Consider the following 60227-nt stretch of genomic DNA (forward strand, 5'->3'; position numbering starts at 1 on the left):
AAAGAAATATTTGTTGTTTTGAAATTTAAAGATAATATTAATTATTGAGTTGTTTAATAGAATTTTATCTTTAACTATTTATAATTGTTTAATATATCTGTCATAATTTTTTAAATAGTAAACGAGAAAATAATTGATAAATATACTAAAAAATTACAACTCTAAAAGGCATTAAAATATTAAAGTTGAAATATTTTTTTATTCATCAAACCAATTTTGATTTTATTTTCTATATTTTTTCTTTCTTTTAAAATTTAAAAATACTATTTTTATTATTAAAAATAATAAATTTTAGCTTTGATCTCTATAAAATATTTTTTCCTAAAATCTATAATTATTATTATTTTTCCTCTAACATTCATTTTAAAATTTTATAATTTTTTAAAAGTGTCACACATTAACATTGTGTCATTTGTGTGTATTATTTAGAATGACCACTTAATTTTTCTCATAAACATATAAATAGTTGACAAAAATCATGTAATAACATAGATTAAAACAACAATTTCAAATCTTAGAGAGATTAAAAATAAAGATAAAATGTGACACACTCTACCCCATTATTAATATACAACAAATGTAACAATAAAATATTTCTTTTCTTCTTTTTGAGTAAATAAAATCTTTCATAGTTGACAAATATTTCAGATATCACAAGGTAGAAGATTCACATTCGTAACTCATAAATCATAATTCCAGTGTAAAAAATTATAAAAGAAAAGAAGTTAAGATTTTCAATACAATTTAGTGAAAAACAAGAAATCATATATATACAAATAATAATAAAGAAAATATAAATTAACTCCAGTAAAGGTGGCAGTGCCTCCTGGTTAGGAATTAATTTATACTCCCAAATCATATAATAAAAATATAACAAAGATGTACATTTTGGTCTTTTATCAAGAACGTTTAAATTACAATTCTTAACATACATTTTCCTTGAATTATAAACTTTATCTACGTTGTCTCTTCGTTAGAAATTACAAAAGAAAAGAAACTAAAGTTATTAAAATAATAACATATTAAACTAAGCTAACTATGCCCCGATGTCACATCCTATCAGAGCATGCCCAACTGAAGCCTTAAGCCTCATCAACCACATCCTCATGATGTTGATCGCCTGCAACATAATTTAAACATATACAAAAACAACAAGGGAGTGAGAAACATCTCACTCAGTTTCAGGTGCAGAAATAAAGGCTAGATAGCACCCACACACACAACAAATACACATACATCATTAATATCACATATACATTCATTTATCATGCAGTGATATCATGGACTCGACTCATAAATGCATGCATGTGGCGCCATAAGGAAGTTTCACAATTCATCACTGGTGACCCTAAGGCACACCTGGTTACAACTGTCGGTGACCCTAAGGTACACCTGGTTAGCATATCATCAACTGTCGGTGACCCTAAGGTACACCTGGTTAGCATATCATCAACTGTCGGTGACCCTAAGGTACACCTTGTTAGCATATCATCAACTGTCGGTGACCCTAAGGTACACCTTGTTAGCATCGTTGGTATGCGGCCTCAGCGACACACCTGGAGTAATATATGCATATGATGCATGTCATACATTCATTATTTCATGAACTCAACATTTAACTTATTACAGAATTTCATTTAGTACATCATGTCCTCATTTGTCATAGTCTCATAATCATAGTTTGTCTCAATAGTCCATTCTTAGGTCTCATGTCATTTGTCCATATTTCACATGGTCATGTCATCAATACTCCTCATAAGGTCCGCATAGGTATTCACAGAGAGCATTCTTATTCATATTAAAACTCATTTATTATTAACATTAATTTCATACTCATTTATTACTTTCAACAAAGAACAAAGTAGAATAAATAGAAAATCGGACAGAACAACGACACCTTCAACTAAAACAAAGTAGAGTAAATAAAAAATCAAACAGAACAACGGCACCTTCAACAAAGAACAAAGTAGAGTAAATAGAAAATCAAACAGAACAACGACAAGGGATTGGGATTACATAATCATTTATTATTTCCAACAAGGAATAAAGTAGAGCAAACAGAAAATAAGACAGTACAACGGCAAGGGATTGGAGGCCAATCCGACAAACAACTATTCAACAATTATCCCCACACCCCTGAGTGAGGTTCTCACCCCCCTTACCTGGATAAGCGGAGTTGAAACTTGGGCAAAGCCTCCTCCTCTGGATTCCCTCCTCCTTTCTCTCTCTTTTTCTTTCTCTTTCTCTCTCTCTCTCTCTCTCTCTCTCTCTCTCCCTCTTTCTCTCTCTAAGATTTCACTTCTCACTTCAGTATAAAATTTTCACCCCCTGCCTCCTATTTATAGGCAATCTGACGCACCCGGAACGACCCGTACTGATTTCGGAACGGCCCGTTCCGGATCCTTCAAACATGGGCAAATTTTTCAACTGGAACGGCCCGTTCCAAAATTGAAACGGCCCGTTCCCAAAAAAACAGAACGACCCATTCTCCATACCAGAACAGCCCGTTCCAGACCCGTTCTGGGACTACAAAAATTTCACATTTTCAACATTTGGAACGACCCGTTCTACTTTTGGAACGGCCCGTTCCGGAACTCAAAATACCCTTATAACTTTATTAAAATTACGAAAATGCCATTAAAATAATAAATAAAAAATTGGGTGTTACACAAAACATTTAAAGAGAGTGAAATTAAAAAATAATAATTTTATAAGAATATTTTAAAGTCAAACATTAATTATATTTAAAAAATTTGTTAACATAGGTTTAAAAAGAGTTAAAAGCAATATAAAATGGTGCATATGAAAGGGATAGGATGATAAGGTGGAGGATCGTGATGAAAGGAATCTTATGATGACATCCCATAGAGAATGAAGGGCCATAGTTGTTGGTTGTCAAGAAACTCATCTTTCAAATCGCAAATCAAGTCAGACTCAGACCATTGTCCTTCATTTGTTCATGTGTCAAAAATAAGTTCATAAGGGAAGGAGTGGGATTTGGATTTTAAAAATTAAATCCAATGTATTTTATATAACATTATATTTATTTTATTTTGCAATTTGACTATATAAAGTGTTAAAATTTATATAATGTAATAATAAATTGAGTTAACTTGATTTTTTCTCTAATTATCGAGTCTTGGATCACATTTGAATTAAAATAAATAGCTCTTATAATTTTTGTGGAAACAATGATAAAGTCATCCTCCTCTCTCTACCTTGACCATGACCGATCAGATTCATTAAGTTTAACTTATTTGTTTGTGTTAATAAAAGATATCATATATATTTTGTTTGGTAGTGAGAAAGAAAATAAATAAAGAAAAAGAAAAAAGATCGTTATACACTCCCTTGATGTGTAAACAAGAAATATTATAAAAAAATGATTAATATAATTAACGATGTAATGTTATAATAAAAGAGAAATATAAATAAATAAATATCACTTAGATTCTTGTAAATTTAGTGTTCAAATTTCATTTCTCAAGAAAAAATCATAGATAAAAAATATAGAAAAATATGAATTTTTTGATAAAAGAAAAATAAAATAAAACTATTTTTTAGGTTAAATTATACTTTTGATATTTTATTTTATTTGTTAGAATCATTTTGGTTATTTATTTTTTATAATGTTCATTATAATCTTTTATATGTTAAATTTGAATTAATTTGATTTTTTTGAAATAATAGTTATTTTTAATTTTGAGACATAATTTTAAATTATTTTTTGACTGATTCAATACTTAAAATTTATCTCATTATATTCACTTATATGAAAATTGTTGAACACAACTAAAGTTAAAACAAAAAAAATTAAAAATATAATAAAAATTACATAAAAATAAGTCTAAAGACAACTGAAAATTTACAAACTATAATTTCATATTATTTTTTAATTATTTTTTTTTTTGATAAGCAAAAAAAATTTAAATTAAAGGGAGTACAAGGGGTACTCCAACCCATTACAAGAGACACATAGACAAAATTAGAATCCAGGCTAGAAAGAAACTATGAGAAATACAAACTCGAGTTATAATACCAACTTGTGTAACTAAAAGAACACCCAGGGACAGAACTATTAATCCACTTCCATGAACGCAATTTAATATTATCCAACACTTCCTTGCAATTTTCACACAATTTTCATTATATTTATAATTCTTATAAATTATAATATTAATTAAATATTATAATTTTTATATAATTGAATCTATTATTACAAATTTTAGATACCAAATTAGTCAACAATTGATTAAAAATTGTATCACAAAATTAAAAGTTATTATTATTTTAAACAGAACAAATTAATCTAAAATAAAAATAAAAGATCAAAATTAACATTTTAATATATATATATATATATATATATATATAATTAAAATTAAAATATTGTTAGAAAAATTATAAACATTTCTCCAAAAAAAACATTTTTTGTAATGATATAAGCTGGAACATTCTTGGTCGGAAAGTGACTATGTGCACATGGATTGGTTAAGAAAGGGTTATCAAATGATGAAATCTTCTGATGCTGCTATCCTTGCTTAATTCATGTGAAAAGCTTTTAGCTATTTGCTTTATAAAAAAAAACGCTTTTTTTTTTTGTCTATTTGATGTAACTAGCATTATTTATACTAGAATGTCGTCCCCTTTCCTCCTTGTCCCATTTATAATGTAATAAACTTTTTTCGGACATAAAATAGTTTTTTTAACCATGATTTTAAGAGTATTCGTTAAATAATTAAAAGTAGAAACTATAATTTTTTTATTAAAAAAATATACTACGTTTAATGTTATTATAATGTACTATATATCATGGTTTTCAATATATTTAATTTTATGAATCTCTCAACCAATCCATTTACAATGTGAAATTATAATTGTCATTGTAATTCCAATTCCATAATTCTATCAAACTTGGAATTGGTTTGAAATCACAATTTCTATGTTTGGATTAGGAAAAGAGTTAGAACGAAAAATTTTAATTGTAGTTTTAATTTTATCCTAATACATTTAATTATAGGTAATATATGTTAATTTAAATTCATCTAACAAAATGTTAAATAATTTTAAATTTTTACAAAAAAATTATAAACTTAATTTATTCGGTAAAAACTTTTAATCTAATAACTAAATAATTAAAATTAAATATATATAATAAATTATTAAGTGAAATAACTTTACTATCTTACTTACCTCTCACCTAATACAAATTTGCTTAAAATGAATTGTTCAGCACTGCAGTTTACTGACTTAAGGCCTAACATAAACATGACTCATGGCCCAACACAGTCATCAGTTGATACTTACACATCTCCAATTTTGGTTGAAAGATATTTTAACCATTTTTTTAAAACATATACATGTTTTTTTTAATAAGAAGGTACAATTTTTCTTACCTTATCAAAATCTTTAGAGATAAAGGGATATCTCTAGTCAGGACTTGATGTCTAAAGTAGAAATGGAATCCCAATTTTTGATTAAGGAGCCAAAATACTGAACCACTCAACCTAATGGTTTTCTGTATATCAATGATTTTTGCACTACAAAAAAAATAAATTAGGAGCATTGAAGAAGACATGCTCCTTCATGTACTTCCGCTGCCACCAGCCAAGGACAAACAAACAACTAAGAAAATTGAGTGAATGCAAACTAGACAAAGAACCATAACTTGGGCTTTTGGAGAACCTTAGAAAATAGAATATTCCAATTTTTTTTTATTTATTTGTGGGGAGTGAAAAGAGAAAAAGGGAGAGTGAAAAATGGAGGGAATAAGAACAAGACAAAGAAGAGAAGCCCATTTGTAAAATGGAGCCCAAGTTTGTTGTTCCAAAGCTAATGGACCTCAACTATTTTTTTAGTTATTTTTTTAACTATTGCCTATGACTGCCAGCAAGTGTAAATAAATTTTAAAAAAAAAAGAGTATGCTTATTAAATTAAAAATAAAATATATTCATTGATTATTATTTTAGAATCATTATCACTGATTAATTTAATCATTAGAATTACAAAAAAAATTCTTAACTTTTAAAAATTAGTCTTTCATAAGTGAAAATAATAATAATAAAGATATTAAATGAATGTATATATTGTTTTCTATTTAAGATTAGCACATATAATAAAATTATACTTTCCTAATTTATTTAAACTTTAAGTATACATATTTTTTCCCCTCTCTATTGTGTTCTAGCTTGTCAAGGAGTAGTGAGAATTTAAGTAATTTATTCGAGGTTATATATTCAAATGTCATCGCTAGTGTTCCAAAAATTGTTGTTTGAGAACATTGAATAACTTATTAGTGATTATGATAACTTATTAGTGATTATGATGATTAACATTTTTTAATACATACATAATTAACACTTTAAATGGCGTGTTTGGCAACAATATATATATATATATATATATATATATATATATATATATATATATATATATATATATATATATATAGAAATGGAGAGAGTCGGGTTCAATTAATACAAAAAGTTAATCCAGTGATATTTGTATATATCAATATTAATGTCATGTTTGAACAGATAATTTTCATTAAATGTTTATTTAATAAGAATTTGTGACATGAAAGCTTGTGTTTCGTTTAATTAATTTCAGCAAAACTTTATTGAAATGAATTAAAAAGAATTTATAAGAAGATAATATAAGCCACTCTCGTAAACATAATTAAACGTTTATTTAAATAAAGTTCATAGAGATTCTTTAAATTGCTCCTTAAGTCTTTAGTTGCGCCTTTCTTTTCAATTTCTTTGACTTTTAACGAAGCAATTGGGATATGTGGGGAAGAGATCCATTCTATATTAATTGCTTAGCCAAGATTGTAGGCAAAGAGAAGCAATTGACGTTCTATTTAGGTTGATTTGAAAAGATTATCTCATGTCATAAATATTTATACAAGTTTTGAAAAGAAAATAAAAAAATAGTATATGTCAATTAAGTTGTTTTCAACTTATTTTAGTAAATTTTTAAGATAGCTTACGAAAACTTATAAATAAATTATTATCTTGATTATAAAGATAATTTATAATTTGTTAATTAAATTATTCTCCCAAAAAGTCTTTGACAGGCTGGGAGATACTCATTTTTCATGTGGGAAAAGTCTTAATTTGCTTAAGGAATCAATTTCGAATTGGATTTTGATTAAGAAAAAAACTATAAAAAAAAATAATAAACATGATTTGAGTTTGACAGTGGTTATTTGATGTTTCGATATTTTATTTAGCAGCCGCAAATAATATTTTAACGAATGATAATTTAAGTTTTTGAGAACTTCTAGATACTTCTTAGAAAGCCAAAGAAGGCATGCATGATTTTAGGTCTACTTGGTTGCCTGAAATAACAAAGAAACAAGGGAGAGAAAAAATAAACCAGAATGTGTGGTTGTTGGTACATGAGAAATAAGAAAAGAGAAAAAAAAAATGTGGATAATGATTTATCTAGATATAGAAAAACAAATGGAAAGATGTGGATGATGGTTTATTTAGATATATTTTTTCCGTAAGTTTTTAAAGAGATAAAATAAAATAAAAAATTATAAATTAAAATTAATTTATACATATACTAATTTATAAAAACTCTTTCATATAATTTTAAATTTGTACATACACTAATTTTAATTTATAAAAAAATTTATTTCATTTTCACTCTCAATTTTTTTCTTCCAGACGTGGTTATAAAAAAAATTAGCTAAATAAATCTCAAGTCATTCGTGATGCGTTAATCTAGATACAAAAGTTAAGATGACTTAGTAATTATCTAATTAGTATAATGATTTATTTAGAAATTGCTATTAATTTGTATTTGAAATTTCTTTAATATTTTTAGTAACATATGAATGATTACTATTACGTATTAAATAAGTTAAATAAAAAATATTAATGGATTTTCAATTACTATTATTGTTTCATATGTATAACTGATATTAATTTGAAATTGATTTTTGGATTCAAATATTTATTTTTAAGGCTTAAATATATCTTGTTCAAAATGAAAGAGTTTTAATCTTATCCATTATAAATTTTTTTCTTCTAAATTGCACTTTTGGTTATTTTATTTTTGTCGATATATAATTTTAGTCATTCTATTTTAAAATAAAAATATTTAGTTCTCTTATTTTTAAAATTATAAAATTTTGGTCCTATCATCAATTTAATGTTTGTTAATTTTGATGTTATTTGGTGATCTATCATTACTTAAGTGATGTAATATTTGCTAATCTGACATATAAGTATAAAAATAAAATAAATTATGATATTTATGGGTGGTTGATATTTATTTTATTAATAAAATTTTAATTTGCATGTTTTTTAATTTTTATATTTATAAATGTCATATTACTAAATGTCACGTTACTTAAGTATAAATAAATATTAAAACTTAATAATTAGTAGATGTCCGTTTAATGAAAGGACAAAAAATTTCATATTTTTAAAATTAGAAGGATTGAATGTCTCTATTTTAAATAAAGAAATTAAAATTGTAACGACGCCATAGTCGTCACACTATGTAAAATCACTATTATTAGCAATTGAAGCTAAGTTACTATAACATATATGATTAATGGAAGAAATATACCACACATACATTTAACATGAGTATATAAATAAAATAGTCAAACTAATATAAACAAGATATATATATATATATATATATATATATATATATATATATATATATAATCATCCCAAAATAATCCTATATCCTAATGTTGATCAAACACACCTATAAAAGGCACATTAGTAGTACCGCTATCAAAAGGTTACAACACTTGCCCGCATCAGCTCCTTAAGCCTAGTCCTCATCTGCTCCTATATACAATGTATGATCATTGCAGTTCAAACCACCATGGAAGCAGAAAGGGTAAGCTAGAATTCAAAAACATGTAAATATAGAAAATAAGTCTATAGTATACAATAACACACTAGACATTACACATGAAAGCTAATCACATCCAAAACAAGCATGTACCACACCCAATCATGTCCTAAAAGACATCAAAATGCACAAGAACACACCTCAACATACATCATATGCAAACACATTAACCAATGCGTCGTCACGCATTCACTCACGAAGATTTTCTAGCAACATGAGCAGTTTAAGTGATTTCCACCCTATTGAACCAATCTAATCGTTTTTACGCCTGAAACCTCACCTCAATCACAACAAAATGTGATATCAATCTCTCATCTGGTTTCTCGAGTCTCACCACTTACATTAAGAAAGTTTGATTCCACCGTTAGGAGTCGTACAATCGGGTATAGGCTTACCACGACCTTGATATGCATTACCAAGTCACATATGGAATTCGTCCACTAATTATTCTCAAGGAATCATGCAACCTTTCCAGGTACTTGGTTAAGGGTTATAATCCTCGACCTCTTATCTTACTCAACCACTAACTAAGGATTTGGACGAGATTCAATACATCTCAAAACCTACTCCAAGAGACACACCTATTCCATGAGGGTTTTTCAAACAGTGGCCTACCTGAGCACCACTCCAAGATACCCTATGTGGGATCTTCAATTTTCAAATTAATTTTTTCCCCTCAAATCCTAAGTTAGTCATCATGTTATAATGCCACACTGCATTCTCAGCATCCACACCTCACCATACATCTTCTATATACATCACATTCAATCAACACATGTAGAGATCAGTAACATCAATCATATGTATAGCATACTAATGCACCACCATTCATTCAACAATAACATACCAATCATACAGAGCATATCAATGTTCATCACCATTTCAACTACACAAAGATAGCATTCCAATGCTTATTATCATTTCAAATACACAAGATAGCATACCAAAGCTTATTATCATTATCCTATAACACCCAACATGCAATAGACACAAGCATTATATTCATATGTTCACCAAATTCACTCATCATACAATATGTATCAACATGCAACTTATCAAAATCACTTATCCTACACTAACTACCTTCACATAAAACAACTCTTAGTGAGTTCTACTACTCCTATCATGCTCATCCTTGTCTCATATGAAAGACAAGAAGATTTTCTAAAACTTTCATGAAGAAATTAGGTTCCAATTCTCTCATTTACCATGTTAAAAATTGTAAAAATCTCAACCGTTTGCCTAAATGTTGACAGTTTGACCTTTGCTCACAAAAAAGGTCATAATTGGAGTTCTAGACCTCTTTTTTGGGTGATTCTAGCGCCATTGGAAATCTAACATCCAAGGATACAAATTTTATGAAGACCCCAAGACCAAATTCGGTCATCTACCCCCAGCGCTGCAGTGCTCAATTCAAGTTCCAGTATTGGATTTCTACCAGCTTCATTTTCTCCCAAGGCTACAACGCTCAATTAGAGTTACAACACTAGATCTCTGCCAAATCAATTTCTCTCAGGGCTGCAATGCTCAAATTAGCATCGTAGCACTAGATCTATGTCACCTTATTTTCTCTCATAGTTTCAACGCTCCACTAGCTTGTGAAGTCCCACATCGGTTAGGAAGGAGAACGAAGCATGCCATATATATGAGTGTGGATACCTTCCTTGTGTGGACGCGTTTTGGGGTGACATGCGTGCCATTGCCAGAAGCAAAACTGTGAGGGCTGCGGCCAAAGCGGACAATATCCACATGCGGGTTGCTGAGACGTTACATTTGGTATCAGAGCCGGGACCCAGGCCGGTGTGCCAGCGAGGGCGCTGGACTCCCTTGAGGGGGGTGGATTGTGAAGTCCCACATCGGTTAGGAAGGAGAACGAAGCATGCCATATATATGGGTGTGGATACCTTCCTTGTGTGGACGCGTTTTGGGGTGGCATGCGTGCCATTGCCAGAAGCAAAACCGTGAGGGCTGCGGCCAAAGCGGACAATACACACATGCGGGTTGCTGGGATGTTACACGCTCTAACATTAAGTGTAGAGTTTTATGCACTTTTATGGTTTTCCACCTTCGTTCCTCACCTATATTCCATCAATTTTACCCCTAACACATGATTTACATTCATAATCTTTACTCAATTTGTTCATACAACCCAGAAACCACAAGAAATTCAACATGCATGCATCAAAGCTCAAAGAAAATAATCAACATTCAACCTTCCATCAAGCAACCAGAACCTCAATTTTCAACATGAAAACCACTTTGAATCCATTTCCTCTAGCTCTGATTTTCAAGAATCCAACCAATTTTTTAAGTTCTTAACTAAATCAACAACCCAACAAATCATCAAAATTCAAGAATTCCAGCTTCCCTTACCTCAATTCTGAGCTCTCCGAAGAGAAAAAAAAAATAAAATAGAGAATTTCCGAGCTAGTCCAAGGTAGGAGAAGAGAAAAATAGAGAACTCTAAAGTAGAAAAGGAGAAGGAGAAGACAATCCCGCAGTTGAAGTTTCCCAACCTTGGAGCTCGGACTTCCTCACCCGCTTCTAATGATTAGTTGTGAAGAATGGTAAGGAATGATGACTTAAGTGAAAATGAAAATGAAAAGAGAAAGGGAAGAAAGAATAAGCTTTCTCCTCTAAGTCTTATCTTACAAAAATTATGGATTGATAAAAATAAAAGAATTAAAAATATAATTTAACCTAATTTTTTTATCCTCTAAAATTTGGAACATTTATTTTTAGTCTTTTAATTTTTTTAAACTAAAAAATTATTAATAACTAAATTTTAAATACATAAAATACAAAAATATTTTATAGAAATCAAAATTAAAATTCCTTATTTTAAAGTAAATGAGTTATAATATTTTCTTATGCTTGTCATCAAAATTTATTCTCCGGCAAATATCATGACATTGTTTACATTCTCTCTCTTTGTTAATTACTTAGCTATGATAAATGAAAGATTCAGATGTGGATTTAAATTTGGTTAAGTGCAAATTCAAAATTTGATGTCGGATGAAAAACGTGGTAAAAAGGTGAAACCTAATTGTAAGGGTCACCTTGGATATATAATTTATGGCAATGTAGTAATGAATGAGTTTTTGATAAATACAAATGCCTTTGAAATATATTGTAACTTGAATTTGTAGGTAAAATAGGTGTTGTTGCTTCCATTACTTTACAGTTTAGCTACTAGTAATGAAAAATATAAGATTTATTATGTAATAGTTTTTGGATATACATGCAATAATATATGCATAGAAATATGTATTGAAAACATAAAACATTTCTCCAATTGGACTATACCATAAATCCTGTACATTGGCACTTGGCATCACAATATCGGCGTTCGATGTCGTTTAGGCAAAGAGCTTCTATCTTAATTATACGTTTGATGCCACTCAATTGGGTCTCAACATCACCAAGTCAAAGAACTCCAAGAGCATCCACGTTCGACGCCATCCAACCTGCATCTTACATGACCATGTTAGATAGTTCATTTCTACCTCAGGTCCAATGTTACCAATCTTGTGTCCGACGTCAATGAGATAGAGAGCCTCCGGCCTGCATCACGTCCAACGTCTTGAAGTTGTGTCTAATGCGATGATGATTTATGCACTTGAAAAAATAAAAAATTTCCAACATGCAATGATAGAAATCACACCTACACAACATAAGCAATTCAATTCCAACAAAAAAAAAGCAACATGCAATCAAGAAATGATCACAATTCACCCAAAACCTTCTCAACATGTTCAAGAACCTCAAAATCCCACAACACAAGAATTCTACCTCAAAATCATTCACTCAACCACAATTTGGTCAAATCAAACAACATACAACTCAAGTAATTCAACAAGGATTCAAGTTGTAGCTTCCCTTACCTCGAGAATCAATTAGAAAAAAAAGGAAAAGGAAAAAGGAGATCCTCTAGGGAACTCCACCCCACGACACCATGGACTCAGATTCTCAGCTCCACAAGTCTTGAATCACCATTTCGTTGCTCAACTACAATCTACTACATTCTTGGGAAAGCTAGGAAGAAGAAACAAAAATGTCAGGATCTAGAGTTCTTCTCTCTAACTTCTTTCTAAGTTTTCTTAAGAATAGACTTATGAAGTTCAAGTCTAAAAGAAAATTTTGGATTTTTTTTTGTCAAGCACACCAAGTCTGCTATAGTATAAATAGAAGTATAGATTGTCGATCCATAGAGACTTGAAATATATTTTGTAATTTCTAATATCCTAGCTAAAATTTGCAAAAGAAAGAAGTACATTAAATATAGACATAATGTTTTTCATTTTCAATATTGAATTTGTAAAGAAAATATCAATAAAAAGAAAGTGTAAATTTGAAGGGTAATAGTGAGAGAAGCTATTAGGATTGAATTTTATCTATCCCACTCCTATATTTTCCTATGATTATTTATATATGATTTCTATTGCTTAGTGTCATTGAATTCTCAAAGATAATTTTAAATCAATTCCTTATCTTTAGAAATTCTAAGGATACTAATTTAATAAACGATTCCTTAATTTATAAAATTAAAGTCCTTGCATTACATTCAAAAATTTATTCAATAAATGACTCTAAATCTATTCCTAATCTTTAGAATAAATAGATGTTTTGATTCAAAATAAATTCAAAAAAAGTTTTTTTAACCAAAATCTAAATCAAAAGTCAAAAGATAATTGAGCAATTTACCTTAAGTATTAGAAATAAAATCAAAGCACTAACACTGAACAATAGAATATCATCTATATAAATAAAAAAAGATTACATAAGAGTTTGATGTATTACATTCAATCCCAATTAAAAGAGTGGATTAGCTACTCATAATAATGAGAACAATAATCTCCATATACATAGAAAGTGTAGAAGAAGAAGAAGAAAATTAATGAACCCAAAATCCTCATCCTTAGATGACTCTTGGAGTTTCTTCCTTCAGCTATTCTTTGTTCTAACTTGTAACAATTTTTCTCCTCCTCCCTAAAATATGTCCATCAAATAAAACAAAGTATGCAAGAAAGAGACAAATTTACTCAACTATTTAGAAAAGGCTAAGCAAATTTTTCAATTCTTTAGGGTGAAGAAAGCTCCACCAAGTAAGTCAATTCCAATCCACTAAGCCCCTAAGGATCAAAATTTTCACCCCTGTCTATATCAAATCCCCTTAGCCTTTTCCAAACAATTTGGCTCTACAGCCACTTTGCTCTTTGTAATACCTTATTTTTTTTTATTATTATTATTATTTATTATTAAAATGGCATTTTCGTGAATTTTATAAAGGTATAGGGGTATTATCGTAATTATTGATGGCATTTTCGCAATTTTCAAAAAAATTTGAAGGGTGTTTTGGTAACTTGGAACGGGCCGTTCCAAAAGCAAAACGGGCCGTTCCAAGCTTTAAAATTTAACTAAAAATCTTGAGTGAGAACGGGCTCAGAACGGCCGTTCCGACAAGGAGAACGGGCCGTTCTGATTGTGAAACGGGCCGTTCTAAAGGGAGAACAGGCCGTTTCAAAAGGAGTACGAGCCGTTCTGCTGGAAATTGGGAACGGGCCGTTCCGGATTTGGAACGGGCCGTTCCAGTTCAAAAATTTGCGTAGCTTTTTCGAGCCCAGAACGGGCGTTCCGCTTTTTGGAACGGCCGTACCGGGTAGGTGAGCCAGAATTGCTATAAATAGGGGCTTGGGGAGTTACGAAAATTCATACCTTGGGAAGAGAAAATCCTTAGAGAAAGAGGGAGGAAAGGAAAGGAGGAGAAAGAGGAAGAGGAATCCGGTAGAGGTGATTCTGTCAGAATAAAGAAAAGAGGAGAAAGAGGAGGAGGTTCTGCTCAAATTTCGGTTCCTATCTAAGGAAGAGAGAGGAGGAGGTTCTGCCCGAGTTTTGGTTCAGGATTATCCAAGTAAGGGAAGTTAGTTTTTGAAATTATTAATTGTTTGATGATTAATAATAAATGAATATTTTTGAACTGTGTCAAATTTTGTTGTTGAGTCGAGCTGAATTATATGTTGATTTTTAACAGTATTGTACTATAAGGATGTTGAACTGAGTTATGAGTAGTAAGTTGTGTTGAATACTACTTAGTTGTGTTGTATGCTGATTTGCTGTACTATATAATGCTGAGCTGTATGCTGATTATACCCACTTGAGGTGGTGTTGCTGCTGCTGTTATAGCCACTAGAGTGGTGCTGTTGTTGCCGCTAAGTCGGTGTTGTTATAGCCACTATTGTGGTGCTGTTGTTGCCGCTAAGTCGGTGTTGTTATAGCCACTAGAGTGGTGCTGTTGTTGCCGCTAAGTCGGTGTTGTTATAGCCACTAGAGTGGTGCTGTTGTTGCCGCTAAGTCGGTGTTGTTATAGCCACTAGAGTGGTGTTGTTGTTGCCGCTAAGTCGGTGTTGTTATAGCCACTAGAGTGGTGCTGTTGCTGCTACTAAGCAGTGTTGATATAATCGCATTATGGTGCTGATGTTGTTGAGCAATATAAGCTGTGCAGATGTGTTGATAATTATAACGATGAATTTATTTACATTGCTAATCCTTTGCTAGTATGATTTGATTTTTTTTAAAGAATACTAGCTTACCCTTGCATGTTTTCCATGTGGTTGGAACTGCGATGATCATACTATGTATGGGAGCAGAGCAGGAATAGGTGGGCTTCTTGGGATGAGTCTCCGGCGGACTTTGGAGCTAATTTGCTTGTGTGGATATTTTGCTTGTAGCTACTTGGGATAGTAGCATTTGGTTGTAATTTTCCTTGGTACACTTTAACTCTAGTCAGACTGGAATCTTGTATATTTATATATTCTAGATCCTATATTTATATACTTGTTCTATCTGTCTGGTGTTTTAGTGTGCTATACCGTGTGTAGTGACCAGCCGGGTCGTTACACTTAATGGTATCAGAGCAGTTCGAGTCTAATGGACACTCTTTGGGGGTGGTTCCTTTAGGCTTTTGTTGTGCTAAACTCTGTGTTGTGTTGTCTTGTTGTGTTGATTGTTGTGTTGATTGTTGTGGTGTTTTGTTGTGTTGTTGATGGTTGTTTGGTTTAGTTATTGTGTACTGAAGATACTGTTACTTCTGTAGACAATGACTATAACCAATGAGCTGATAGCGAGTGCCATAGAGATGATGGCTATGGCTATACAGCAGCAAAATGCTTATTTTGCTAGGATGGACGCTGGTAGAGCTGTAGCTGGTGCAGCAAGGCCCTTGGGGTCGTAGGAGAGCCGGGATCTAGCTGGGTTCTGGAAAATGTCGTCTTCCTTAGTTCAAGGGAGATGTAGTTCCAGAGGTAGCTGACCACTGGATCTGTGAGATAGAGAAGATCTTGACTGTGTTGGGATGTTCTCAGGAGAGGAGGCTGGCATAGGCTGTCTACATGCTGGTTGGGGAGGCTGAGCATTGGTTGAGTGGTACAAGGTGAACTTGATCTGTTTACCTTGGGAGGATATAGTCTTAGGAATGGATTGGTTGTCTGTCAATCGTATCCTTGTAGATTGTGCCAATAGGCGGTTGATCTTTTCTCAGGTGGAGGAGGAGTTGTTAATTTCAGCTGGTCTAGCTGAATTATTGTTGAGGGAGGAAGCATAGTGTTGTATTCTTCTTACTACCATAAGTGTGGAGACCGAGAGGGTCATTGCTGAGATTGATGTGGTGAGGGATTTTTGTTGAGCTCTTCCCGGATGAGGTACCTGGGTTGCCTCCTGTTAGGGAGATGGAGTTCAGCATTGACCTGGTTCCAAGTGCGGGACCAGTGTCAGTAGCTCCCTATAGGATGGCTCCTGCTAAGCTGGCTGAGCTGAAAGATCAGTTGGAGGACTTATTGGAAAAGCAGTTGGTGCGACCGAGTGTTTCGCCGTGGGGTGCTCCTGTGTTGTTGGTAAAGAAGAAGGATGGGGGTAGTCGACTGTGTGTTGATTACAGGCAGCTGAACAAATTGACCATTAAGAACAAATATCCACTTCCCCGGATAGATGACTTAATGGATCAATTGAGGGGCGCGACGGTGTTTTCTAAGATTGACTTGAGGTCAGGATATCACCAGATTAGGGTGAAGGAGGGTGACATACCGAAGACTGCTTTCAGGACTAGGTATGGTCACTATGAATATGTTGTGATGCCGTTCGGTGTGACCAACGCCCCCGCTGTGTTCATGGACTACATGAACAGGATCTTCCGGCCGTTCTTGGATAAATTCGTGGTAGTGTTTATTGATGATATCTTAGTTTATTCAAGGACCCCGGAGGAACATGGAGAGCACTTGAGGACAGTGTTGGAGATTTTGAAAGCGAAGCAATTGTATGCTAAGCTTTCAAAATGTGAGTTCTGGTTGGATGAGGTGAAGTTCTTGGGCCACGTGATTTCAGCTAAGGGGATTGCTGTTGATCCGGCTAAGGTGGAGTCGGTATTGCAGTGGGAACGCCCGAGGACTGTCACAGATATACGGAGCTTTGTGGGCTTAGCGGGTTACTATCGGAGGTTCATTGAAGGGTTCTCTAGGATAGTAGCGCCTCTGACCCAGTTGACGAGGAAGGAGCAGCCGTTTATTTGGACAGATGCCTGTGAACGGAGCTTTGAGGAGTTGAAGAGAAGGTTGACTACTTCTCCTGTGTTGGTGTTACCAAATTCTGGTGAGCCTTTTGATGTGTACTGTGATGCTTCTCATCAGGGTCTGGGGTGTGTGTTGATGCAAAACGGGAAAGTGGTGGCGTATGCTTCAAGGCAACTGAAGACTCATGAGAGGAACTATCCCACTCATGATCTGGAGTTAGCAGCTGTGGTGTTTGCCTTAAAGACTTGGAGGCATTACTTGTATGGAGCTCGATTCAGTGTCTTCAGTGATCACAAAAGTCTGAAGTATCTGTTTGATCAGAGGGAACTGAACATGAGACAGAGGCGGTGGATGGAGTTTCTGAAGGATTTTGATTTTCAGTTGATGTATCATCCAGGCAAGGCCAATGTGGTGGCAGATGCGCTGAGTAGGAAATCCATCCACATGACAAGTATGATGATTAGAGAGCTGGAGTTGGTTGAGAAGTTCAGAGATTTGAATCTCTGTGTGGAGTTAGCTCAGGATCACATTAGTTGTGGGGCAGTTACCATAACTAATGAGTTCTTGAGGCAAGTTGGACTTAAGCAGTTGCAAGACACCGAACTGGTGAAGCTTCTTGGGATGGTGGGTACCGATAAAGCTGTAGGCTTTGAGCTGGGAGAGGATGGGATCTTAAGGTTCAGAGGCAGGATTTGCCTACCTCAGGATGCTGAGCTAAGGAGAGCTGTGCTAGAGGAAGGTCACAAGAGCAAACTTAGCATACATCCAGGTATGACTAAGATGTACCAAGACCTCAAGAAGACTTTCTGGTGGTCTGTTATGAAGAGAGAGATAGCTGAGTATGTGGCGGCCTGTTTAACCTGTCAGAAGGCAAAGGTTGAACATCAAAAGCCTAGTGGGTTAATGCAACAGATTGAGACTCCCGAGTGGAAATGGGATAACATTACTATGAATTTCATCGTGGGGTTGCCTAGGTCATCTAGGAATAGTGATGCTATCTGGGTGATTGTTGATCGGTTGACCAAGTGTGCGCATTTCTTGCCTGTCAACATCAAGTGGTCCTTAGAGAAGCTGACGCAGTTGTATATAAGGGAGATAGTTCGGTTGCACGGGGTGCCTTCCAGTATTATTTCCGACCGAGATCCGAGGTTCACTTCCAGATTCTGGCAGAGTCTACACCGAGCTTTAGGCACAAAGCTGAAGCTGAGTTCTGCTTATCATCCACAGACGGATGGTCAGTCAGAGAGGACAATCCAGTCCTTGGAGGATCTGCTGAGGGCTTGTATGTTAGATCACTTGGGTAGTTGGGAGGAAGTATTACCGCTTGTGGAGTTTACTTACAACAACAGTTTCCATGCTAGTATTGGGATGGCGCCGTTTGAAGCCTTATATGGCAGGAGATGTAGGACTCCTCTGTGCTGGTATCAGGATGGTGAGTCAGTGGTTGTGGGACCGGAGTTGATCCTACAGACTACTGAAAAGGTGAAGATGATTCAGGAGAAAATGAGGACTGCCCAGAGTAGGCAGAAATCATATGCTGACAAAAGGCGTAAGCCTTTAGAGTTTGCTGAGGGGGAACATGTGTTTCTGAAGGTGACTCCGACTTCTGGTGTGGGTAGAGCGCTGAAGACTCGGAAGTTAACACCAAGATTCGTGGGTCCCTATCAGATAATACAGCGTGTGGGTCCGGTTGCTTATCGGTTGGCTTTGCCACCGTCTCTTTCAAACCTACACGATGTATTTCATGTGTCCCAGCTGAGGAAGTATGTTCATGACCCGAGTCATGTGGTGGAGATGGATGAGGTGCAGGTGAAGGAGAATCTGACTTATGAAAAGAAACCGGTAGCTATAATTGATCATAAGTTGAAGGAGCTTCGTGGCAAGTCCATAAAATTGGTGAAAATTCTTTGGGATGCAACTACGGGTGAGGCAACTTGGGAAGTAGAAAGTCAGTTCAGTGAACAGTACCCATATCTCTTCTAAGTAAGTGAATTTTCGAGGACGAAAATTTTTGTTGTTGGGGAGAATTGTAATACCTTATTTTTTTTATTATTATTATTATTATTTATTATTAAAATGGCATTTTCGTGAATTTTATAAAGGTATAGGGGTATTATCGTAATTATTGATGGCATTTTCGCAATTTTCAAAAAAATTTGAAGGGTGTTTTGGTAACTTGGAACGGGCCGTTCCAAAAGCAAAACGGGCCGTTCCAAGCTTTAAAATTTAACTAAAAATCTTGAGTGAGAACGGGCTCAGAACGGCCGTTCCGACAAGGAGAACGGGCCGTTCTGATTGTGAAACGGGCCGTTCTAAAGGGAGAACAGGCCGTTTCAAAAGGAGTACGAGCCGTTCTGCTGGAAATTGGGAACGGGCCGTTCCGGATTTGGAACGGGCCGTTCCAGTTCAAAAATTTGCGTAGCTTTTTCGAGCCCAGAACGGGCGTTCCGCTTTTTGGAACGGCCGTACCGGGTAGGTGAGCCAGAATTGCTATAAATAGGGGCTTGGGGAGTTACGAAAATTCATACCTTGGGAAGAGAAAATCCTTAGAGAAAAAGGGAGGAAAGGAAAGGAGGAGAAAGAGGAAGAGGAATCCGGTAGAGGTGATTCTGTCAGAATAAAGAAAAGAGGAGAAAGAGGAGGAGGTTCTGCTCAAATTTCGGTTCCTATCTAAGGAAGAGAGAGGAGGAGGTTCTGCCCGAGTTTTGGTTCAGGATTATCCAAGTAAGGGAAGTTAGTTTTTGAAATTATTAATTGTTTGATGATTAATAATAAATGAATATTTTTGAACTGTGTCAAATTTTGTTGTTGAGTCGAGCTGAATTATATGTTGATTTTTAACAGTATTGTACTATAAGGATGTTGAACTGAGTTATGAGTAGTAAGTTGTGTTGAATACTACTTAGTTGTGTTGTATGCTGATTTGCTGTACTATATAATGCTGAGCTGTATGCTGATTATACCCACTTGAGGTGGTGTTGCTGCTGCTGTTATAGCCACTAGAGTGGTGCTGTTGTTGCCGCTAAGTCGGTGTTGTTATAGCCACTAGAGTGGTGCTGTTGTTGCCGCTAAGTCGGTGTTGTTATAGCCACTATTGTGGTGCTGTTGTTGCCGCTAAGTCGGTGTTGTTATAGCCACTAGAGTGGTGCTGTTGTTGCCGCTAAGTCGGTGTTGTTATAGCCACTAGAGTGGTGCTGTTGTTGCCGCTAAGTCGGTGTTGTTATAGCCACTAGAGTGGTGTTGTTGTTGCCGCTAAGTCGGTGTTGTTATAGCCACTAGAGTGGTGCTGTTGCTGCTACTAAGCAGTGTTGATATAATCGCATTATGGTGCTGATGTTGTTGAGCAATATAAGCTGTGCAGATGTGTTGATAATTATAACGATGAATTTATTTACATTGCTAATCCTTTGCTAGTATGATTTGATTTTTTTTAAAGAATACTAGCTTACCCTTGCATGTTTTCCATGTGGTTGGAACTGCGATGATCATACTATGTATGGGAGCAGAGCAGGAATAGGTGGGCTTCTTGGGATGAGTCTCCGGCGGACTTTGGAGCTAATTTGCTTGTGTGGATATTTTGCTTGTAGCTACTTGGGATAGTAGCATTTGGTTGTAATTTTCCTTGGTACACTTTAACTCTAGTCAGACTGGAATCTTGTATATTTATATATTCTAGATCCTATATTTATATACTTGTTCTATCTGTCTGGTGTTTTAGTGTGCTATACCGTGTGTAGTGACCAGCCGGGTCGTTACACTCTTTGCTTCTACTCCGCTAAGTCCTTGTAGATTGGTTGAGCGGATTTAAGGGGTTTTTGAGATCTTGAAACTTCATTTAATCTGCAAGTAAAAACAAGAGTTCATAAGTAAAAAATCTTAACTTATTTATGCATCCTTTTGATTTTTATAATATTTTAGGGGTTAAAATACATATTTCTTTTAAACTTAGTTAGATAAATGTCAAAATAACCATAATTTCTAAGTAAAATAGACATTTATCAAAAAAACCTTATATATTCTCTTCTAATAAGTTACCTTAATCTCTACTCAGAATAACTCTTAACAATTAAAAACTCATACAAATTCTTTAATTCTTAAAGTCTTCTAACAACTAATCAACTAATCACAATAACATTTAAATTAATAAAATAATAATTATTAATAAAAATACATAATATTACAGTGCTACATTGTTCACTCTATTTTTCAACATGGAGACTTTTTAACAATCTCATCCAATATTGGTTTACGTGACACCACCACAAATGAATTGTGATAGCTTGGTCTAATTGCATGCATAGTGCATACTGGTTAAACTTTTGTGGTGGAGTCTTTTTTGGATCGTTGTCGTAATATTGAATGTCTCTACTTTAAGCTTTGGTACCATTACACATCTATACTTGGATATTAATTAAGATTCCTTCAAATAGCGGGTTCAAAGAGTTTATTGTAAAATATTTCATGACAAACTTTTTATTAATAATAAATTTTAAGAAAAATTGTATTAACCTTTCCTAAAGTTTATTTAAATGACATAAATTATTCACTTTTCTAGTTATTGAAAAGTAAGAGTCTTTTTTTAATGTTAATTATATTTAATTTTAATTAAATTATAAATAAATTTTAAAAAATTAGCGAGATAACTCCAATTCATTAATAGATTATTTTTTTTGTTATCATCTATTATTTTTGGTGTTTTTATTTAAACAATTATTTTTAAATTGTCTTATTTTAAATTTATGCGAATAGAAACATAATTTTGTAAATATTACATTGTTCTTTTATAATGTGTTTGGATGAGAAATTTTACAAATTCAAGGAATTTTAAATTTTTGGTATTTGAATTACTTTAATTTCAATTTCTATCATTCTTAAAATATTTTGTTTGGATGAGTCAATTCAAATTTCTTAAATTTTAAATTGTTAGGTTGAATATGATAATTTGATTCCATCATAATAAAATTGATTTTAAAAATATATCTATATGTTGAGATTTTTAAATTAAATTTTATAAAAATAAATATTAATTCATTTTTAAATATTTAATAATTTAAAAAAATAATATTAGATAATATTTAATAATTTTAAAAATTAATATAAGATAATATTTAATAATTTTAAAAATATTTTTGAATATCCAATAATTAAAAGAATAAAGAGATAAGATAAAATATATAAGTGAAATAAGAAAAACAAATATGAGGAATTTCAAATTCTCCCATTTTTGGGAGAATTTGAAATTCTACTATTTTAAGGAATTTCACAAATGCTTGGATTTCAAATTCTTTGGTAAATTCCTCATCCAAACAAAGCATTTCACCTTAAGAAATTTGAAATTCTTCAAATAAATGAATTACCCTATATAAATTCCTCATCCAAACACACCATTAGTGATTTTGATATTTAACAAAAGGACATAATATTGAGACTACAAAGTCACATTCTTAATTGATCAGTCTAGAATTATTTTTAGATGGAAATAATTAATTACTTATGTCTTTGTGTAATCTATCAGTCATGACTTTTTTTTTTCTTTTATATTTATACTACGTCAATGGAACAAAGTGAATAGAAATATGACACTAATGATTCGTGCACTTTTTCAATTGTAGAAAAAAATTTAAATTATAAAAAAAATAAGTTTTAACATGTAAATAAACTAATATTATACAAAAAGGTAACATGTGAAAGCTAAGTTATAAAATAAAAAAAGTATGTGTCAACTAATAAAATAGAATAAAAATTGATGTTATTTTAACAAATTTTAATGAATGTTATAACAATTTTTCCTAAATTTTATAATCGTTGCACAATAAGTTAAGTCATTTTACGAACTTAAGATTAAATTCTGCTTCATCCATGTTAAGGATGAAATATAGGATCTGAAAGCAACCCTAATCTTATATGAGGTCATATCTTATTCTAATTTAATTTTTTTTGTAAAAAAAATTCTTTAATTAAATTTTAACTTAAAAAAATATTAAAAATGATGTGTTGCTCATATTATTTTTATTACGAAATCTGAGCTCAAGTACTAATCAACGTGACAATTTCTTTAAATGAAAGTTTCTGATTCTGATCCAGCTTTTCTTCATTTTGCTTTCTTTAAATGAAAGTTTCTGATTCTGATCCAGCTTTTCTTCATTTTGCTGTGATGACAGATTATCTTCTTCGGTTCCTCGTGATTTGTAATTGTCTTGTTACATAAATAATGTTAATTACCTCCACTCGACAACAAATTGGGTTCTATCCGCCGAATGAATAGCAAATCACTTGATGGAGCCTCAGATATCATTTCGGTCGCATGTTTGGAATTTTCTTCATACATGTTTGAAAATGAAATTGACGAGACGGTTTCATGAACAACGACAAAAGGTGTCCTGGTTCTATAGTATGATCTTCGGTAAATTTAGACTATAATGGTGGCACACAGGATGACTGTTGATAATTATTTATTTTAATATAATAATAATTATTAATTATTTTCATTTCTTATTATAAGATGATCCCATGACATATGTTTGAGTTGGTGTAAGATATTGAATTTAATTTTAATGGATAAATTTTAAATTTTATTAAGAACATTGGTATTAAAAATGATAATAGGTCACAATTTAAATTGGAGTCTATAATTTAACTTATTTAAAGTCTAATTTGAGCTTATTTATTTAATAAAAAATTAAGTTTAAGTTAAATAAATATATTTATTTAAAAATAGATTTATACCTATAAAAAAATTTATGTTATCTATATAATATAATAATAAAATAATATATATATATATTACATTATTAATAGTATAATTAAATAAGTAAATTTGTAATAAAAAAATTATAAATATTTTTTTTTACATTTCCATATTATATATTTTTTATTTATACAAAATTAAGAAATTGAAAATAAAAAATCTAGTAGTTGCATATTTATTTGCTATTTTTTTTTATATTTTCATGATTGATAATTTAGAATATCTTAAATTAGATATAAAAATATTTTCTTTTTATAAAATTATCTTATTTCATTTTGTGTGTAAATGTACATTAATGTACATGTGTATGCATGAGTTATGTTTTTCATATTAATTTTTATTTTTTTAAATTTAAAATTTTAATAATAATGAAATAAATTATTTTTTATCATACAAATTTTTGTTAAAAATTTACACATGTTTTTAAAAATAAATTTATTAACTTATTTAAAATTAATTTTATTAACATATTTAATGTTATTGAAGAAGTTTAACTTGTATATTCAAAATTTTATATGACATTATTTATTCTCACTCCTAATTGTTAGAAAATTTATTCTCACCTTTAATTATTAAGAAATTTTTTTCCAACAAATCAATCAAGAAACAGTAAATTAAAGAAAAAACAGTTGACAAAAATTTGACCACTTTGTTGATATAATTTAAGCTTTTCATGTTATCAAGAAAATATTTAAAAATTATTTATTAAATAAGTTAAGGTAATTTTTTATATAAAAATTATATAATTAAAATTGTCCAGTTCAACAAAATTTAAATCTTTATTAAAAAACAAAATTTAAATATAATAGACTAATTCATTTAAATAATATAATAGTAACATGCCCATAATAATAATAATAATAATACTAATATTTAAGTAAATATAAAGAATATACTTTTATTATTTTATTAAAATTTATTATAAAATTTGAAATTATATACTTTATTTATTTAAAATCTAGGTCTATTATAATTTATGTAAAAATAAGTTTTAACATTGATTTAAAAATGTATCTATAAAATACGTTTTTAAATAAATTCTTAAATTAAACTAAGATTTTTAAAAACCACTAATAAGGGAAAAAATAGATTTTTTTCCTGTTGGTATAAAGTATAGACAGAAATATAATTTTTGTGCGTTCAATTTTGGTGTTTGATATGTTTCAACATTTTGACTATACACCTATGACACATTAAAAAATATGTCAAGTATGTACGCATCAGAATTATTTTTAAATTTTAATTAATTTAGTTTATTATGTTGATAATTATTATTATATTAGAATATATTTAATGTTATCTTCAAAAGAATAATTATTTAATTTTTTTTTACAAACAAAATTCTTATAAATTTTATCTAGGTATTTTTATATTTAATTTTAATATGTATAATCAGCTACGTTTGATGATAATTAATTATAAACGCCAAATTTACATATTAAAATAACTTGTATAACAAAAGTTACATATTAAAATTACTAAAAAATTATTTATCTAAATGATATTAGACTTTGTCTTATTAAATAAAGTTTAAAGTTTGAATATTGTATATAAAAAGATTATTAAAAGAAAAACCTTCATTAAAATGGAAAGTCAAATTTCTTAATAAAAATTAGTTATAAAAAATTTATGAATACTCTATATTAATAATATAATTATTAAAAATTTACATATTAAATTTGTCACATGTAATACAAGCATTAAATATCAAATATTTTTGGCTTTTTTTCATGATCTAGTGGGCATAAATATAGTCCTTTTTTAGTTGTAAAGTTGAATGAGTGTTTTTAGCTTTGAAAATTTAATTATATTTACATAAAATATTAAAAAAGTTGTAGGTTATATTGAATTTTATTTTTCTTAACAATATTATTAGTACGAAGTTCAACCAATTTCATGTATGAGTAATTTTTACTAAAGAATTTAGTTTGTCATTTTTAATGGACTTTTTCTTCTCAATCACGTTTTTTTCGCACATAAAATTTTTACTCAAAATTTTGTTTAAAAAGATCGAGTCTATTATTACTCGAATTAAGAATTTATTAGTCTTTCTATGTTGTTTACTCACCATGATTCCAATAACTTCTATTATTTATTTATTTTATTTTTTTGGACAAAAACTACTATTATTGTTTAAAGTCACTTTTAATTGATTATTATTATTTAAACATGATATTTAAATACATTTCAAATTAATTATTTTGAAAGTAATAATCCTTTTTCAGTTGTCTCTTTTCAGGTTTCATCAATATATGAATACATTTCAAATATGATACTTGAATACATTTTAAATTAATTATTTTAAAAGTAATAATTCCTTTTCAGGTTTCAATTTTTTATCAATGACTAATTTTTATCGGAGAATTTGATAGATTATTTTTAGTGGAGTTTGTAATACTGTAAGTTATGATGGTGTTAGATTACTCTTAGTTGTTTTAAATCGTTAAGTTAACTTGTATTGAGAGGCTCAAGGGTCTGGGGATCTTTTTAGAGCTTTAGTGGTGTTGAGAGAGGATTCTCTGAGTAGAAATCTAGTTTGACCCCGGAGAGAAGAATATAAAAGATTCCTATTTTGAACAGAGCTTTATAAACATTTTCCCTTAGCTTTCTAGAGAACAAATTTTAGAGGGAAGGTCTCATATTTTTTTACTTTTTCTTCTCTCTTAATTTTCCTCTCTTCTTTTTCCCAATCATTTTCTAAGTTGTGTTGTTGTGATTTAGGTGGTGGAAACCTTAAATCCTTTAGTTGATTGAGGGCAGAGCCCTAATCGTTCTTCTCTTCTACCTTAGACCTGAGCTACCTCGAGATAAGAGAAGTTCAAAATTATGTGTTTTTGGATGAGTTGTGGGTTAGAAAATCATTTCTAAGTTGTGTGTAGTGTGGAATCTAAATAGTGTGTAGTGTGAAAATCATTTCTAAATAGATATGTGTTTAAGTATAAGTTGTGTGTAGCGTCAAAATCATTTCTAAATAATGTGTGGCTGTGTGGATGATATGTTTGGAAAAAAAGGGGGTTTTGAGTTGTTGGCCAAAATCGTTGATTATTTGCTAAATCTTGTCTGCATGTTGAATTTGTGTGCATTTTTTAGTTGATTGTGATGTATATGATTGCTATTTTGTGTTGCATGTGTTGGAAACTTGTTGGATTTCAAGTTGTGGCTAAAAATCAAGTTATGCATATGTAGAATTCTAATGTCGCGTCAGGCACGCCTTCAAGGTGTCGGATATTATTATAACTTGAGGCTTTTTGTCCCAATCACGTCAGTGCAAGATTGTTGATGTTAGGTGCGAGGAGAGAGACTCATTTCGGGTTAGAATGACATTAGGCATGATTGAATGGCACTAGACATGAAAGCCTTGAGAGCTCTCTGACTTGGTGATGTTGGGCCTAAAGTTGTGTGGCGCCCAATGTAGCCAAGCCAGAGCTCTTTGTCTGAATTTTGTTGGGCATCGAGGTGGTGACATCAGGCGAGACTCGGGTAAAGACTTTCTACCTGAGGTGGGTTCGTGCGTGATATTTTACCATGCCAAGCGCAAGGTCTCAAGGGCCTCTACCTTAGCCACATTGGGCGCGGGTCGTGTAGCACCAAGCCTTAGTTGTTGAAGATGTTGTGATGAAATGTTGAATACTTGTTGTTTTAAATTGTTAACTGAAAATATGATGAATATGTTGTAGTGATGAAGTAGTATGCAATGATTTTGTTGTGAGTTGTTAGTTGAGAAATATATATGAGTTGTGAGTTGTGTGTTAATCAAGTTGTATGTTGGCTGTGAGATTGAGTTGAATATACAATGTGCAGAAAAGATGTTTGTTGGTTACATAGTTGGATATGAGTTGTGAAATGCAAAGTTGTATGTTGATTTTGTTGAGTGTTGTTAACCACTTAGAACTAGAGGTGAGGTTTTTGAAAGTTGCATATCTCATTGTTTAGATATTGTGTTGTAGTGCTCTAAGAGCCCAATTTGTTGAAAACACTTCTTGGGAAGTTGACCCTTGAAGTGAATGTTGTGTTGTTTCTCCTATAGGACTTTATTGGTATCATGTGTGGACAAAGTCGAGGTATATGTGTATGAAGTGACCACAATATAAGGGCCGAGTTGAGCTATATTGATTACAAGTGACCAATCGAGTAAAGTACAAAGATGGAAACTTAGTTCCTAACCAAGTATCGAAGGTTGTAGTATTTGGAGGATAGTAGGTGGGTTAATCCCATAAGAGACTTAGTTAAACTAGCTAATGTCGTGGTAGGTCTATACCCAACTATTCTACCTTGACAGTAGTATTATACTTCCTTATTTAAATGACGTGGTGACATCCGAGAAACTAAGTTGCTTTGTTGTGGATTTTTTATTTAATTTGTTGTTGATCTAGCAAGTCCAAGGAATTAATCACCCTGTGTTGTCGATTCGATAGGATCAAGTCACTTAAACTATTCAACTTGTGTCGTAGGAGATTTCCTAGTTGAAATGCATGACGACGCTTATATATAGTTGTTGTGTTGAGCATATGATGCATTGAGTTGATTATGTTGTTCATCTGTTATGTTGAATTATGATGAAACATGTTGCTGTTTTGAATTTAGGTTTGTTGTGTTGATCTATATATGTTGTATATTGTGATGCAGTATTGTTGTATTGTTAAAGATGAGATGATGATATGATGTTCCTATATTGCATACATATTGTTTCCTTTTTACTTTAGTTTGTCCTTGCATATTTTCATGTAGTGTGAACTGCGATGATCATATGAGTAAGACAGGGATAAGGTTGGAGAGTTGTTGTAGAAGACATCCAATACATTGGACTCAAAGGATATTTTGTTGATTACTCGGTGGTGGTAGATTACTAACTTAGAATGTATAATCGATAACTTAGAATGTATAACTAGCTTATATTTACTAGATTACTATATTTAATAATTTATATTGTACCTATTTATTTAGTTAATTTCCTTTAATACAGTGTAGAGACGAAGTGGGGTCATTACACCTTTTTATTATTATTTATCTATATACATAACATATATAAAAGTAATAATTTGATTTGGTGTATATATTTTTTTAGACGATTTTATTCTTAAACTTTAAACAATAAAATATAATACTAAAAATTATTATCCCTACAAAGAGATTGATGATTGATTTTAGCAGTATAAAATCATATCTTATCTTAATTTTAATTTTAATTTTCTCTTAAAAACATCATTAGTATTAAAAGCTCATAAAATTATTAATTTTATAACGCTTTTAACAGTTTTATGACGAGCATTATTTATAACGACATACAAGACTTTACATTTCAAAAGTGAATAAACATGCATAGTAGAAAAGAATAATATATTTGTCACTATTTTTTTTTAAATAATTATTTTAATAAACTTCTAAATCAACAATGACTACATTCATATATTTTTATTATCTCAGATGTTTATTCAATTTAAAAGAAACTAATCAAAACACAACATTGCATGCGATGTGTTGGAAAAAATATGAATAAGACAATTTATTTGTTATGTGTGAATACTACTGATTCAGAAAAAGACACATGCATGCTAAATGGTGCATAATGGTGGTCGTAACTGCATCTACGCAGTCACAATAAAGAACCATGAAATGAAAATATATGAATATATCGTTTATCAATTTATCATTTATCGTTTTGCATGCCATTGGACTCAACAAGAGAAATGCGTGTCTCCATTCAAACACAAAAAAGACAGAAATAGATATGTTAGCAGAGAGAAAAAATAAATAAATTTAATGTTAATTTTTATTTAAAAAATATCAATAAACTTAAAATTATAATAGATATAATTTTTTTTAAATAATTACTATAAAAATTAAATAATATTACACGATTTATAATTGAAATGATAATATAAATATTATGCATAAACTATTTGTTTTAAATATAAATTTTATTATGCCAATTATTATTATTAGTATCGTAAAAAAATATCATGTGTCATTGTGTATTTATTAAAAATAAAATAAAAATAAAGTTGTGAGTAATTATTGAGTAGTTGTAATTGTAAAGATAATTTTTTAAATAGTTTTACAAAATAAAAATAAAAAATGGTAGAAGAAGAAAAATAATTTCAAAGGTAGTTATAAGGATAATTTTGTCTAGAAAATCAGTACACTGAAAAGGATAATTCTTTTTTATTATTACTAGTGGAATCAAGGCATTTTATGTCTTTATAAAATCATTAATGTTTGATATCAATATTTAAAAGTGCTTAAAAATTATTAATGCTTGTTACATTAATTAATGTTGTATTTGGTTCTTAAACTTAAATTTTTTTAGTTTAAGTCTTATGTTTGTAAAAATAATTATTTTGTTTATATTATTTTTATAACAAAAAATTTAATGATAAAATTGTTTAAAAAAATTGTACACTAAATGAGACAATCTCCTTTATTATATGTTAGGATTGAAATATTTTGTGTTTCTATATGTATTTAAAAGTATTTTATTGTATTGAATCTTTGAAATCTCAATAAAGTATTGGATTCAAGTCTTAGATTTAGTTAATTTTAAATATTATTTTTTATTATTTAAAAATTTAAAAGTAAAATAATTCAAAAATATATACATAAAAACAAGATATCTACTTTATAATAGTTATAAATTATTATTATTATTTGTGCATTAAATATTAAACATATTTATTTTTATATAATACTTTCTTTATAAACTAATATATTTTTTTAAATAATAAAAGAATATAATATTAAGAGAAAACTTACAAAAAATAAACTTTTATTTTACCACACAAACTTTATTCTACTATTAAGTGTATTAATCTGTATAATTTTTTAAGTTAATTAAATATATGAAAAAAATAAAATTTAAGTAAATATTATCTTTGAATAATCAAACTTCTTGATCCAATAAGGTCTATTATGAGATAGGGGAAGTTGAGCTTGCAGTGTTAAGTTTGTTTGTGTTAAAAAATAATTAATGCTTGACCAAGGAAAATCATCATTCACAGTGATTGTTAAATTTAAAATACTACATAAAAACTTATTATCTTTGAGTTCTTATTTATTATTTATTTCTTTTTATTAGACTTTTTCTAATTATCTCATACATCGATTATTTTTCTTATAATACCTTTAGATAATTAATAACTTTTTTAAATTAATAAAATAAATTATTTTGTTTTTCTTATATTAGAATTAGAAAAGGCAAATGCGATTTCTTTCATAAAAATTTGATAATATTTCATACAAATAACATGATTATAAAATAAATAAATAAATAAATATAATCTTTAATCATAATAAAATAAATGAGAAATAATTAAGTAAAAAAGAGATTATTAATTTAAAAATGTCAAAGATAATATTTTAAAAAATAATTTAAATTTTTGACTAATTGAATATTATTAACTAAGTTAATTATCTTTCCAAGAAAACGTAAATTAATTAAATAATACTTTTACGTAAAGACAAATGTAACATCTGAGCTCCTTAAATATACCGTCTTCCTATTATTTCTCTAAAAATAACTATACTAATTGATCAGCTTTTGTAAAATATATTATAATTTATTTGTCAAAAACAAGCCTTATTCTAGTCTTCCTTTATTTATTCATTGTTTGAAATAAAAAATATACATAAATAAGGAAAGGGAAGAAAAATATAAGTTTTATTTTCTTTTTAAGGTAATCAAGGTTAGCCTAAACATGAGGTCAATAAAATCTTGTTTTTAGATCTTTTCAAAAAATTATTTTGCATCAAATTTATATAATTTTTTAAAGATTTATAATTCAAAAATCATTTTTTATATTTTTATAAATTTACTTAAAATATCTATTTCTAAAAAATATACAAATAGAACTATTTTTTTTAAGAATTCCTCTAAAACATTCTAGTCTTTTTTATTAAAAATATATTTTTTTTTTAAAATCATTTTAAAATTACCTTAAACATAACCATGTGTTAGATTAGTGGCACAAGTAATATTTTTGATAGGAATGAATATTCAGAAAAACTCACATATTTACATTATTTTCAAACTAGAAGGAAAATAAAGTTGTTTTATATTTAAAAAGAAAAAATTAAAATTATTTTAACACATTTTTTAATTAAGGATATTCAAATAATTTTGCATATATATATATATATATAATTTTTACTTTCTATACTATCAATAATAAAAATAAAAATAAAATGTTTTTTTTTTCTAACAAAAGTAGTTAATAAAATTATGTCACTTTTCATTAATTTTCTTCCCTTTCTTGTTCTTGTTACCAAACATACCATTATTAAGTTTCCGGTTCCTGTTCTCTCTCTATTCTACACATGTCCTCTCCTTCCTTATTTATACTCATCTTTCATCAATGCTACTTACTACTGTGAACTACACCACTTTCTCCCAACTTTCTCACACACTCTTACTCTCATGGCTCTCTCTGCATTCTCGTTCCCCATCCATCTCAGACAAGCAACACCTTTGGGTTCTCACTCTCATTGGGGTGCACATCTCTTGACCCTTTCCCAACACAGACTCAACCAGGTTGGTTAGGACATGCTTTATTCATGCAAGCAATTCACATGAACTCAATCTTATTCTCTACATGCAGGCCTACTCATGAAGGCAGTGAGTTCAAAGATTATATCTTTGATGAACTCAACACTGCTTAATCTCTTCCTCATTCATTTCTTTCTGATAACAAGCTACAAATGTTTTTTTTTTTTGTTTTTGTGTCTTATAAGTCTATCAGCTTTGTCTACTTTTGTTTTTATTATTAAGTTTCATTCTTTCTCCCCCGTGTTCTGTCGTGATTATTTTAAAGTATTAAAATTGAGATGGGACTTGCTGACGGAAATGCCTGTCATGTTATGGCTTGATGATGAAGGTGAGGAAAAGGCCACATGGGGTATATGCATCACTATCAGAGACGGGAGAGTATCATTCTCAGAAGCCACCAACTCCTCTTCTTGACACCATAAACTGTCCAGTTCATATGAAGAATCTCTCTACCAAGGTACAATGACCTTGGTATCCAATTCTCTTATGATGCTTTATGCTGCTTGTTGTGCAACAAGAAGAAAAAAAGAGTCATTGTTATGTGAAGATTGGATTCTTATAATCTGAGTATTGATGCAGGAACTAAAACAACTTGCGGAGGAGCTGCGTTCTGATGTTATTTTCCACGTTTCTAGAACTGGGGGTCATTTGGGGGCAAGTCTTGGTGTTGTGGAACTCACTGTTGCCCTTCACTATGTTTTCAATGCTCCTACGGACAAAATTTTGTGGGACGTTGGTCATCAGGTTTTATTTTTTTATTTTCTTTGATGTTGTTGGTAATTAACTGTGACACCGTTTTTGTTGTCCATCTACGTGATCCATGCAATATCTTTAAACTAAGAATCAATGAGCGATCTACACTCGGACGTGACTTCTGTTAGACAAAATATTATTTTAGCATGATGGGAATCGATCAGATCGACATCCGTCCCAGGACACGCCGAAGCATTATGTTTATTTTGTGTTGTTTGTAATTCAACTGTGGCACTTGGTCTCAATGATACAATTTTGTATGAATTTTGCAGACTTATCCACATAAAATACTCACTGGTAGAAGGGATAAGATGCATACCATAAGGCAGACAGATGGATTATCTGGGTTTGCAAAACGCTCTGAGAGTGAATATGATTGTTTTGGCACTGGTCACAGCTCAACAACAATATCTGCAGGACTTGGTAATTCTTCTATTTGCCATTTGTGTTTTAGTATAGAATTTTTCAGGCCTTATCTTAGACAAAAAATTAGTTGAAGAAATATATCATGAATAATAAATTTGGGAGTTGATGTGGGCTCTACTCCCAAGAGTTCAATTGGAGATTGAGTGCGTGTTTGGTATTTCGTTGCGTCAAAGTTTGTCCACGTTCATATTTATAACTTCTGCATGTTTAGGCTTTTTTTGACTTGATATTTCGTCGCATCAAAGTTGATCCATGTTCACCTAAGTAAAGATTTATAACTTTGCATATTTAGGCTTGGTTTGACTTGGTTTTTTCTCTAAACGCACATGCAAAATGGGATACCAAACACACACTGAGATTGAGCCTAATTTCAAGAAATTATTCATGATCACATTTTTATAGATAATGATTTCTGTAGCACAGTCACAGAGACTGCCATGCAAAAGATGTAAACATGTGTGATTATGTAACACAAGGTTCTGCTTTGCTCTATATATACTCTTTCATTTATTTAGATCCTGGATATATGAAATTAGAGATTTCACCTTTATTCTTAACTTTGACAAGTAATTCAATCAATCGGCTCCTTTTGTCGAGTCTAATATATAAAAAATAATCTCTCCTAAAATCTGAAGCTTTCTGGCCTAGGCATATTTTTATATCTATGAGATGATATTTTGCTACAATCACACCACTTATTGACAATAATGCACAATAGTATTTTGCAGTTTGACTATAACTTTTGACATGTTTTTTTCTGCATAAACAGGAATGGCTGTTGGGAGAGATCTGAAGGGAGAGAATAATAAAGTAGTTGCTGTTATAGGCGATGGTGCCATGACGGCTGGTCAAGCTTATGAAGCCATGAACAACGCTGGATATCTCGATTCCGACATGATAGTTATTCTCAATGACAACAAGCAGGTCTCCCTACCAACTGCTACACTTGATGGTCCCATACCACCTGTAGGTGCTTTGAGTAGTGCTCTCAGTAGGTTACAATCAAACAAACCACTTAGAGAAATGAGAGAAGTTGCTAAGGTGAGCAACACAATTCACATGCCTCTCAATGAAGGACTTGTGCGGCTGCAAGGTCCTAGTGAAACTGATTCTGTACTAATTGATATTTTTTCAGGGAGTCACTAAACAAATTGGAGGCACAATGCATGAGTTAGCTGCAAAAGTGGATGAATATGCGCGTGGCATGATCAGCGGTTCTAGATCAACACTATTTGAAGAGCTTGGACTTTACTATATAGGTCCTGTTGATGGTCATAACATAGATGATATTATTGCCATTCTTGAAGAAGTTAAAAATACTAAAACAACTGGTCCTATACTGATCCATTTTATCACTGAAAAAGGCCGTGGATACCCATATGCAGAAAGAGCACCAGACAAGTACCATGGTAAACGAGGCATTACAAATTTCTTGACTTCTATCAACATGACTCGTTCAATCTAACTATCTAAGAATGGACCAAATATCTCTTAGCCATTAAAGATATAAAATCTTAATCTGTCCCTTTGGACATAATCCATCACTATGCCTTGATAAAAGTGATGTTAATCAACTTTAAGAAAAGATTGAGGATCGTTTCTATTTAGTTATTTCTATAGAAAACACACATATTCAATAGAGGCATGTAACATGGTTTGATTTTGCAGCAGTTAGCAAGTTTGATCCAGCAACTGGAGAACAATTCAAGGCAAAGGCTGCCACCCAGTCATACACAACATGCTTTGCTGAGGCATTGATTGTGGAAGCAGAAACTGACAAAAGCATCATTGGAATCCATGCTGCAATGGGAGGTGGAACCGGCATGAATATCTTCCATCGCCGTTTCCCAACAAGATGCTTTGATGTAGGGATAGCAGAACAGCATGCTGTTACATTTGCAGCGGGTCTGGCTTGTGAAGGTCTCAAGCCTTTTTGTACAATTTACTCATCATTCATGCAGAGAGCTTATGACCAGGTAAGCATAACATAACTCTCATACCATAACATGATGAGTTACTGTTAGCGATGTATATCATTACCTTCATAATCAGTGCTATTGGCCTATTGCTAAGTATGTGTTCTGTGTCCATTCCAAGGTGGTGCATGATGTGGATTTGCAGAAGCTGCCTGTAAGATTTGCATTGGACCGAGCCGGATTAGTTGGAGCAGATGGTGCAACACACTGTGGTGCATTTGATGTCACTTTTATGGCATGCCTCCCAAACATGGTGGTGATGGCTCCTTCTGATGAAGCAGAGCTTTGTCACATGGTTGCAACTGCAGTTGCCATTGATGACCGACCCAGTTGTTTCCGATACCCAAGGGGAAATGGTATTGGTGTTGAGGTACCACCAGGGAATAAAGGCACTCCTCTTGAGGTAAGTTAGTATTATAGACTTATAGTGGTGTTGTGCCCTTAGAGATGATTAGGATTTAGGAACAGTTATGTAAGCCAACTTAACATTTGTGTCATGACATTTTAACAGATTGGAAAAGGTAGGATACTAATTGAAGGGGAAAGGGTGGCCTTGTTGGGCTATGGTGTAGCTGTTCAGAGCTGTGTGGCTGCTGCTTCCTTGTTGGAACATCATGGATTGCGCGCAACAGTTGCCGATGCTCGTTTCTGCAAGCCATTGGACCGTAACCTCATTCGCAGCCTTGCAAAATCACATGAGGTTTTGATCACAGTTGAAGAAGGATCAATAGGAGGATTTGGCTCTCATGTTGCTCATTTCATGGCCTTGGATGGCCTCCTTGATGGAAAATTGAAGGTATGAATCTTTCAAATTTGACCCATAGTACTTGCTTTTCTTTTGTATTGGAAAATATACATCTTGCAGAAAGTCGTTAACACAAGTCTCCAAGAATTGGGTTTGATTTCTGTCTTGAGCATGAAGTGGGGACTGAAAGTGTTATATTACCCTTAAAATGGGTTAACCTTTTAGGAAGGAGTTATACCTCTTGCTTATACAAATATATACATCTTTGAAGATTGTGAATATCTAATAAGTTGCTGAAAACTCATGTATGTGGCTTTCATTTACAACTGCAGTGGAGGCCAATGGTTCTTCCTGATTGTTACATTGATCATGGATCGCTGGCTGACCAATTGAATGAAGCTGGTCTTACACCATCTCACATAGCAGCAACAGTTTTCAATTTACTTGGACAAACAAGAGAGGCACTTGAGGTCATGTCATGAGAGAAATGCTAAGGGTTCAGTTTTCATTCCCTGCAATGTACAAAGTAGAGTCATTCACCTAGGGTACTACAAAATGTCTGTATAAAAATAATACAAATGGAAGATGCAGATCGACAAATAATAGTTCCATGTAGTTAGCTAGCATCTCCATTTTTCTATGTGTATGCAAAAGCCTTTTGAGTTCCGTTGTCTGTGCTGAAATTAATCAAGCAGTTTGGTTGGTACAAAAGAAGTTTAGGTGAGGACTGAGGATTTAAGTTATGGTCATTAATTATATTTGATCTAGCAACGAAGGACTACTGGTAATTGAAATGAAATGTCTACTAAATTATAGCAATCTTCTTTGTGGAAAGTGAAGTACGGATTTATTTGATAGGTAATGATACATCGACATTGAATAATGTTGGTATTTTTTTAATTCATGCAGAATCAAATATTAAGAATATATAATACACAATTAGGGGTGAGCATAAAACCGAGACTGAACCGAACCGAAAAACCTGATAAAAAATATTACTTTTGGGTGGGTTCGGGTGGGTTTTATGGGTAAATCGGGTTAAAATTTTGACTTTATACGGGTTATATTGGGCGGGTTCGATTTTGAATTTTTAAACTGCTAAAAATCAAACCCAACCGAAAATGAGATAAGTTTAGATTTTTATTACTTTTGTATAACTAAACAACAATGATCTAAACTCAAAAGTCTTTATTTCAAGTATAATATAACCATCAATTTGTAACTTTTTTTTTGTTTTTTATAACCTAGATGTTTCTTTTGTCTTCTCCTTCCTCATTCAACTTCTCAACACGTTAGTCCATTTTTAGAGCGTTCTTTTTGTTACTTTCTTTGTCTTTCTTTTCCATCTTCTTGTCTCTATTTTGAGCACAATTAGTGCAGTTGTAATTTTTTATGGGTTTTGTAATCTAACTTTAGATTTCTTTTACATGTAACAATTATGAATTTTGTTATCTTTTGTTTTTGCTTCTTTATTTTGTGAATGTTTTATTTACGAATCTACTTACACCATCTATTGTCACCTTCATTCTATTTTTGTACACTATTTTAAATTTTTTTTTTACCGTTTTAAGCTACAACTTCGTTAAAATAACTTGGTCTACAAAAAATCTTAAACCCGATTGTACCCACCCGCTCAAATCTAAATCTGTTTTAACCCGAACCGCCTCAAACCGAAAGCTCAGTCGATCGGATATGGTTCACATTTTTGCAAAGTCGGTTTGCAACGGGTTGAACATTTTTCACCCGAACCCGACCAAACCCACCCGTTGCCCACCCTTATACACAATAGTGTTAGTTGTAGCTCATAGGTATGCAAGCCATATCTTATTATATAAAATTGTTAATATTTGAAAAAAATTTCTCTCTTAAAAAGTCTAACCAAATTGGGAGACATTTTAGTCATTTTTTTTCCTTCTCAATAATAAGGTTATAAACACATTAATAAAAAAATTCTTTAAGTGATCTTATCATAACCCACTCTTAACTTATTCACAAACATCCCCTCTCATACTTTATCTTTCTTAACTATTGATATAAACATCTCAAATCATTCCCAAAATTAAAACATTTAAAGGATAAAATTATTCACCATTACAACTCGCCAACTATCTCTTCTTATCTTAAGTTTCTATGACATTGTGAGGTTTAAACACGATATTTGGAATTATACTTATGATATCAAGTTGATCTAAATTTTATTATAAAGATAAGACTATTATCTACGACTTTTATATTGACTTCAAAAATTGATTTACCATCTATTATTTTTAAAAATTATTATAAAATTACAATATTTCAGTCTAAATCTAACAATTTTGACCTTCATTCACTAATTTGATCATATCTTGAGTTCTATATCTCTTTTTTGGGTGATTTTAATGTCATTGAAAAGCTAAAATTCAAGACTAAAACTATTATGAAGATTACAAAACCTACTTCGACTATTTAAATTTCCTTTTAAGGCTTACAATGTGTGCAAATTACATTTCATGCACAGAACGTGAGACTCATATTCTAACTTACATAATTCGATTATTTATTATCGATATTAATTTTATCAATAATATTATTTATACTACAAATATATAATATGATATATTTTTATTTCGTAGTAGTAAATGTTTGTTTAATTTTGGTTTCTGTTAAAGGTATATATTTTATAATTTTACATATTAAAAAAAATTGTTAGTTTAGTAGTTAAGTGCTGTCGTTGGAGGTAATGGTTTAAGGTTTGAATCCCATTTTCTAAATTTTGACAATTTTTAATCTTATTTTGTCATAACATATCATTATATCATGTCAGTGCCTATGTTATCTACCTAATTGAGTGTCATGTCAAGTTTAGGATTTAGGGTGTTAATTTGCTCAATTGAAACTTAAGAAACTAAAATCGTGCAATTTTAATGCTTGAGGATCCAAAAGTACAATTAAGCCTACATTAATATATTATTTTTAAAAATAAAAAAAGGCAAAAAACAATTTATTAATATGAGACAACTAATGAGAACATCACAAGATATGATTCTTAATAGCAAAAGCAACAAAAATAAAATGTTCAAATCCAAAATATCTCTTCCTACAACGTAAAGGCAACATCAAAACTAAATAGACTAAAAAATAGCCAAAAAAAAAAACTAATTGACAAATAACAGTAGAAAATAAGACTATTGCAATTCTTCAAAGCACAAGTTGCTCATGTCACTAATAGAAGAGGAAATTGACTCTTTTAGCTTTTGCTCTTATCCAATTCCAAGATCTTTGTTTCACATACTTGAACACCTTCGAATTTTTTACTCAAATATTATTTTTTTTAAAAAAAATTACAAGATTAACAACTGTGCAGGTTTATTTACTAAGTTGGAACCATTTACTGTGCAAGCTCAGAATTCGGTTCCCGGGAAACCGAATTCTGAGCATCAAAGTGTTATTTTTTTTGTTTTTTCAACTCAGAATTCGGTTCCCGGGGAACCGAATTCTGAGTTGGTTTTATATATATATTTTTTCGTGTTTGTGGGGAAATGTGGGTAGTTGTTGGAAGTGGAACGGCCGTTCCGAAAGCAGAACGGGCCGTTCTGCTTAAAGCCACAGAGTGAAATTTCTGAAATTGAAACAGGCCAAGAACGGGCCGTTCCAGAGTTAAGAATTAACGTTGAAATAGACCCATGAAACGGCCCGTTTTAAAGAAATTTTTTAGTTATTTTTTTTAACCTAGAACGGGCCGTTCTTGTTTTAGAACAGCCCGTTCCAAAATAGAAATTTACACATTTTTTTCCAAGTGGAACGGCCTTAGAACGGCCCGTTCCAGGAGCTGTTTTAACGAAAGGGAACCTGGTTTGGAACAGGTCGTTCTGGTTTTGGAACGTCCCGTTCTGGGTAAACAGTAAAAATGCAAGTTTTTCTATAAATAGACCCTCTCCCCTTAATTTTTTTCACACGATTTCAGCTTACCTTCTCTCCTTTATTCCTTCCGTCTACCCCTTTTGAATCACTTTCTTAGAATCACGTTCATTTCCTTTAAACCTTTCATAAAATGGCTTCTTCAATCTACGTTATTGTTCATTCTGATGGTTCCATTAACCAATATCCGAATGAAGGAATCACCTTCTCCTCTCCATCTGCAAAATTAGTTCGTATCAATAGAGGAATTACTCTAGAAAGGCTTCAAAGAGTCATCCACAGAAAGCTACATCGACAAGATTCTAAGAGGGTGGCTAGCATACATTTTCGGTACCCTATTAGACTTGGCCCAGGGGTTAGTAACTATACCTGTGTTGAGTTGACGGATGATGAAGACGTTGAGGCACTTTTCAATGTTCACGATTCTAATCAACTTCAACCAGGTATTGAATTATATGCTACATTTACTACAGTTGAATCACATGCACCACAAGTTTCACCTTCACGTTCACCTTACGAAATTTATCAAAGTTACCAGTACACTAACCCATCTGCCCCTTCTTATGATATCCCCTCCAACTACGACATTGAATCATACACACAGCTTTTAAGTGGTCCAATCATGGACCTTAATCAAATATCTTCTCAGCCATTTGAGCAAGCTACACCTTCTGCTTCTCAACCCAATGTTGAAACCAACATTGAAGATGATGTTGTTGTTGGTCTCCCAACAGAAAATGTCTTTGATCCTTTTAGCGAGGACGAAGACGAAATTCTCTCTGCACATGAACATGATGATGAAGAAACCCTCCCAATTCCAAATAATCCACCACTACAACCACAACCAGTAGCCATATACAACCCACCTCCACACTTTTTAGAGTTTCCCAATGAAATCCAACAAGACACTGAGTATAGCCATTTGTTGGAGCGTGATATGGTTGTGTATCCACCTGGAACACTATTTGTTGGCCAACGCTTCCAAACAAAAGAACAAATGCAGGACACCATAAATAGATTTCACATTGTCAACCATTGCACTTACAAGGTTAAAAACTCAAGCAGTAGTAGGCTTGTTATGGAATGTGTTCACCACGACTGTGCCTGGAGATGCCGTGGTATATTGCGCACCAGGGAACAACATTGGGAAATCATGATCCTTGAGGGCCCCCACACATGTGTTTCCCCACTTATCTCCCAAGATCATAATAAATTGGGATCACAAATGATTGCTCAAAGCATTGGTGAAATTATTGAGGTTGATCCATCGGCATCCATTTCAACCATCATAGCCCACATCAAGTCCACCATGGGTTATACAATTAGTTACAGAAAGGGATGGTTGGCCAAGCAACATGTCATTGAGAATATCTTTGGAAACTGGGAGGAGTCGTACAACAAGTTACCAGGTATGTTGCAAGCAATGCAAATGTATGTTCCAGGTTTTATTTGGAAATTAAATACGCAACCGGCTTACCAAGGTGAATTATTGGACGAGGGGAGTGTTATATTCAAAAGGTTATTTTGGACCTTTAAACCATGCATTGATGGTTTTGCCTTCTGCAAACCAATTGTACAAGTGGATAGTACCTTTTTATACGGGAGATACAAAGGTACAATATTGGTCGCAGTTGCGCAAGATGGTCGCAACAACATAATTCCTATTGCATTTGCTGTTGTTGAAGGTGAAACTAGCGATGCATGGTTTTTTTTCTTAAGAACTTGAGGCGGTATGTAACACCGCAAGATGAGTTGTGCCTTATTTCTGATCGTCATGAAGCTATTTGAAGTGCATACTCAAGAAATGGAAGTGGCTGGACGGAAAACAATTCTGTTCATGTCTATTGTATTCGACATATTGCACAAAATTTCATGCGACGATTCAAAAATGCAGCACTAAAGAAGGATGTCGCCAATATGGGTAAGTTTATCATTACTTTTTTAAAAGCATTTGATTATTACTTTTAATTATTTAATATTTTTTTTACAGCCTACGGGATGACTGAACCTAGATTCTTTTACTATTACAACATAGTAAGAGATACTAATGTTGAAGTAGCTCAATGGTTAGACAACATTCCTAGGGAAAAATGGACACTAGCATGGGACAATGGACGACGTTGGGGACACATGACAACAAACCTAGCTGAGTGAATTAATTCCGTATTGAAGAAAACACGAAATTTGCCAATTTGTTCCATGGTAATGGCCACATACACTCGTTGCAACAAGTTTTTCGTTCAAAGAGGTAGGGAAGTGGGCGCAATGATTAATGCTGGACATGTCTACTCGGAAATTGCAAATAAAACTATTCAAGATGCACAGTCTAAGGCAAATACTCATAGAGTTATCAGCTTTGACAGATCAAGCAGTAGATTTCTAGTGGAAGAAACACAACATTCCAGAGAAGTTCGACCATTTGGGAGATTTGCAGTAAGGCTTGATGAATTGTGGTGTGATTGTGGCAAGTTCCAGAAAGTTCATATCCCTTGCTCACATGTACTTGTTTCATGCTTACATGCACATCATGACTATGAAAGGTACATATCTCCCATATATACCTTACAGCAAGTTGCAAAGGTATACGAAGGACAGTTTGGAGAGCTTCGACATGAAGATTATTGGCCTACTTACACTAGTCCAACTTTGTGGCCAAATCCAGAACTGAAGAGAACTTCGAAGGGTCGACCAAAGTCCACCAGGATTAGAACAGAGATGGATATTAGAGAACAACATACTCATGTAAAAAATTGTTCTTATTGTCACACTCCTGGTCACACTAGGAAGACATGTCCGAATATTAGTCATGGATGTAGTTCCCGCCACCAATGATCATTATTGTTGTAATCAGTTGTAATAAATTTATTTAGTTATGTAATATTAAAGTTAATTACTTCGCGTTAGTATCGGATAGTACGTTGTGTTTGTGTTGAAATCGTATATTGTGTTGAAATCGTATACTGTGTTCGCTACAATACTTATAATTATAATAGTTTATAACCTTCTTAGTGCAGTAAATGTAAAAATGCATAACATTAAAATTCATATTACATTGATAAAGACACATAGTACATTAAAATAAAAAAATAATAACATTAACATAGAGTGATTTATATACATTTTTCAATCTCCGTAATGGTGTCCAGTTCCACAACGAGGGCGACGTCTATTACGGCCTGGATTACGTCGTGGAGGTTGTTGCTCAGAAGGATTTGGTTCATCATCAACTACCGGATGTTGAAATGGTGCTGAAGAACTTCCAGGTTCATTACCGAATTGTGGACGGTAAATAGATTGCATGTATGATTGTGCTGAAGATGGAGTTCTAAAATCTACTCCAAATAAATTTGTAAAAAAATCCTCTGAAGTTGTTGCAAATGAATGTCGTCTGTCCATTATGTTTTGTTCAGGAGTGACGTACTGAGGATTTGATACATGCTGACCAGTCTCTTCATGCGATCGCATGGAAGTTCCACCAGTCTCAAATGTTGTGGAAGTCCTTCGTTGTTGATGGGTCATTGGATCTTGTAGTAGTCGTGGCACAGATAAAAAATAGATGGAATTGGCCATGTACCATTCCATGTATTCTCGTGTGTGAAACAGTGGGTCTTGCATTGGATGACCCATCAATGTGTGCTCACGTCTATTGTTCTATATGTCGATCCATTGAGCATGTCTTGTAACCCAATTTTCATCTTGTCTTCCCCTCATGTCAATGTTGTGCAGGTTATCCAAATTATTCGGTGGAGAAGGGACATCCTGGAAGATACGAAATTGCAATTTCACTCTATCAGATTGGTGTCATTCAACAATTGCAAAACAAATAATGGAGGTGCATGATGTCCATAGCAGAGCATCTCTATATGCTTGCATCGGTATTGCTGTTTGCAATACTCCATATGGCGCCCATAAAAACTACAAAAAAAATTAAACTTCTTTAGTTAACATATTATGGTAAACAAAAGAAAATAAAAAAATAATAAAACTTTGATTTTAAACAGTTACCTGATCATTCTGAATGTGATCAAACCTTGATCTATATCCAACAACATCATTATGAGGTACATTTTGAAAGTTTAAAACTCTGCCCCCGCTCCATTTACAGACTAGAGGGAATGTTGCTGGTAACTTGGAAATAGGCGCAATATATGGCATGCGATGCCATGCCCAAGACTGTAACAAAGATGCACAACCACCCATTGTTTTGCTACTAACATTTGTAGCTCTACACATTTCCCTATATAACATAGCTAAACAAGCCGACCCCCAACTATATCGTCTTATTCTTCTAAGATTTATTAATAAAGATAAATACATAAGATGTACCTTATTGCCTGTTTTGTCAGGCATCAAAACACCTCCTATTAAACCTAATATATATGATCTACAATGTGCATCAAGTTGTTCTTGAGATGGCTCCTCTGGTAATTCTAACATATTTTCTCTTAACCACTTTAACTTAATCATAGAGCCAATTAATGACTCACCTTTAACTGGCATGATTCCGAGATAGGTGGAGCACATTTCCTCCCAGTCATATAATGTTGGGCCAATGACTAGTAAACCATCAACTCTTAAGCCAAGTTGAAGTGCAACATCCTCTAGTGTTATGGTGCACTCTCCAGTTGGAAAATGGAATGTATGAGTCTCAGGTCTCCATCTTTCAACCAAAGCTGTGATTAATGCGTGATCCACTTTCAGATGTCTGAGCTTTGCAACCCCAGAAAAACCAACTTCCTCTAATATAGGAACAATTAGAGGATGAGGTTCTGGCATTGAATGACAGTAAGAACAAATAATATTCTCAGTCTCCTGCAATAATTACCAAAATTAGTACTAATTTGTTACAAGTTCATTGAAATTTAAAGTAAATAACGAAAGTGCTAAACTTACCGTTCTACCAATGAAAACAGACCTATGCTCATTTTGCTTCCACAAAAACATTTTTGATATTTGGTTAATAAAAATTGAACCAAAAAAAGAATTTCTTACTATCAAGGTGAATCAGAAGCAGTACAGGAAAGGAGTAAAGGAGACAAACTTAGCTGAAATCGCATAAAAAAAATGAAGGGGAGAGGGCCTATTTATAGAAAAATGCGTTTTTACTGTTTACCCAGAACGGGCCGTTCCAAAACTAGAACGGCCCGTTCCAAATCACGTTCCCTTTCGTTAAAACAGCTCCTGGAACGGGCCGTTCCAAGGCCGTTCCACTTGCAAAAAAGTGTGTACATTTCTATTTTGGAACGGACTGTTCTAAAACAAGAACGGCGCGTTCCAGGTTAAAAAAATGACTAAAAAATTTCTTTAAAACGGGCCGTTTCATGGGTCTATTTCAACGTTAATTCTTAACTCTGGAACGGCCTGTTCTTGGCCCATTTCAATTTCAGAAATTTCACTCTGTGACTTTAAGCAGAACGACCCGTTCTGCTTTCGGAACGGGCCGTTCCACTTCCATCAACTGCCCACATTTCCCCACAAACACGAAAAAAAAAATATAAAACCAACTCAGAATTCGGTTCCCTGGGAACCGAATTCTGAGTTGAAAAAACAAAAAAAAATAACACTTTGATGCTCAGAATTCGGTTCCCCGGGAACCGAATTCTGAGCTTGCACAGTAAATGGTTCTAACTTGGTAAATAAACCTGCACAGTTATTAATCTTGTAATTTTTATATAAAAAAAATAATATTTGGGTAAAAAATTCAACACCTTCTCCATATAAGGACTTGTATTTTTAAAGACACATTGATTCCTATGTAGCCACAGCGACCACAAGACAGAGCACCAAATCAATAATGAAATTTTATACAACTTGTTATTCTTATGATTCCAATATGTAGTAGAACGTGTGCAATACTATTTAGAGACAGAATAGAGTACAAATCCAACCAAAGATAAAATTTTTGCCATACATAATATGAAAATGGACATCCAAATAATAAATGCTCAACTTTCTCAAGGTTCAAACCATAGAATGGACAAGTAAGACCAATAACATATGTTAAAATCCTACAACGAAACAATTGATCACAAATTTCAATACAACTAAGGAAAACATGCTAAACAAAGATCAACACTTTTAAGGGAGCTCTAATCTTCCATAACAGCTTAAATACTCCAATTTCATATCTACCATGAACATTTTTCAATAAAGAATAATTATGTTTCACTTAGTAGCAATCCACATATCACTCGCCACACCTACTTGTTAGCCCCAACAATTCTTGATTTATTTTGAGTAATATCCACAATTAACAAATTAACCAATTCATTTTTCCTTTCTAACAAATCCCTTCTTCATAGTATGTTCTACGTCTAGTGAACCTTCCACTTTCCCATACACGTATGCAACTAATACTTTTTCCTTTAAAGATAAGGGAAACATTAATATACTTATAATATTATCAATATTAATTTATCAATAATATTATTAATACTAATATATATAGAGAGAGAGAAAGAGAGAGAGGGGAGGGATCCATTTATTTCGAGATTAAGTCTTCTTAGGTTTACTCTGTTCAATAATTCATGTTTTATATCAAATTTCAACGATTCAACCATTGAAATTAAAGTTCTTAATGCATAAATCAAGTCTACAATTTTTTTAAAAATTTAAAAATTATTTGATATTTCATTTTATTAATTCAAATTGACGGATAATTATAAAAGTATTTTATACGTTGAAGTAAACAGGTCCTTTTTCTTTTATATATATATATATATATATATATATATATATATTAACTTCCATTTATATATAAAAATCAATTCACTGGCATGGTAATAAAAAATAATTCATTATAATATGACATAATTAATAAATAGTTTGTAGTAGAGTCGTCAAAATGGACTGTGACCCGTGAGTCAATTCGACCCACCTTGTAAATGGGTCGGACTGAGCCAAAATAAATGAAAATTTGATAGTAAGTTGATATATCTCAATCCGACCCACTTTCAACCGACCCACCCGAGTTGAACCAGTGGTGGGTCAGGCAACCCACTATAAGGATGGCAAATATACCTGTACCCACGGGTAATATCTGAACCCATCCCGACTTTGACGGGAAATACCCGGTTTAACCGGGTACGGGTACGGGTACGGGTAAAACTTGATATATTAAATCGGGTACGGGTACGGGTACGAGTATATACTTACCTCCCCCGTACCCGTACCCGTCCCCGTCCCCGTCCCCATTCTCATTTTTAATTTAATACCCACTTTCAATTTAATTATAATAAAAAAATTTAATTTTTTATGTGTAATTATTTATTATAATATAAGATAAAAAAATAACCTAATTATAATTATAATATAATTAAAAAAATTTAAAAATATCATTTTTTTACAAAAAATAAAAAATAAAAAAATTGACGGATACGGGTATACCCGATACCCGGCGAGGACAGGGATGGGGATGAAAATCTATACCCGACGGGTATGGGGACGGGGACGGGGATGGATTTAACTCGCGGGGACGAGGACGGGTGTCAGGAAACCCGCACCCGACCCGCCCCGTTGCCATCCCTAACCCACTAGCCCACCTTTTTTTTGTTTTTTGCAATGAAAATTTGATTATGGTTTATAGTTAATTTTGTATGATGGAATATTGAAACATTTTATTTTGGACTTTTATCATGGTTTGTATTTAATTTTGTATGATGAATTATGACTTATGACTATTAATGATGTCAATTTTATGATTATTATATTAATTTATAGTTAACTTTAAATTTTAAATTTTGTTGATAATTTTTTTTTAATTTTTCGGTAGGTTGATGGGTCATACGGGCTAACCCACCAACCCATGGTGGGTTGGGTCGGGCAAAAAAAATAATGAGAAAATCAAAAGTGAACTGAATATTGGATTGACCCATTTTTAAAGTGGATCAAGATATGCCGGCCCACATGGATTGGACTAACCTGTTTTAACCGCTCTAATTTGTTGTTAAGTATGTGACTATGATCTGATTTTTGTTAGGAGATGTGAGTCTCTTTAATGAATTGCAATAACTTGAGATTATTTTTTAGTTATCGAATAAGATACTCTAATTCAAAAACAGAAAAAAAAAATTAAAAAATGGAGTTGCACCTTGTGCGGTGTTTGAGAGAAGAATGTTCTATTGTCAAGTAATTTAAAGGGTCACAGAAACATCCATTAATTCCTTGGTCCAACTTATGAATAATACGCATTCCGATTCCAGCCATGTTCCACGGTAGAGATGACTTTGAGATAGCCATAATGTCGTGTGTCATAGCTTGTTTAACCTACTCTCCAACCAAATACCATTGACATTATTAACTTCAACAGAGTCAAGAGTGTTGTTTACTTTGCTCATTCCATGATAAGAATTAAGAATGAGCACCATCAAAAGAGACGATAAATGTGAGACCCCCGTTCTCATTTCTCTCCCTCTCATCACTCACCTCATATTTTTCTTTCTCCTTTCACTTTGAAATTTTGCTCTCTCATTCTCTCCTCCTTTACTAAATTCCTTGTGGTGATCTCTTGGGTTGAAGGTGCTGATTAGTGGTGTTCGAAGCTAGCTGAGGCGCGGATTTTCTCTTCTCCGTTCATCCTTCTCCTTTTTATTCCATTCTTCTCTTCCCGGAGCTCGGAATCATCTCACTGAGGTAAGGGAAGCTAAGTTTTTGGCTGATTTTTGTTGGAAATGAGTTCATAAACTCATGTGTGGTTGATTTTTAGAAGATTGATGGCTATTTTGATAGAAATTTCGTTTTCGGGGTTTCGGGGTTTTGGGTGAAAATTTGGGGTTTTTCCATGTTTATGGTTGCATGTTGAAAATGATTGGGTTTTCGTGTCGTTGGATGAAAATGTGGTTCTTTGGATGGTTTGCATGTGTTTGGGCTGTTGGATTTTTGCAAGTTTGGGCAAAATTTTTGAACTTGGTGAGTTGCTGCTTGGTATCACGTTGGGCGCAATTCTTGGCTCCGGGCGCATGACCATCAGAGGGCTCTATTGGGCAAGCCTGCCGGGCGCAAGATTGTGTGCGTTGGGCGAGCTTGAGAATGGGAGCCTCTGGATGGCCCATGCCGGGTGTGGTTGGACCGCGCTAGGCGCAATATCAGGAAGAAACTTAGCTTTTTGGGTTTCTGGTATGGCGCCGGGAGTGATTTTGTCTCGCCGGGCGTGGAGACTCCTTGGGAGTCCCTGCCAGGGGTGGATCCAGGTGCAATTGGTATTGTGCTGGGCGTGAGACCTTGGGGAGGTCTCTGCCTTCCCTGCACCGAGCGTGGGTTTGGCACGCCGGGCGTGCAAGGCTCCTTGGAGTCTTTGCCTCTTAGCACGCCAGGCGCAATTGGAATTGTGCCAGGCACGTTTGAGCCTTAGAGTTCTCTGGTTGGGCCAAGCCGGGCGCAACCATGAGTGCGCCGGGCACGGATGTGTGTTTCTTTAATGCTGATTTAAGCTGAAATTGATGAATATTGTTGAGTTGAGTGATGGTTTTGCTGTGTTGTAAGATGTTTATGCTGAGAGATGCTGATATATGCTGACATATGTTGAGGTTTGCTGAGTCAAGCTGTTATTGATGACTGTTGTTAAGATGAATTATGATGTTAAGCTGTGCTGTATAAGTTGAGTTGTATTGTATGTTGTTATTGCTGTTATGTTGTGTTGTGCTGCATGCTGATATAACCTGTTGTAGGCCGTAAGGCTGAGCTGTTGTAGGAGATCTCCGAGCTGATATGCGTGACGACGCATTGTTTGTTTAACGTTGTTTTGGTTGAATGATGTGCGATGTATGCTGATTTATGCTGAATTTAATGAAATGTTGATAGTTGTAGCTGTTGATAGTTTTTGTATTTATATATACATATGCTTATTCTTTTCACTAGCTTACCCTTGTTGTTTCCATGTAGTTGGACTGCAATGATCATACTATGTATGGGAGCAGAGCAGGAATATGTTAGTGTCTTGAAGCAAGTTTGTGGCTGGCAGATGGAGTTTGCTTTTGTTGTTAATAGCCACCAGTTTGGCTATTTTGATGTATTTTGGATGTATATTGTACTTTGATCTTTAAGCTCCAGGTTAGACATATGTATATATACTTTATATTTATATATGTATGCTCTATTTCTGTGTGGTGCTGTGTTGTTTTGCTATTTGACGGTCTGACGGATCGTTACAATAAATGGGAAGAATTGTTGGCTCGTCAACTATAGTGTCTTATTGGATAGTCATAACATATGCAACCAGTTCATCACATTTATTAGGAGTTATTCAGTAATTTGGTGATTTAGGAGCAGGGCTGTAGGAATAGAGTATGTTTATAGGAATAGAGTAATAAGAAGGAAATGAATTCAAATATTTCCACTACCATAACACATTAGTTATTAATATTTACTAATAAGAAAATGTAGCGACGGTCTTGATCACGGTTCAAGACATTGTGATAGTCTGAACTCTGAACTCCATTTAGATAATACAAAAAATAAAATAGTCTATATAAATATTAAAGTTAAAATTGACACCAGTAAAAAAATTATTTAAACTAGTCTAATGTAACAATTTTAAGATAGTTACAATTAGAGTTGTTAAATAAGTCGAGCAGGTATAAATTTTTTTAGTGGCTTCTTATTTTGTAACTTAATGTTAATTTAGTGTGTTAGATTGAGTTAAATTGATCGATTTTATTTTATTTTTATTTTTATTTTATAAAAATTATATTAGGTTAACATTTTCGGCTTGAAAATTATTGATCCTATTCTTTTTGGATCATATTTTTCCTTAAAGCCAACTTAACAAATCGGACCACACCGATAATTTTAACCATCCAAATCCTTCTGGTATCGGGAGTAACGTGAAAACCTATCCATAACTTTGCTTACACAAAAAAAGAGTAGAATATCAAAGTCACCAATTCACACCTTTGATTAATGATGGATTTAGAAATTTTAAGATGTAATGTAATATTTACATATATAAATCAATCAGAGTTATACTTGTATTATAGATTTTTTTAAATACATTTCAAATTATGGAAAAAAAATTAACAACAATATATATAATATAGAAAAAATTATATTCACCCCTCTAAAATTTATTCAAATGGCATATATCCATTCACCTCACTTAAAATAACATTATTAATTAAAAAAAAGTCAATTCATATTCTATCAATTATATATATATTTATTCTTCAAATTGCGTATAATATTTTGTAAATTTTATGAAATTTTTAATTTAAAAAATAATAATTTTCAATTATTTTTTAAAATTATTTATTAAGGATGGTATATTTTTTAAATTATAACACACATAATATTTAAGATATACTTAGATAAATAAATAAAAATTATCATTCACTTAAAAATTAGAAGAAATATACGTGACATTTAAAAACACATAAAAAAAATTCATGTTGTGATTTAAAAGATGACATCAGGGAAATCATTTGTTTTGTGATTTAAGAAATATATATGTCTTTTAAAAAATATCATGGAAGTAATGGCAATTTTTGTTATAATATAATATATTGCGGGAACAGCTGCCCCTAGTCTTCACCGTCCCTGTTGGGGGTTTCAACATATTTAGCAATTACTGAAACTACATTTGAGTCCTATAAATAGAACATCTCCTACACCGTTAGGTACATTCTCTTTTTATAAACTATTACTTTATTAATTCTCACACTAACTTACTTGCTCCCTACAGTCGTTAGACCAACATTTATCTTGAAGCAGGTTTAATGGACCCTTGAGTATAAATTAAAATATATTTTACAAGTGAATTAAAAAGATTGACTGATTGATATAAATTCGTTGGTTCTTAGTTTAATTATGACGTAACTAGGATGTCAGCAGGAGGGGTACAAAATGACCTTAGGAAAGTGTTTATTGCCCCTAACATATCCATGATTTGATCATTGATTATGCTAAATACGCATAATTATTAAACTTTCCACAATCATCTTAGTTTTCATAATGCTAATGTCAATCTGGCACGCTAATATTTTTCAGTGCATGATGTCCAAATATCAAATTCAAGAGAAGCAAATATAATAGTGACACCACATGTGTCCATTATTATCCACATTACTTTGCACTCACAAGTCAGTTTCTGGTAGATACCAGCGTCGGCAGATCCTAGGATGTATTCTGCAGTGAACATCACTATGGATAAACATTAACATATTTCAGTCAAAATCCCAAAATCTAGTTTCTAATCTTTGGCCGACCAGCAACCGACACTATTGCCACTTGTGTTGAAATCACAGAAATGTTCAGGACCTAAAATAGAGTGGATTGATGAATTGAAATCCACCGTCAACATGTAAATATGTCAATCAAATCCAACCACCTTTTACCTTTTTTTTTTTTTTTTTTTCTCAATTCACGGAATAAGAGATTGATCTCGTTATTATTATTGAATCAAAAGACTTCTACATATGATGAAATCAAATACATAATTTTTTTTTAAAGAAATTTTTTTTATAACGTATGAACGCAGAATATCTAATCACTCATCATTTTCAACCACCTTTTATTTTTAACTAGAAAATGACACATGTAATTGCAAAAATTCTACCAACAACATGGTTTGAACAAAACAGGACCAGTCCACACTACACAACTATTAATTATATCATATATACTAAGTAGTAGGTGATATTAGACATTAGTGACAACTGACAAGTTTTGTTGCTCATTTTCTGTGAGGAAGAACTCCATGTCATGGATGTGTCATCTTGGTTGCTTATTGAGGACAGTGCAGATTCTGAAGGTGACTCTGGCTTCTCTAGTCTATGCCCTTGCAACATAGTTGCTAACATTGGCCACAATGAGGATGATGCTGAATCTTGTACGTGTGACACAGCTGGTACATGTGGCCTATATGAGGATGGTGAAGGTCATGAAGATGAGATGATGAGTGGTTCAGATTGTAGCAGCTCTACCATGTGGATTTCAGATGCAACCTTGGCAATAGAATGCTCTTCACCTTTGGTTGATGAAGATGAAGGAAAAACAAGGATTGTTAAAGTTGATGTGAATGATGTGGAAGATAAAATATTTTGGGAGATATGCATGGAAGTGGGGTATCCATGATGAGGCCAGATTATTTTAGTAAGTTATCCTGTAAGTTCATTTCAGAGAGCTTGTTCAGATAGACCAAAGGATATACATAAATATTCACTTTTCATGTCCCAGTTTAATTGCAGATATGTATGTACCTTCTGTCTCATTCCAGGTACTGAATAGTTTTAAGAATTATTTGCAGTTTTTCAATTGAGAATATGTGCCACTGAGCAACTTTTCCTAGTTGTAAATGTGTCACATTAAATCGGAAATTCTACAAAATTTCTTGTACTGTACTGTTTATATAAGAATTGCGTTTGATTCTCCAAGGGGAGAAAAAAAAAATCTGTAATACTATTTGATACTGGCATGTAATTACAAGTCTTCTTTAAAATAGAGCAAACATTTGGATTTGAATAATTAAATGACTACTAACCTAATTAGGAGAGGTAACTGTTGCAGTTTGGGTTGGCTTAAATTCAATTCATTTTATTTTTGATAGAAGACTCTTATGTTAGATATCAAAGCTGACACAACCCCAGTTAATCGTCATGTGTCAATATAAAATCTTCATGTGAACTTCACGTGATGGCTATGGTGATTAATGCGATATTCCAAATTGAATCATTACAAGTTTGACTCAGTTGATAATCATTGAATTCTTAGTCTTATATAAGAGAACTTTCTAGATGAACCGAAATTAGTACGCACGCTAGTTTGGTTTGGATGAATTTTGAGAATAAAACTTATTTGATTCCATTAAAATGAATGCTATTCGATTTGAATTAGTTTGAGAATAATATTCAATTTAATTCAATTTTTATAATTTGAATTATATTGTTTGTTTGAAGACAATATTTTGTATATTTTGATTAGCAAATAAATAAAACTAGTTGCAGTTTTTTAATAAATTGGTATTTTAACTTTTACAATATGTATTTTGTAAAATAAATATTTATTTTATACAATTAGAATTTATAATAAATAAATAATTTCAAATATATAAACTATATATAACCAAATATATATATATATATATATATATATATAAATTATATTGAATTTACATTTGAAATAATAAATGTTTTCATTGTAAAATTACTATTTATTAAAAATAGTAACATAATACACAATTTAGATACGAAAACTGTTGATATACATTATTACAACCTTTTCTTTTTGTATTATCAATTTTAAATATATTATATTATAAATTATGTTGATATATTTTGAGTATTTACAAAACATTCAGGTGTTATATTATTTATTTTTATTTTATAATTTGTTGTTAATAAGTTTGCATTGATTTGATATCATTTTTACATTCCACTTCAAAATAGTGTTTCATCCTTGTATGTCTAGATAGTATGTGTTTGGAAAATAAAAACAATGAAAAATACTTTCTCATATGATTGTTATTTAGATATGAATTTCAGACGAACATCAAAACATATCCTTAATTACTGTAAATCATTTTGTCAGTCCTTAACAAATTTTAAATAAAATAAGTTAGTTATGATTTGAATCACATTTCATCCTTAAACACAACTAATCATTGATTCTTCAACATTAATCAATTCAAACCTCTACTTAATTTCACTTCATCTTGATCATTGATAGCTTATGATTTCACGCGTTGATGGGTCTTTTCACCTTCACTTGCGATAGTACTTACTTCACCCTTGGCAACGCAGAGAATTGACGGGAGTGCAGGTCCAACATAGCAAGTGATGGTGTTGCAATTTAATTCATGTCTCCTATTATACCGTATGGTGGCCGACTAGGTCGAATACCCGAGTTCGTGACGGACTAGGCCGAATACTCCAGTTCGTGGCCGACTAGGTCGAATACCCGAGTTCGTGACGGACTAGGCCGAATACTCCAGTTCGTGGCCGACTAGGTCGAATACCCGAATTCGTAGACGACCAGGCCGAATACTCGAGCCCACCGACCACTCACAACCTGAACAGAACGTGTCGGTGTGCTTGGCCAAGCCACGAATTTACGCCAGGATAATTACGGAGAGGTTAATTTACGTAATGTACCGGATTAGTCTCCTAATTTCTCGGGCCTAGTCCATAATCGCGGCCCAATAAGAATCACTATAAATAGGACCCCTACGAGGTACGTAACTAACTTTCAACTACCGCATTTATTACGCCGAACACTTACTTGAGCGTTGGAGTGTCTTTGCAGGCACCACCCCCCTCACTTCGGATTACTCGGAGAAGGACGAGAAGACCTAGACCCAAGACTAGACTCGCTACAACAAACATAATTGAAGTGTGTATCCTAACACAGGAACACCTATGATTTATATATCAAACCTTCCTTTGCTCCTCGTACGACCTAACCTCTCCACATGTCAGTGTTGAGTTGCAACCAATGTTTTGCATCCACAAGGATATATTATCATATAACTTTCGCATACCGTTGCTCTAACTATTTTTACGTCACCTCAAATAATTTTTTTAGGGAGTTGCTACGGTACCCTCAAAGATTGAGGGGTTTCAATACATTTTTCTATATAAACTCATAAAAGATTTAAAAAAAATTAATTTAATTATAAAATGAATAATCCAAATTATACTTATAAAATAAAAAGTAAGATAAAATTATAGAGATTAAAATTATAAGATTTTAATAATATTATAAAATATTAAAAAAGAAAAAAATTAATAAATAGTAGAAATAAAAAATTATTAAAATTATAATATAGAAATTCAAAAATTTAAGACAAGAAGACAAAAAATATACTTAAAAAATTATTAAAATTAAAATATAGAAATTCAAAAATTTTAAGTGAAAAGATAAAAATATACTTAAAAGATTATTAAAATTAAACTATTTAAATATATAATAATATTATTATAAATAAATTAGAATATATAAAATAAAAATAAAATGACTAAATAATTTAAAAATTTAAAGAATAAAATATCATAAATATTATTTAAATAAATTATTAAAAATATAAAATATAAAAAACTGTACCGGTACTCTCTCAAATAAGATGGGTATCATAGAATTTCTAATTTTGTTATGGAAATAATTTTGTGCAATTCAAATAGAATTATCACTGTATCCAAAAGAAAATAGAATTATCATTTTTTTTCAAAATATTTAATATAAATACATATTTTTTATATCATATGTTTTATTACAGTACTAATGTTCTTTATTAAATTTTTCTTTGAATATATATATATATATATATATATATATATATTTTTAAGATAACAAAATAGATTAGCCCAGTTCATTTAAATTTGACTTGTAATTAGCTCATCAAAAATGGATTGGGCTGCCAACTTGCTAAATAAAAAGGAGTTAGACGTCTGAGTTGGTAGGTTAATGGATCAACTGGTCAAGAAAATTTAAAAAATTACATATTTATTTTGAATATTTTTTTAACATGTTTTTTTCTTTATATGTAAAGAATTAACATAAATTATTGTATTAAATAAATTTTAAAATACAACAAATTTTATTTCATTTGTTGTACTAGAAATTTAAAATTTGTTGCATATTAAAATAAATATGTAATTATAATAGTTCTTCCAATAAATTTGTTGCACAACAAATATCAAATTACATATAATAAAATAAATAAAATTTATAATAAATTTATTGCACAATAGATCATAATAACACATGTAACTTAATTAAACTTAACATTAAAGATAATAAATAAAAGTTAGACGTGAGTTAGATATGACAGACTAGGCTAGGCATGTTAAGTTGCCTAACTCAACCCACTAACTTTTAGTGAATTAAATTTTGTTTTGTTATCCACACACTTCTTATCCCAATTTTGTTTGCGAGATTTTTTTAAAGATAATTAAGTTATTTTATTTTAAAATGTTTTAATCTAATTTCTTTTATTTAAAATTCTTAAATTCTCATTTTTTACCAATTTTTTTACAAATTGAATGATTATATTGTCTTAAAGCTTCTTTCATGGAAGTGCAAGAAAAAAGTGACTTAGGATTTAGAATCATATAAAAGAGAGTTTTTAATTGAAGGTTTTTAATTTGGATTCTTAAAATTTAATTGGAGGAAGTTTTATTCTAAAACTTATGAAATAGTTTTCCAATTTCATTCATAAGATTTAAAGGAAAGATTATATATATATATATATATATAATATTTTAATATAACAAATATTTTTATAGATGAACATGATAAATTAAATTATATTAAATAAAATTTGTGTGATTTAAATTTTTTTATAATATTGATTTATTTGTGTTATAAAAGAGAGAGTATTTTTTTTCCTTTAACGGTGGAGATGGCGGAGGGTGGAGATGGCGGAGGGGACGGGAGGTGGAGGTGGTAGGTCAGATGAGGTGTGAATGTACATCCAATTGAAAAAGACGTAAATGTTTGATGACCCACATCCATCACCATCACCTGCAAACATTTTTTAATTTATATATACTATTTTTTTATGTATTCCATTTCATCTATAGTTACTTCAATTTGAATCATGCCACTGTGAGCCGTGTCATCAAAACATCACTCATCCAATTTATATAGCCATTGCCATTGACACATGTCACAACAAGTCAAGAACATCAAAAATGTCATCGGTTATTTTCCCAGTTTATTCAACAATATGTAGTGCAACAACATTATTTTTTATTCTTAAGAATGATTTCGTTCGCAAAAAAAAAAAAAAAAAAGAACTCCATTTTATGTTGAAATCAGGTCAACCTCCTTCAACCTTGAATTTGGGTAAGAACGATTGTAAGATTCTGAGAAGCAACAGTTTTTGTAATCGTGATTCTGGCGTCTCTTAGTAGTTTCCATATTTTCCCACTGTTTTTCTATGTAAAGAAGTGTTTTCATACATTAATTTATCAAATTATTTATGAAAGTTATTTAAAAAAATGTTGAAAATAATTACATATATGGAAAAATTCTCTTCAACCACTTTAGGTTGGGTTATGGACTTATGGTCAATGGAATTTAGCCTTTTTTTCTCCCATGAAAATGAAATCGTGGGACTTGGAAGACTGGGAACACAAATAACAACTTGGAAGCAACTTGGAAGCAGCATACAAAGATGAACATCAATCAATGTCACAGTAATAGTTAATTTAATTTGGATCATTGTTATTATAAGTGCAAGAAGTTTTAATATTGAGACTTTAATTCTCAATGTCGTTAACAACGTGACAATTTTTAATTAAATAATGTTAACTTATGCCAACAATTGACGTTACAATTTAAACATGCGTAAAAGAAAATAGATGCGAGCGAGTACTCATTACTAGCAATAAAACAGAGGGGAACGCGTACGTGTCACTCAATGGCTTTTGCTTATCATCTTCCTTCCAGGACCGGACACTGGACCGGATTTATCAGACCGGACACACGAAACTACTCTCTTTAATTTCTCTTGCAATGAAGCTTCATTTTTTTTTTCTTTTATTAAAATCTCCTATTTGTATTTTTATGAAATTCATTCCTCTGCTACTATTCACTCTTTATTGATAAAGACACTGGAACGATAAAAAAAAAACTTGATTAGTGAGTATTTCTTCATAAAGATTTTCTGATATTTAGGAAGTAGTTGAATAATTTTGATTGGATGGAATTATTTGTACTAGTCTTTTAAGTTGAATTTTTGCTAATGTCACTAATGTGTTATTTGAGAGCTTATTTGTTAAGATTGGAAGTGTCATCCTCATCCCTCATATTGTTACCCACACAAAAAAAATAAGACTAAACAAAACTATTGACCTGCTAAATAAGATTACATGAGATTAAATGGACAAATGTTAATATTGATTCATTGAGAATCAATGAGAACTATTTTAAGTCAACATATTATAAAATTGTCATCATCTTGAATACAGTGAATTACTGAAAAAAAAAAATATTTTCTTGTTCTTTCTATTCATTCGAAAACAAACTATGGTCTCATTAAAAACTCTAGAAATTTAGTTGTAAGCTTATACCATAAATTGAATATGGATACAAATATTTATTAAAAGACTTAATAATCAAAACATATACTAAATTCTAGTACTTTATGATAAATTGTTCTGGGATATAATATGAAAAATTTAAAGTTTAATAAAAAATATTGAAATGAAGATTAAAATTTCTATAAAAAATGAATATGTTGAAAACACCAAAAGATGTGAAATTGGAAGGGGAGAGTTGTTGTCTTCTTGTTTTTAGTTTTTATAAAATTCCATTCTTTTATAATATAAAAAACAAAAACAAAAAATGTTTAGAAAAATAACAGCAAAAAAACTATTTTTAATATAAATTTTAGTTGTTTGTTCGTATAATTTTTTTAGTTCCCTTTTTCTACTCTTTTGAATAATTTGAGAGAATTTTTTACATTTGTTTCCTTTTTATTTTTATCCATCTAAATAACATTTTTTTATTATAATCTTCTTATTTTTATTTCACTTTTAATAAAATACAATAATATAATTATTATTTTTATATAAAAAAAACATGTTTTTAATTTTCATTACTCTAGTGTGGAATTTTTTACATCATTAATTAATTAGCCCAATTTCTTTAAAAGCTGCAATAATATGTGCATTAGGGTAAATATTTTTATTTGGAATCTGATTTAAGTGTTATTTATGACTTTTCTGTTTTCTGACAAAAATATTTAATTTTTTTATAGTTTCT

General features: G+C 31.8%; 3 protein-coding genes and 1 long non-coding RNA gene across 5 annotated transcripts; 3 read left to right on the plus strand and 1 right to left on the minus strand.

The window, feature by feature from the left end:
* Window positions 1–20065: 20065 nt before the first annotated feature.
* Window positions 20066–21142, plus strand: LOC145954222 (uncharacterized). The gene is made up of 2 exons (XR_014431402.1): window positions 20066–20172; window positions 20955–21142. It is a non-coding gene; the product is annotated as an uncharacterized LOC145954222 (long non-coding RNA).
* Window positions 21143–32445: 11303 nt separating this feature from the next.
* On the plus strand, window positions 32446–37301 carry LOC109803898 (1-deoxy-D-xylulose-5-phosphate synthase 1, chloroplastic). 2 transcript variants are annotated; one of them, XM_020365570.3, is made up of 10 exons: window positions 32446–32720; window positions 33064–33192; window positions 33315–33479; window positions 33761–33911; window positions 34684–34955; window positions 35050–35323; window positions 35586–35890; window positions 36012–36293; window positions 36402–36686; window positions 36968–37301. In XM_020365570.3, the coding sequence occupies exons 1-10, from the start codon at window positions 32607–32609 to the stop codon at window positions 37115–37117; spliced, it is 2127 nt and encodes a 708-aa protein (XP_020221159.1). In that variant the 5' UTR covers window positions 32446–32606; the 3' UTR covers window positions 37118–37301. The 2 variants fall into 2 exon arrangements, with proteins under 2 accessions (XP_020221159.1, XP_020221158.1); XM_020365569.3 differs by having other exon boundaries at window positions 32447–32720; window positions 35583–35890.
* Window positions 37302–40665: 3364 nt separating this feature from the next.
* On the plus strand, window positions 40666–42686 carry LOC145955912 (uncharacterized). Its single transcript, XM_083071366.1, has 3 exons — window positions 40666–42236; window positions 42323–42453; window positions 42523–42686. Exons 1-3 carry the CDS (start codon window positions 40666–40668, stop codon window positions 42684–42686), a joined length of 1866 nt encoding a protein of 621 aa, XP_082927492.1.
* LOC145954239 (serine/threonine-protein phosphatase 7 long form homolog) lies at window positions 42444–45350 on the minus strand. Its single transcript, XM_083068134.1, has 2 exons — window positions 44538–45350; window positions 42444–44447 (listed from the first exon to the last, which is right to left on the minus strand). The coding sequence occupies exons 1-2, from the start codon at window positions 45306–45308 to the stop codon at window positions 44334–44336; spliced, it is 885 nt and encodes a 294-aa protein (XP_082924260.1). The 5' UTR covers window positions 45309–45350; the 3' UTR covers window positions 42444–44333.
* Between the last annotated feature and the right edge of the window lie 14877 nt (window positions 45351–60227).

Source organism: Cajanus cajan, chromosome 1 (assembly GCF_000230855.2).
Source record: "Cajanus cajan strain Asha chromosome 1, NIPB_CcT2T_4, whole genome shotgun sequence".
Taxonomy (NCBI): domain Eukaryota; kingdom Viridiplantae; phylum Streptophyta; class Magnoliopsida; order Fabales; family Fabaceae; genus Cajanus; species Cajanus cajan.

What these genes read in the sequence shown, in the direction of transcription:
- LOC109803898 (XM_020365569.3), top strand. Translation starts at nt 32,607, where the DNA reads ATGGCTCTCTCTGCATTCTCGTTCCCCATCCATCTCAGACAAGCAACA. An exon ending in TGAAGAATCTCTCTACCAAG is followed by an intron (nt 33,193 to 33,314) that starts GTACAATGACCT and finishes GTATTGATGCAG; the next exon opens with GAACTAAAACAACTTGCGGA. An exon ending in TGTGGGACGTTGGTCATCAG is followed by an intron (nt 33,480 to 33,760) that starts GTTTTATTTTTT and finishes TGAATTTTGCAG; the next exon opens with ACTTATCCACATAAAATACT.
- LOC145955912 (XM_083071366.1), top strand. Translation starts at nt 40,666, where the DNA reads ATGGCTTCTTCAATCTACGTTATTGTTCATTCTGATGGTTCCATTAAC. An exon ending in GGTGAAACTAGCGATGCATG is followed by an intron (nt 42,237 to 42,322) that starts GTTTTTTTTCTT and finishes AGCTATTTGAAG; the next exon opens with TGCATACTCAAGAAATGGAA. An exon ending in GAAGGATGTCGCCAATATGG is followed by an intron (nt 42,454 to 42,522) that starts GTAAGTTTATCA and finishes TTTTTTTTACAG; the next exon opens with CCTACGGGATGACTGAACCT.
- LOC145954239 (XM_083068134.1), bottom strand. Translation starts at nt 45,308, where the DNA reads ATGCCAGAACCTCATCCTCTAATTGTTCCTATATTAGAGGAAGTTGGT. An exon ending in ATCACATTCAGAATGATCAG is followed by an intron (nt 44,448 to 44,537) that starts GTAACTGTTTAA and finishes TTTTTTTTGTAG; the next exon opens with TTTTTATGGGCGCCATATGG.